Source organism: Lampris incognitus, chromosome 6 (assembly GCF_029633865.1).
Source record: "Lampris incognitus isolate fLamInc1 chromosome 6, fLamInc1.hap2, whole genome shotgun sequence".
Taxonomy (NCBI): domain Eukaryota; kingdom Metazoa; phylum Chordata; class Actinopteri; order Lampriformes; family Lampridae; genus Lampris; species Lampris incognitus.
The window spans coordinates 43661919-43734007 of NC_079216.1; the positions used below are offsets into that span (position 1 = coordinate 43661919).

Sequence of the window (72089 nt, forward strand, 5' to 3'; positions counted from 1 at the left end):
CCTTGGGGTGGACCAATTTCTGGCACAACGTGTTTTGGGGTTTGAAAGCAACTGGGACTGGAAAACACGCATCTCAACTGTTCCGACACTCCCACCATATACGGAATCACCACTGGTTTACGCCTAGGTAGCTGTTGTCCTTCTCCTCTCTTCAATTGACTGTTTGGGCATCTTCCTGGCTTTGACAAATGCCCAGTTAGGATAATTACACTTAACCAGGGCCTGTTTAATGTGGGATTTCTCCCCTTCCCAAGCTGCTGTGTCGGTGGGGACATTGTCAGCTCGGTGGTACAGCGTCCTGATGACTCCTGTTTTGTGCCCAAGTGGACGATGAGAGTCAAAGTTTGTGTTGGCTTACAGTAAATATCAACAATCAAGTGTCCCCCATCACTAATTGCATTTTCAGTCTAAGAAGGCTAACCTGTCATTTTTCACATCCTTCCTGGTGAACTTGATGTGGTTGTCCACCGAGTTAATGTGGTTGGTGAAATGTGGTACGTCCTGAGATTTAATTTTACCCAGGTGTCGTCCACAAATCTGAACCAATGGCTAGGTGGTGCCCCTGGATGCCAATATTTTTTTCCTAGGATGAATCCGGAAAGTTCCTGCCCTCAGGCGCTAGGATTGGCCAGATCTGCTTGTCAGTCAACTTTCCGGATTCATCCTGGGAAAAAAAATATTCGCTTACCGTACACACACAGTTAAGTTGGCACAGTTAGCTCAGTTGCAAACGTGGCTAATGGCTAACAGTTAGCTAGCAAACGTGGCTAGGGTTAGGGTTAGGGTTAGGGTTGTTGCGCGTTCTCATTGACTGACAGGCAGATCTGGTCAATCCTAGCGCCTGAGGGCGGGGACTTTCCGGATTCATCCTGGAAAAAAAATATTCGCCCCCTGGATAGGACATCAGAGCCCTCTTTTCCACTTCCTCCATGTACAAGTTGGCCACTATATGTGAGACTAGGGAACCCATAGCACACCCATGCCTCAGCCTATAGTACTGCCCCCTCCCTGTATGTGAAGTATGTGGACTGAAGACGCAGCATCAGGAGCAGACACTCTTGGTCTGTGTTAAGGGTGGTCCCAATGCTAAGGGTGGGGTCGTCCTGTAATTTCATACGGACCACCTCCACTGCGTCATCAACAGGAATGCACGTGAAGAGAGACATTAACATCATACAGACCATTGTTTCATCCGCCTCCGTAATGATGTCCCTCACCTTATCTACTGATTCACCTTTCTGTGATTTCCTTACCTGGATTATTGAGCATGCATAAAGACATTAGTACAAATGTGTTTCTACACTTTTTTTGCTCAGGCCAATTGTTGAGAAGACTCGTTCTGCATCCGCATTAGAGTGAGGTAAGCACAGAACAAGCTGTGCGGAAAAAACCCCCGAATAAAAACCTAACGCTAATGCCATTGTTAACATTGCTTTCATTCTTCTCTGTCGTGCACTTAACGTTAGCTAACGTAAGCTAGCTAGCTGTTTACATAGCTTACGCTAGCTTCTGTAATTTACAGAGCATTTATTCAAAACTAATATTACAAACACCCTGGGTTCGTTAATTAATTAATCCACGTTGATAGCTGTCCCAGTCACTTACCTTGGCTTGATTCATGCCAGGTTAGTTGGAGTGTGACCGGCTTGCTTGAACGCCTTCTGGGCTCCCGGCTGTGAACTTGAGCAGCTGTCCGGAGATAAGCATCGCATCAGAGTAATTTAAGACGCAACTCCATGAAGAAACCCATATGAAACACCCGGTTTTCGAATACTCAGCTATCTTCTAGAGGCAATTGTATCTACAATTACCCAATCTTCCGACCCGTCCTGGTCGCTGCTCCAACCTCTCTGCCGATCCGGGGAGGGCTACAGACTACCACATGCCTCCTCCGATACATGTGGAGTCGTCAGCCGTTTCTTTTCACCTGACAGTGAGGAGTTTCGCCAGGGGAACGTAGCGCGTGGGAAGATCACGCTACCCCCCCAGCCCCCCCCCCAGTTCCCCTCCCCCCCTGAAAAGGTGCCCCGACCGACCAGAGGAGGCGCTAGTGCAGCGACCAGGACACATACCCACATCCGACTTCCCACCCACAGATACAGCCAACTGTGTCTGTAGGAACGTTCGCCAGTTCATCACTGTTGCTGTCGCAGTGTTATGGTGTGAGAATTGTTTGGGCAGCGTGAGAGCGTGAGGCTGAGGATGAAAGCATGTCACATACCAGAGGCGTGAGAGTTGACAGCCTCTGTGTGTGCGCGCGCGCACACGCGCGCACGGTGTCCACTGATGAATTCTAAATCTGGCAATCCCACTACTGACCCTGAGCCACTCTAATCAAGCTCTGATGGTCAAACCCCATCCAAGTCATGCTCTAGCCATGCAGGTTCAGATCACGCCATACAAACAGTGATCCATTTTGGCTCTCTAAGCGGATCTGTCATTACGTTGGCTAACAGTTGGCTTCTCTGACGTTAGCAGCTCACAGCTGAGGGCTAGCATCGAAATAAGATGTGAGACAAGAGAGAAGCAGCACTTAAAAATGAGCCAGTGAGTTATGGCCAGCTAGACCAAAGTTAATAGTCGGACAACGTCGTTTTGCAACATCCATATAATGCATTTCTCTCTAATCCTGAAAACTGCTTCCTGGAACTCTTTAATCTTCAGCTATTTTTCTCAATGTCTTACTGTCTGACTTAACCCCCCCTCTGCCATTTTGCAAACCACTCTTCATCATTAAGCTCTGTGCTCTTTAGTTCACTCTCTTGTCTAAGTACCCCCCCTCCCCTCACACCAGTCAGTCACATGTCCTAACTAAATGACTTGGAGTAAAGGAATGAATTTATTTAAGCCTGAGAATGCATGTTTGTGTGTGTGTGTGTGTGTGTGTGTGTGTGTGTGTGTCTAGACAATAGGGGTACTAAAACCAAATACAGCATTTGCTTCTCTCCCATTGATGCCGTTTTGACTGCAAGAGCTAAGGCGGGGCCTCAGATCTCTATTGTACTGTAAACCACAACATTCTCAGACCCTGAGGAATCTCCTTGCTTGGATGTCCCATTAGCATACACTATGCTAGCCCCTCAGCACACAAGCATGCACACAAACACATGCTACATACTACTCCCACCACCACCATTAGCACCAGCGCTGTTTGTAACACCACTGTCACAGTCGGACAATTAACCTCGAGCCCCTATTTCTAATAGGTGAAATGAGGAGATTAGTTACCCCGGTCTGGCTGTGACACTTCCCATGCGCTTTTACATGGGAACATGGGAACTCATTAGCCCTCTCCGTTATTTTCATTGCTCTGTGCATATTCCCATATATTACCACATATGAAATCATGGTATTAATTATGATTTATTATATCATTTATTACACAGATGAAAGAATTTGAACTTCTATTGAGGTGGAGTATTTTTTCGGTCTCCACTCTCTCCTCAGTGAACCCTGTCTCAGGTCAGAGTAACCTGCAGGTATCAAGACCAGCTGATCACACCATAAAGTCAGGCAGTAGCAAGAGTGGCAAATAGGTATATGAAGCTCCAAGACTGGAACTTCCTGGAAGTTCAACATCAGGGATCAGTCTGTGTTATTGACTTGGCAAAGCCTCCAGCCAGTACGATTCCACTGGCAAGGGACTCACTGACTGTACGAGTACATGTGTGTGTGTGTGTGTGTGCTTTCCCATCAGCTGCTCCACACTCTATCCAGACAATTGCTGTATGTTCTGTAGTCCAGATGGGTGGCCAGGCCCCACTTGATTTCTGTTATGACAATTGAACTCATTTGAACCATCCGATATTCTCTCTCTCTCTCTCTCTCTCTCTCTCTCTCTCTCTCTCTCTCTCTCTCTCTCTCTCTCTCTCTCTGTCTTTCTTTCTCTCTCTCTCACACACACACACTCACGCATGCACGCACACATGCACACACATATGTTTGCGCAGCTATCCTTATTAGGACATTGCATTGACTTCCATTCATTGTGGACAGCCTAACCCGAACCCTAGCCCTACCTTAAACATAACCAATTCATGTCTAACTCTAACCTTAACCTAATCACTTATATATTAAAGCACTTTGCACACGCATAATCAAAGATAACAAATCTCACTCACTTTCATCTGCACACACACACGCGTGCACACACAGTGAGTCAGGCCTCTAGAACTCTTACTCACTCTCATCAACGCACACGCACACACACACACACACACACACACACAGAGAACAAACCAACTCCAACCTCTTCCTCCTTTGCTCTTCTTAAGTATCGTTATTATTATTAGCTTGTTTAAAATGCAAATGTATGTGTGGAGAAGCTGGCAGGGACAGGGACCACCCAGTTGGTAGAAAGCATTGTGTTGATTACAGATAAGCTATAATGGAGTGTCGGGGGAAAATTCTTTCCCCCTTTCAGACACACGGCTGTGCATAAGCCTCACAAACACTATGGTCCTGCAAAAAAACCCAAAAAAACAATGCTTTCTTGCCCCTTCCCCTGCTGTTCACCACAAACAAATCTCTCAATACAGACAAACACACATCAACATCCCCTGCGGCGCTCTCCTTTAAAGGAGTCAGGCTGGCATATGCCATCTTCTATTATTGAGCCTTCTAATTGATCCTAATTGATGTCGAGACAATGGGCAAAGGAAAGGCGCTCTGGAAGAGAACAAAGTAGGGATAACAGGGCGCAGCCATTTACCATCCGGGGTTTGGGTCAAGTCAGGGGTGAGGCAGCGGTCTTGGGGCTAACGTCGCATCCAAAGGAATCTGGTGAAAACCTGCTTTAAGTAACCGGAACAAGAGACAACCGGGTTTAAAAGTATATACTGGTGCTTAGATCCTTTGTGCTCCAATGTGAGCCAAACGGACAAACGAAAGATAGCGCTAAAATGCTTTGGAGAAACTGGGCCAAGGCGAGACACGTTAACAAACACTGAGAACAGATGTTAACAGTATATGCAGAGGGGTTTCACATATCAGCTGAATGTATTTAGCATGCATCAGAAAAATAGCATAGCATGCATCATGCATCAGTTTAATTCCAGAATTTAGTATAACCTACTTAGAAAAAGAGACACCTACTCAAATAATTGCTGCTAAGAAAGCAAAACTCAGCATGGAATATTACTTAAGTTTTTGGCAATCATGAGACATGTTTATGTCATTCAAACAATGGTAGAACAGACTCTATTATCACTCTACTATCATGAACAACAGATAGTGAAAATAACCTGGTTATGGTTACTTTGTGAAAATAACCAGATAGTGAAAATAACCTGGTTATAGTTACTTTGTGAAAATAACCTTGTATTTTGAGCACAAAAATTCAATCACTTGGGGGGAAAAAATCCACCAAAAATTGGACAAAATACACCATGTGCACCAAAGTAACAGAAATGACCATTTCCAAAATATATGCAAAGATTGGTTTTTTTTTTGGGAGCAACAGAAAACAGCTAGTCCTCTTGTTTTTTCTGCAGTGTCTTCCTTCGGTTGTTGGTCCTGGCATCCAGCCAGCATGCGTGTGGTTGCGAGTACAGTATGTGTGTGCATAAGTAGTGGGGCCACATTAGGGTACATTTAATGCATGTGTGAGCGGTGCTACGAGTATACTGGACAAGCACAACCAGCCACGAACATGAACATTGTCTGTGTGTGTGTGTGTGTGTGTGTGTGTGTGTGTGTAGATTCAATTCTTGGAAAAACGGAACGTTAACTTTTTCATGTATGGGTGCAGTCCCACACACTTACGGGGTGACAGAGTGCACTGGCTGAGCTCAGATGAACCAATGGCAACCTGGGGAAGGAGGAATGTATATGGCACTAGTCCAAGAGAGGCCGTCAGAATCCTCAGCAGGCAACTCCGGTTGTCTTAGTGAAGACTAGTGTGTGTGTGTGTGTGTGTGTGTGTCTGTGAGCATGTGCATCTGCGTGCGTGCAAGAGAGAGGCTGGTGGGGGTAGTAATTGTATAACTGTATGAGCGCGTGTAATTTTACAGACAGTTGGCGATGGATTGTGTGAATGTATGCGTATACGCCGTATAATTCTGCCTTTGTGTGAGGTGAGTGTGTGCGCTCACATCCATGTGAATCCTCCAAGGAGGTGGATTATGTGTGTGTGTGTGTGTGTGTGTGTGTGTGTGTGTGTGTGTGTGTGTGTGTGAGAGGCCCAGGTCTTTCTCAAGATTTGCCATGCTGCTAATAGCTATTAATAGGGGGGTTTTCTGTGGAGTTTCCATGGCTGGCCTTGACCCAAGCAGACTGGGTGTCCAGCCGGGCTGTGTCGCCTCCTCACTGCACGGGCTGCCAGGCTCCCAGCCATGCTTGTACCATCCAGAGCCCCCACCCTCCGCCACCTCATATGCCACTCATGCTAGCCATGGCTTAGACCCGTCACCGAGACACTTATCTGCAGGCATACACAGCTGGAAATGGAGAATGATAATAGAGAACATGTTGAACTGAAAAAAAGCAGTCTTTTTCAATGGACCCCACTGTATCTGTCAATGAAATGCTAGAAATTACAGGCTTACTGTTCTGCACACTCGGGGTTTCCCATTATGAGGCCCTGGAGAGTGTTACCCTGATATCAACATACACCACAATAGAATGCAAAAAAACAAATCTATAGCCTTCACTTAAAAAAAAACCATCACTGGATAATTTGCTAAGGCAAGTTCATGTTAAATGGGGCCATTTTCATGAATCCTGTAAACAAGGCCTTATGTGTAGTAAGCTCTTCAAAACAGGAAATACCGAAGGCACACATGGCTTTCCCTCCTCTGATGATGTCCTCATGTTTTCTTTTTAGACAAAAAAAAAAAAAAAAAACAGCAAAAAAACTGCAATTCTGACAATCGGAGAAAACGGAGAAAAAGCCCATGTTATAACATTTCTGAACGATTTCCTCATTTTGAGATACAGCTGACTTCTGCTGTGCAATCTGCGGTTTCGCTACTGTAAGTCTAGAGTTCCCTGTGTCAGGGCAAGTGACAGCAGAAACCAAGGAAGGGAAGTGTCCCAGAGGGAGGCTTCAAGGAGTCAGGGAGGACACTCACTATACCTCCACTTATCCCACTGATCCCAAAAATACAGCATGATGTCATGTACACACTGCAAACTTGGACAGCGGTAGCAGAAACAGGGTCATGTGTGCTCTTGACTAATGCAGGACTGAACGAGAGAGCGAGAGAGGACAGAAGAGAGAAGAGAGAAGGGAGAGAGGAATAAGAGGGGGGAAAAGGAGGCGAGTGAAGGGCTGCTTAAAATATTCAACCCCCCTTCCATTAACTAACTATGTAGGGATGGGAAAATGACCTGCACTGTACATCTCACGAGATAGGGAGAGGGAGAGAGTGCAAAAGAGAGTGGGAGTAGTCCCCTTTCATCCTGCAGCCTTAAATCCAGCTCAGCATTTTCTCAGTGATGTCATCTCTTTTTCACTATCCTTTCACCCTCTACACTTTCTCTTTCACCTCCATCTGCTCTCACTCGTTTCCCCCGCTCCGCCCTGCCTCCACACACACACACACACACACACACACACACACACACACACACACACACACACACACACACACACACACACACACTCTCTCTCTCTCTCTCTCCCTCCCTCCCTCTACACTTTGTACAAATGCACCTCATACGGCACATAGGTTGATCCCTCTAAATCTGGAGTGGGGGGTATCAATAAAAAAATGACTTCCCCGTCCCACTCTCTCTGCACACCCCCCCAAGCTTGTCCCCACACACTGTGGCCAAACAGCATCCCTCTGACAGGCAGGGAGAACATCGTGTGAACAAACAGGGAAATGGCTGCCAGCTGCATGGACAGCGCTGGAGTGAGGGAGCAACATTGTACTTGCAGCTTTTTACTGGGTTTGAGGAGTAGGGGAGAGCCAGGCGGAGAACATTGAGGGTGTGTGTGTGTGGGGGGGGGGGGTAGATTATTGCTTGGCAAACAGCAGCACTAGATTTCCCAACTTTCATGTGGGGTCTCTTCAGGCAGTGGGGAGAGCGGACAGGAATTTGGTCTTCCTCTCGCTCAGTTCAGCAGCTGTTCCTCTGGACGTCCAGACTAGGCAAGAGAGAGAGAGCGAAAGGAGCAGAGAAAGAGGGAAATGAGGAAGAAAAAAAACAGACCAGGGGAGAGACAACAGAAAGAGAAACAGAGAGAGAGTGGTAGTGTAACAGGAGGCTTGTTTTGTTCTAAATCAAATTGTTTAATGGCTTCGCAGGGGGTGAGTGGTTCCAGGCAGCAGACAATGGCCCAACAGGATCAATATTGACATTCTCCTTAGTGATAGCTGGCGTTGTCTCAGTTGAGATCAGGGAGTGCAACCCGGAATAGCAGGCCAGTATAGTGGTCACAGCTGGGGGACTCAGTGTAACCTTGGCCTCTCACACAATGGCGGGTCTAAGTGAGCCCAAGAGAACTCCCTCCCCTGCACAGGCCCTGTTACCGTAAGAGTGCTAAGTCCGTCAGTGGCCCGATTCAAACACAGATCATTACTTTGTCAAAACAGCTACCAGACCACATTGGCATATGCGCAGACGAGATTCTGTGGTGAACAGCGTTTCAGAGAGCCAGTTCTCAAATGCAGCAGCCATGGGAGATGAGGGGAGGAGAATAAATGCAAAAGTAAGCAGAGCACTTTTGGACAAGTGACCATTTATTGGTTCTTACCCCAACAGTACTTAGTTTAACAAACAGATTCACTGGCAAGTCTCACACGCCACACACAAACACGCACGCACGCACTCTCACAAACACACACACGGTATGATCGCCTCCTTGGTCTTTCAGAGTTGCGGCAAGAGGCGGCACTACCACAAAAATCACGAAAGGCTCCAACAGATTCCGTGTTGCTGCTTTATTGAAACAACATCTCAATTGTTGTTTACCTAAAGTGGTCAATTAATCCGCGGCAAACTCATAAAAGAGGAAAGACTGCGAGCCGTCCAGGTTCTCCGGTCCAACTGGCTATGTGTCAGGGCTACTAGGGATACCACACTGTACCGTTTCCCCAGCATGGTAGGTAGAGGACGAGGAGGGAGGGGGGTAGGGGAAGAAAGCGGGAAAAAGGAGGAGAAAGAGGGAGGACGGGAGGACCAGCAAAGGAGGAGGGATCAGGAGGAGGAGAAAAAAGGAAGACCTCAAGAAAAAGGAGGAACAAAAGGGGGAGGAGGTGGAGCGGGGGTAGAATACTGAGGAGCAATATGGGGAAAGAGAGAAGGAGGGGAGGCTTTTGCAGGGGAAGAAGAGGAGCAAGAGTAGAAGGAGAAAGGAGGTGGAACAGCGGGTAGGGAAGAAGGGAGGGAGAAGAGGAGGTCATCTGAGGTGACGGAGATTCTGTATGGTGGGCTGGTTTCTAGACAGATGGACCAAGGCCACTCTCCTCCTCCTGTGGTTGTGTTCTGGCTCGGGCTGCTGGACAGCAGCCTCATACACTCGCACATGCATGTGTGCGCACATGCACACACACACACACACACACACACACACACGTCTCCTGCATCTCGCACACATGCTCATTCTCTGCTTCTATACACTTCGGAGAGTAACTTACACAAACAGAATTTGAAAATGATAACAAGGTCATGCCGTAAAATCAATACATCATCTGTCAATATACATCCACAAGCGTGTGGACTCATGCCCCCCCCCCCCACTGACATGCACGCACGCACGCACACACCCTTTAAGAGTTCCAGGTCAGTGGGTTGCTAGAGTCCAAACCACTCAGTGACCCCTCCTCTCCTGGGGTCAGGTTTCTGCTTCTGCTTCTCATCCTCCATGAGCTTCTCCTGCATCGCCTCCACTGAGCCTTCCGGTGGCTTCTTGTCCTTTGCTGGGAAGATATCGGGGAAGGTAAACGTCTGGCCCTGGCCCTTGGAAAAAGGAGAAGTGCGGTGAAAAGGTAAGGAATAGAAAAAACAAACAAGAGCGGACAAAAAAAGAATCTGAGTAGCCTGCCTGATAATTGGCAAAAATTGTAAAATACATTAAGTAATTAAATTTGTGGTCATCCAATTATATGTGCAACTAACATGAACAATTAGAGTGCCTTTAACACTTTCCATTTTCTTTATTGGAGTAAAATGATTTGGAATTAACAAATCCTGCCCACCCCAATCTCGCTGCCAGTTAATCAATCAATCAATCAATCAATCAATCAATCAATATCTCTCTCTTCACACACACATTTAGGCCCTGTCCCAGTAACCACCCCCCCTCCCCGTAGCCCCACCACTTGGCCCTACTCCTCCGTTTTGCATGCTCCTGCGTAGCGAAGGGTGTCCCAAATTTATTTGAGACTGAGGGGTAGTGTTCATCTTGCCCTCCAGATGGCCCTCCAAATGGAGCAATGAGTGGTTGAATGAATGCATTGCAAACTATGGCTGAATCTGGTTGAAAATGGCTGCCAATGCCAGTAAATATGTGTACAAGTGTTGTTTTTTTTTCCGGAAATAATTATGGAAAAAGCATAAACTCTGCTAGAATATCTTAGTATATGCATACAATAGCTTATGCAACTGATTCTTCATGACAACCACTTGATGAAAATTGCTATGTACTTTTTTTTTCAGGGAACAAATGACACTATGGCGAACATTGTACACACCAAGAGCTACAAAGAAATGCATGTCACAAAATAATTAAAACAAGACAACAAATCAGATTAAAGGAGCATGAAAATGAATTAGAATAAAAGGCGTTGAGCCATGCATTCACATATTTTCATGTACTTTTTGTTCATGTTCTTAAGACTTCGTGGATTTAAAAAAGATCATTATTTACAAAAAGTTAGTACATTTAGGTTTGATCCCTTTCTATTTGCAAATCTGAACATCGTATTTACCCGAAAAAATGAACAAGTTTAATAAATTAGAATTTCTTCCCCGGCTTGGTCGGTTGTCCCTACAGACACAATTGGCTGGATGTGGGCATGTCTCCTGGTCGCTGCACTAGCGCCTCCTCTGGTCGGTCGGGGCCCCTGTTCGGGGGGGGGGACTGGGGGGAACAGCGTGATCCAGCACGATGTATAGAGAGAGTCTGACCATCCTTTGATCTTTGCAACACGCACCGTGATTGGCTGAGAGCCTGTCACATGCTTGACGGGCACCATGTTGCCTACCAACTTCTGGCTCTGTCATCATGAGATTTCAATGATTTTTCCTGCGTTTTCGGCCCATTTCTCACCGATTTGTAGCAGTTGAAGGAGAAATGGTGTGTTGTGCAGCTTGGGGCTGTTCCGTTCAGCCAGGACAAGGTCGTATGATGCATCGATTTCCACAGGATGCACAAAGGAGGGCAGTTTGGACCTTGAAGACTTGCAGGCTGGCCTGGTCCCCCTCAGCTTATTCCTACTTGTGCTCGGTGAGTTCATTTCAGTGTTTAGAGTTTTTCGATAAACTAACTTGCCTAGAGCAATCAGAGAGTTTGTAAGGTACTGATGTGTGGAAATCAGTTGTATTAGCACATCCAAGCCATGTATAACCGTTGACAGAAATCAGGCAAATGTAAACAGTGTCAGATTGTCATATGGGATGGATTTAGTGACAGGCCTGAGCCTGAGCCGAGGCAGTGTTGAGATAAACTAGACAAGAGCCCTGATACAGAACTGACGCTGCACTGGCTAAACCTCTAAACAGGTAGGCCTAATATATTTCTCAAGTGTCCCTGACATTATTGCTCATTATCATTCACTAGTAGCTGAACGTTGCAAAATATATAATACTGGTACTAATCACCAATTTACCCACCACACCAGCAGTGTAGTGGATCAAATCTAAAGCGTCTGGGGTAAATTCTTTGGGTTGCTCAGTGCCTGCGACTGTGTTATGACCGCTGGTGGGTTTCTTCCTCGTCTCATCACCTTCATCATGGACTGAAAAAGTGAAACACGTTATTACCATAGCCTCTGCTGCTGATCTGGTGTTAAAGCACCTACTCTGACTACTGGTATGCAATGATAAATAAATCTCTGGTTCTCTGAAACTAGGATTGAAATGATGGAAAATCCATAATTTCTGGAACCCTAAGTACTGGTACTGAATGATGTAAAATACATAAAGTGCCTCTCAAAATGACTTATGCATTGGTGTGGCCTTAAAAGGCCAAACCCCTTTCTCAATAGCTTCAATATGTTGTCTAAGTTTTCAATCTAATAAATTCTTGTTTCCTTTAAGTTGGGGTCAAAGTCTAGTAATAGAAATTAACAGAATGATCCATTCATGGTATATTACACCCACAAAACAGGGTAAGCTCTGAGCCTCATTTTGCCATGTGACCAATTAATAAGGTGACAGACACAATGGTCATGTTAAATTCTTATTTGACAGTAGTCAAATGTGAGGCAACTTTCAGTCAGTTATCTCATTAAGCTGGTCACATGACATAAGGCTCATAGCTTACCCTATTATATGGAGTCCTTCAATCGTCCTCCTGATTTATATTATTGCACTTGATCTGTGACCCTCGACTTACAGGAACATATATTTATCAGATTAAAGAATTTAGACAACACTTTGACACTATTCACAAAGGGTTTTGAGGTTTTCCGAGGCTGTCATTAGCGTTTTTAAGACTTGCATACCACTGCATAAATACTTTTGAGAGGCACTGTAATTTCTGGTGCGTACTGGTATTGAATGATGGAAAAGACAATTTCTGGTACTCTGACTACTGATAATGAGTGATGCAAAACACAATTTTGGATACTCTGAATACTTGACTGAATGTTGGAAAATTCAAAATTAATGATACTCTTTGGTACTTAATAATACAATATACCACAGTACACAATATCGCCACGCCCACCATGCCTGAGAACCTCACCCGGCACCCCATCTCTGTTTTCCCTTATTTCTTTGAAAGTGCAGCTTGAGAGATCATAAAATGAGCGCGGTTTTGAATAGCGCATGCATGGGGCTGCCTACCAGTTGGTAGGCAATATGGCAACTGTGTAGCTAGTTGGCCAGACTCTCTCTACGGCGCTGGTGTGATCCTCCCACGCGCTATGTCCCCCTGGTGAAACTTCTCACTGTCAGGTGAAAAGAAGTGGCTGGCGACTCCACATGTATTGGAGGAGGCATGTGGTAGTCTGCAGCCCTCCCCAGATTGGCAGAGGGGGTGGAGCAGCGACCGGGAAGGCTCGGAAGAGTGGGGTAATTGGCCATATACAATGGGGGGGGGATAAAAAAAAAAAAGAATTGCTTCCTGGCTAGCTGTCCATGTGAAGGAGAATATCAATGAGCTGAAACGATGTTATAGCAGAGATTTTATGTCAATAGAAACTAGTTACCGGTGGTATCGAGCTACACTGGTTCTGTTACAAGCACATAAAGCTGGTTATCACGTGCTCTTCCTGCGACATTTCGCTGGTTGCTCAGCTACTGATGATGTAAAGAAGCGGTGTAGTTAAATAGTAAGGTAGGGTTAAAGGGAAAGTAATGGGACAGGGCCTTAATCTTCCCTCTCTCTCCATTCTCTGGTCTTCATTTATTCAGAGGGAGAGGATGGTATCCATTATTTAGTCCATACTAGCCCATTTCTGGCCATGTCTAATGCATCATTGGCCCACCATAGAGTCTGTCAGCCTGCCATAGAGTACAGTACAGTGCATACACACACACACAGACAGACACATGCATGTATGCACACAAAAATAACAGGTCAATGGAGGCAGGCAACCACGCTTATCTGTTAATGCTGCCTTTCAGACTCTCTCATGAACACCCGGTAACATGATTTTACTGTTAATGGGGAGCAGGCTAGAGGAACGACATATATTTTCAGAAACTTTCAAGATTAACTATTTTCATGGAATTGTAAGTTGTTTACATGATATTGTTAATTTTGCTTTTCACAAATAGGTTGCAAGTTACTCTATTGGGTAGGGCAGCCCTTGCAAAGGAAAATGTTACAGCATTTGTTCCTTCTTGCCAGTGTTCGCTTTCCCTTCCCTACAGAGTGCTGAACTCTGAAATGACAGCTTGCAGTGAATACATTAATCCAACGGCTGTTTGAAGATCCTTACCAATGCTGACAAGCGAGATGTTTTGCGAGATTTTTTCGCTGCAAGCATTTTCTTTTTGGGCTTTTTTAAACTATACAAGTTTGTTGCACTACTCACTGTTCAACTGGTCCTATTTTTGCAAATATTATTAATGATCGTCATTTAAAGGGAAAATTCACTGATCTTAAACCTTATCTCTGTTTATCTGTGACAGGGTTAGCACATGACAAACACCCGCAGTTGATCCCGATCATTTCTGCATCTCTGGCACGGCAGTGAAATTGAGTTTTTTTTTTCTGGCCTCCAAGTGACGACTCATGATGTCAGCTGGCGGTTGGAAAAATTACAGCCTAACAGGGTTTCTAATACTCTAACCCAGCGTTTCCCAACCCAGTCCTCAAGGAACCCCTATCCTGCAGATTTTCATTGTAACCCTGTATAGGTATCCCCGCTTGTACTTGTACTCAACCAATCATCTCACAGCACTTAATTATGCAAGGTGTGCAACATCTGACATAATTCATTGCTGATTGGTTGAATAACTACAAACAGGTACCTATTCAGGGTTGCAAAGAAAATCTGCAGGATTGGAGTTCCTTGAGGACTGGGTTGGGAAACACTGCTCTAACCTACTCTAAACATGCTTTTCAAAAAACACACCCTCGCTCTCTTGGCTGAGCTGCATTTCCGATGGTGGACTTGACGTCCAACTACACTAGCGCTGAGGATTATATGGACGACAATACAGAGGCTTATGTGCAATGCATTCTGGTACATGTAGGCACTGTGGGAAAGACTGTGAGCAGGAAAACATCGATTTCTCCGTCAACGTAGTACACAGTGAGGACTTCACTGCTTCAGTTGACTACATTACTCATCAGTACTGATTACATGAATAGAAAACCAGCAGAGAAATTTCTCTTTAAGTGGTGTCCAAGGCCAACTGTTAAAATGTGTGTGTGTGCCCCCCCCCCATTTCCTCCCCAATTGTACTTGGCGAATTACCCTACTCTTCCGAGCTATCCTGGTCACTGCTCCATGCCCTCTGCCGAGCCGGGGAAGACATGTGGAGTCACCAGCCGCTTCTTTTCACCTGACAGTGAGGAGTTTCACCAGGGGGACAGAGGATCATGCTATTCCCCCCAGTTCCCCCTCCTCTCCCCGAAGAGGCACACTGACTGACCAGAGGAGGTGCTAGTGCAGTGACCAGGACACATACCCACATACCCACATCCAGCTTCCCACCCGCAGACACGGCCAATTGTGTCTGTAGGGATGCCCGACCAAGCCAGAGGTAACACACGGATTCGAATCGGCAATCCCCGTGTTGGTAGGCAACGGAATAGACCGCCATGCCACCTGGATGCCCCTTAAAGTGTGGTTTTTGTAACTTCTCCCTCCATTTGCCATGCTATGCTCAGTTCACCTTAGCAGCTGCTACTTTTTATTAAAAAGTAGCATGCTAACGTCTAACCTCACATCCTTTCTGGTGGACCAGAGAAATTTACAGTGGTTGGGTAAGGGAAACACCTGTCATGGTAAACTGATGTCAAATCCACTTGCCTCTTAAATGATAACTATGCATGTAAGCACTGGTCCAAGGTATTTGTGAAGATTACGTTTGCAGCAAAATTTTGAATTTACCAACCTACTTTCACCAAATTTTGGAGAAAATTTGATGAGAATAGTAATTGTTAATACAGATGGTCCAAGTTTTGAATGGAAACTAGATGTGGATTGTCAGCCAGCCAGAACTAACTTGCGTAATGATGCATGATCCTCATATTATTAAATCGTATTATAACTTATACATGGTCTCATATCACTTACAGCATGAATGACTTATGTAAATGCAAGGTTTTACTAAAATTTCTGCTGAAAAACTTTATATGCATGAGGCCAATGGATACACAAGCACATATGTACATATGCACTCACTCAAACACACTGTGCACACAACTTGACAAAGAGCCGATATGAACATAGTTACATAGCTAGTAGCTATGCTCAGCAAATATCATTTGCATGGCATGGTTACAAAGGAAAAATCAACTTCATTTTCCAGGTACTCTAAAGGTATTTTGAGGATAAATGAGTTATATACCTTCAGAACGTCACATACCACCTTCTCTTCTACACAACCTTCAAATACATAGCAAATTCAACACTTGCCATTCCAGCAGATTCATAGTGTTTGAATTTCCTATTATGTGATGAACCACGACAATTTCCTTTCTCAGTTTAGAAATTTTACCTGTAAGATATATCAAACAACAGCCTTCAGTTCACTGTTGCCAATATTAAAATGAGCTTGTGTGATTGATAAGCTTATTAATTATACCATCATTAGAGCCAGTAATCATGAGGATAAAACAGACTGCGTACGGGGCTTCTACTGATCAAACTGTCCACCAAAAGTTCTGCTTAGATATGTGAAATATTTTGGTTGGGGTCAGTGTGTAGGCGTGAAGGAATGGTCTGTCTCCATTCTCCAACCCCCAAAATACCAAGAGAAACATGCATAAAATTACCACATTGCATTGTTGAAGTCCCAAAGGGTGAGACATCAAGTTCAGTAAAGCAAAGACGCAAAACAGAGTTGGCCTCGACTACACCGAAATGTGCTCGCCTGAAACAAACCCAAAACAAGCTCTCACATTTGGAGTTTTGGGAGTTAGCGGATGTGTGTTTGTGCATGCATTCAAGCGTTCAACTTTTGTATATGCAACTCTGTGTGCCTATTATCCAAAGAAATATTTGGCTTACAAAGCTTAGTAGTATTGTTCTGGAGACCAAACAAAAACCCAGAGGCATAAATAGAAGTAAGCGGAACCCCACCACCATGAGCAGAACAGGGAAAGTGGTATGGTAGTTGGACAATTGGCTGGGGCTGAACTAATGAAAATTATTTAAAGGATGCAAAGTGGGCACCCAGAGAGGAACTAATGTGACTCAAGATTTATTTATTTTTTTAAGCAGGCAAAAGTGTCTGAATTAGTAGTGAATACTAATCAACTTTGGCAGCAGCACACATCAACAGAGCCAGCCTACACAGAACCACTTCAAATCACAGGTCTATTTTTTCTTCCTTTTTTAAAAAGATGGGCCTTTGTCCACCCTCCAAACAGTACCCCTTGCTTTGTTTTCCAATTCTAGTTTTTCTGTTCATTATTATTCTTGTTTGACAGTGTCAGTGAAACAAAAAAAAGATACACTCAGATGAGCGCTAGGTAGCTCTCAGCCTACACAATTCCAGCAGTGGGGATGGTTATTAACTGCAACACAATATTTAGGTATGTGGGCTACAATCAAGGCTGAGATGTCCAATGTGAATCCTCAAAGCTACACAGACAGGACCGGGCAGGCATCTAGCTCCATCTATCCTAAGTATGACTATTATGGAAACTACTACTGCGTTTGACTTTTCAGAGGCTTGAATTCATGTTATCCTCTCAACCTGACATTTGCTTCTAAACTCCCGATACCTGATCAAGAGAGCAAGGCACGGCACAACATATATAACCTTCAATCAAATGAAAAGATATCTGAACTTGCCTCCATCTTGTGGCAGCGACTACAGTAAAAACCACATGAGGCTTTCTGCTCAGTACACCATTGCAAGAGCGACGACAGAACGCAACCCCAGTCAGAGAGAGTAGGCTCAGCCAGGAACACAGAGAGCAGCCAAACCCTGGAGAAGCACCTAGAAACCAACAGCCCTGCCAAGGCCCTTGGTGTCTCTCTATAAACATAGACACACACACGCACAGGCAGACACCTCGCCATCGAGGAACAAAGAATCCACAACGCAAACACTGGACTGATCCAAGAGAGGTTTGCTACAGGAGTTGGTGGCGGGGAAGAAAAACAAGGAGGAAAGAGGCAGTGGGGGCGGGGGGGGTATATGGGGGGAGGGCATGAGGAAGTGACTTAGGAAGAGGAAGAGGACAGAATGCATCTAGGAAGGAAGGGAGGGAGGAGGAAGGCAGGGCTCCAGCAGAATCCCAGGCCAGTTAACAAGAGGAACAATGAGTCAAAAAGGCTTCAGCCAGCCAGCGTAGGACTTTGTCGCATGACAATTCCCTGATATACAGCGTAGCACCAGTCGACTTGCATAAACACACAGCAAAAATTAATAGTGGCCTATGCAAGCACGATTCACAAAAAAAAACAAAAACACAAAGCCTTGAGATTGGAATCAACAAAGCCCTGAGACTCCTTAAACAAGTCTTATTATTGGCAGAGGGTTGCACCCAATGTGTGTGTAGGTTTATGTGTGTGTATGTGTATATATATATATATATATGTGTGTGTGTGTGCAATGTGCGTGCGTGGTGTCTGCTGGACACATTTCCGCAGTCAGAGAAAGTGCTGGCAGAGAGCATTCATATTTTCATCGGTAATATATACATCGCACCACAGCAGAAGCATAGCCCGTGTCCCCTCGGCCCCATTGTGCTCAGAGCCCAAACGACCTTTCCTGTGTGTCTCTTTTCCTCTCTCTCTCTTGGAGTATCTGTGTAAGAGAGTGTGTTTGCATGTGTGTGAGAGAGAGTGAGTGTATGAGAAAGAGTGTACGAGTGCATACTGAGTGATTTATGGAGGAGACAGAGGACAAGCCAAAAACGCAAAAGCAAAGAAAGTCATACACATAATGCACCTCTAAAGGTTCCTGTCAGTTAGTCAGTTTCCAAAATAACAAATGACAGGAGTGGGTCATTTTCCATCAGTCTGGCAGCATCTTCCCAGTTCTCTCATTTCAATGGGACTGCCATGCAGGAACATTGGGACAGGGCCCTGTGCTGCCAGAGATGTAAACACACACCTCTTACGCACATGAAGGACCCATTACAGCCACAGTTTCCCTCCCGATGGGTAAAGAAAAAAAAGAGAGAAAGGGAAGGCAGTAGTAAATGTGTGTGTGTGTGTGTGTTGGGGTGGGGGGGCAAGAAGGGAAAGCAAATGTTGTCATTGACTCAGTACCAACCCTTTTATATTTCCCTGTGTGTGTGTGTGTGTGTGTGTGTGTGTGTGTGTGTGTCTCAGGAGGTAGAGTGGGTCGTCTAGTAATCGGAAGGTTCTTGGTTCGATGCCCAGCTCCTCCAGAGAGCGTGTCGAAGTGCCCTTGAGCAAGATATTGAACCCCCTAACTGCTCCCGATGAGCAGGTTGGCGCCTTGCATGGCAGCCTCCACCATCAGTGTGAATGAGTGCCCCTTGTTTATTGAGCACTTTCCTGATCGCTGAGTGTTTCCTTTAATGAAGTTTTATATATATATATATATATATATATATATATATATATGTATGTATGTATGTATGTATTAAGATAGATGTAGGAAAAACTTTAAAACATTACAGTACAAGCTTGTTTCGTGCGTCACGCACTCATCAGCTGCCAATGTGATTCACATTGGCAGCTGAAATGTATTAAAAGTTTTTTCCCCTACATCTATGTTAATATTCTGCTCCTAATTTGTTGAGCCTTTTTATCAACACCATTGATGGTTTCCAGAAAAAACACTATACACTCACTGGCCACTTTATTAGGTACACCTTGCTAGTACCAGGTTGGACCCCCTTTTGCCTTCAGAACTGCCTTAATCCTTCGTGGCATAGATTCAACAAGGTACTGGAAACATTCCTCAGAGAGTTTGGTCCATATTGACATGATAGCATCACGCAGTTGCTGCAGATTTGTCAGCTGCACATCCATGATGCGAATCTCCCGGTCCACCACATCCCAAAGGTGCTCTATTGGATTGAGATCTGGTGACTGTGGAGGCCATTTGAGTACAGTGAACTCATTGTCATGTTCAAGAAACCAGTCTGAGATGATTTGAGCTGTATGACATGGCGCGTTATCCTGCTGGAAGTAGCCATCAGAAGATGGGAACACTGTGGCCATAAAGGGATGGACATGGTCAGCAACAATACTCAGGTAGGCTGTGGCGTTGACACGATGCTCAATTGGTACTAAGGGGCCCAAAGTGTGCCAAGAAAATATCCCCCACAACATTACACCACCACCACCAGCCTGAACCGTTGATACAAGGCAGGATGGAGCCATGCTTTCATGTTGTTGACGCCAAATTCTGACCCTACCATCCGAATGTCGCAGCAGAAATCGAGACTCATCAGACCAGGCAATGTTTTTCCAATCTTTTATTGTCCAATTTTGGTGAGCCTGTGCGAATTGTAGCCTCAGTTTCCTGTTCTTAGCTGACAGGAGTGGCACCCAGTGTGGTCTTCTGCTGCTGTAGCCCATCTGCCTCAAGGTTCGACATGTTGTGCATTCAGAGATGCTCTTCTGCATACCTCGGTTGTAATGAGTGGTTATTTGAGTTACTGTTGCCTTTCTATCAGCCCGAACCAGTCTGGCCATTCTCCTCTGACCTCTGGCATCAACAAGGCATTTTCGCCCACAGAACTGCCGCTCACTGGATGTTTTCTCTTTTTCAGACCATTCTCTGTAAACCCTAGAGATGTTTGTGCGTGAAAATCCCAGTAGATCAGCAATTTCTGAAATACTCAGACCAGCCCCTCTGGCACCAACAACCATGCCACGTTCAAAGTCACTTAAATCACCTTTCTTCCCCCATTCTGATGCTCGGTTTGAACTGCAGCAGATCGTCTTGACCATGTCTACATGCCTAAATGCATTGAGTTGCTGCCATGTGATTGGCTGATTAGAAATTTGCGTTAACGAGCAGTTGGACAGGTGTGCCTAATAAAGTGGCCAGTGAGTGTATATACATATATATAAAACATAGCTAGGCAGCATCGCCTATATATATATATATATATATATATATAAAATGTGTGTGTGTATGTATGTGTGTGTGTGTGTGTGTGTGTGTGTGTGTAGCTAGGCAGCGTCACATGGTGGTCTGTAGGATGACTTTGGAGATCAAGCAGAGGAAGACAGTGAAGGCAGAGCCGAAGATCAAATGGTGGAAGTTGAAGAAGAAAGACTGTTGTGTGGAGTTCAGGAAGGAGCTAAGACAGGCACTGGGTGGTAGTGAAGAGTTGCCGGATGGCTGGACAACCACTGCAGAAATAGTGAGGGAGACAGCTAGGAAGGTACTTGGTGTGTCATCTGGACAGAGGAAGGAAGACAAGGAGACTTGGCGGTGGAATGAGGAAGTACAGCAGAGTATACAGAGGAAGAGGTTGGCAAAGAAGAAGTGGGATAGTCAGTGAGATGAAGAAAGCAGACAGGAGTACAAGGAGATGCGGCATAAGGCAAAGAGAGAGGTGGGAAAGGCAAAGGAAAATGTGTACAGTGAGTTGTATGAGAGATTAGACACTAAGGAAGGAGAAAAGGACTTGAATCAATTGGCTAGACAGAGGGACCGAGCTGGGAAGGATGTGCAGCAGGTAGGATGATGAAGTATAGACATGGAAATGTGCTGACAAGTGAGGAGAGTGTTGAGAAGGTGGAAGGAGTACTTTGAGGAGCTGATGAATGAAGAAATTGAGAGAGAGAGAGAAGGTTGGATGATGTGGGGTTAGTGAATTATGAAGTGCGGTGGATTAGCAAGGAGGAAGTGAGGGCAGCTATGAAGAGGATGAAAAGAGGAAAGGCGGTTGGTCCAGCTGACATACCTGTGGAGGCATGGAGGTGTTTAGGAGAGATGGCAGTGGAGTTTTTAACTAGATTGTTTAACACAATCTTGGAAAGTGAGAGGATGCCTAAGGAGTGGAGAAGAAGCATAGTCGTACCGATTTTCATGAACAAAGGCAATGTGCAGAGCTGCAGTAACTACAGAGGTATAAAGTTGATCAGCCACAGCATGAAAATATGGGAAAGAGTAATAGAAGCTAGGTTAAGAGGAGAGGTGATGATTAGTGAGCAGCAGTATGGTTTCATGCCAGGAAAGAACACCGCAGATGCGATGTTTGCTTTGAGAATGTTGATTGAGAAGTATAGAGAAGGCCAGAAAGAGTTACATTGTGTCTTTGTAGATTTAGAGAAAACATATGACAGGGTGCCGAGAGAGGAGGTGTGGTATTGTATGAGGAAGTCAGGAGTGACAGAGAAGTATGTAGTAGTTGTGCAGGAATGTATGAGGGCAGTGTGAAAGTGGTGAGGTGTGCGGTAGGAATGACAGATGGGTTCAAGGTGGAGGTGGTATTACATCAAGGATCGGCTCAGCCCTTTCTTGTTTGCAGTGGTGATAGACAGGTTGACGGACGAGATCAGGCAGGAGTCTCCGTGGATCATGATGTTCGCAGTTGACATTGTGATCTGTAGCGAGAGTATGGAGCATGTTGAGAAGAGCCTGGAGAGGGGGAGGTATGCACTGGAGAGAAGAGGAATGAAAGTCAGTAGAGCAAGATGGAATACATATGCTTGAATGGGAGGGAAGACAGTGGAATGATGAGGATGCAAGGCGTAGAGGCGGTGAAGGTGGATGAGTTTAAATATTTGGGGGTCAACTGTTCAAAGTAACGGAGAATGCAGAACAGAGGTGAAGAAGAGAGTACAAGCAGGGTGGAGTGGGTAGAGCGTCAGGAGTGATTTGTGACAGAAGGGTACCAGCAAGAGTGAAAGGGAAGGTTTACAAGATGGTAGTTTGTATGGTTTGGAGATGGCGGCACTGACATAAAGACAGGAGGTGGAGCTGGAAGTGGCAGAGTTGAAGATGCTAAGATTTTTGTTGGGAGTGAAAAAGATGGGCTGGATTAGGAATGAGCATGGACAGCTCAGGTTATGCAATTTGGAGAGAAAGCAAGACAGGCAAGATTGAGATGGTTTGGACATGTGCAGAGGAGATGCTGGGTATAATGGGAGAAGGATGCAGAAGATGGAGTTGCCGGGGAAGAGAAAAGCCAAAGAGGAGGTTTATGGATGTGGTGAGGGAGGACATGCAGGTGGTTGGCATGACAGAGGAAGATGCAGAGGACAGGAAGAGATGGAAACGGATGATCTGCTGTGGCGACCCCTAATGAGAGCAGCCAGAGGAGGAGGAGGGGGAAGAAGAAGAAGAAGAAGAATAAGAATAAGAAATGTGTATGTGTGTGTGTGTGTATATACATACACACACACACACACACACACACACATACACATTTCTTATTCTTATATATATTATTTATTTATTTACAAGGCTCAAATTAAATATCTTGCCCAGGTTCAGGAAGTAATATTTTATCTTTTAGAAAGAAAGAATGAAAGCCACTTTATTTCATCATTTTACAGGTTACAATGAATTTGTTGTCTACATTTAAACCATCCTATTGTATAGGAGCAATGGGCAGCTGCAGTGCCCGGGGACCAGCTCCAGTTCTTTTTTCCATTGCCTTGGACAGGGGCACACAGAGGAGTATTAACCCTAACATGCATGTCTTTTTGATGGTGGGAGGAAACCAAAGCACTTGGACGAAACCCACACAGACATGGGGAGAACTTCCAAACTCCACATAGAAAGGACCTGGGATGGCCTGGGGTTCGAACCCAGGACCTTTTTGCTGAAAGGCAACAATACTAACCACTGTGTGTGTGTGAGCGTATGCGTGTGGGTGTGTGTGTGTGCGTGTGCATATGTGGATGTGGGTGTGTGCATTTCTGGACCGCAGTGTCATCTGTAAATCCAGAGGTAATCCTGTTGGCAGAACCACAAAGGAGAAGTCGAGCACGAGGGGAGAGGACCAGGCAAGAGATGGGAAGGGACAGAGACAAAGGACAACTGTACTCTATCTGATTGACCTTTGCTTCTGATTTGTAACAAACTAAACACACAGCTGCAACTCAAAAACAGCAGCGGGTGAAAAAAGGGAAAGATGGGAGAAAAAAAAAACTCTCCTTACTGAAGAGCAACTTTATATTTTTTGGCCAAATGCATGTCCTGAAGCCTGTGTGAAATTGATACAGACATAACAAAAAGGGGCCGGGGGCTTATTCTTCTTATTTTTATTCATAAGCTTAGACTTCAGTATCAAATATGAAAGACATAGTTGTTGGTGGCTTAATGTGTTGAAATGTTTTTGATGAAAGTGGGAAGGTGCCAGAGCATGGTGCTTTTCCATCGACCCAGAACTGAATAGAACATTATGGCACAGCCTTCAGCTGAGGACACAAAAGTCTAATTCAACCTGCCTCTTGGAGAGTTGGACTTACGGGACATGACTGAATTGGATGGGACGGGGACCAGACCGCTGCACAGGACTAAACATCAGCTTGTGACATATAGTGAGACAAGCTGTTTGTGGTGCAACAGTGAGCACAGGGTTAGAACTGTATTACTGACCTAAAGAAAAGAAATCAAGCTTTCTAAAAGCCAGGGAGTAAAATTGCTTAAAGAATTTGTAGTGGGTTTAAATGCTGTTTAACATTTGGTAGTATTGTTTCATCCAGTATCTCGAATGGGCAGAGCTGTTATTGTAAATGGGGTTTTCAGCCCTTTGAAATGTGGGCAATGTGGGGAAAGGTTTAATTATTTTTAAGGCTGTAAAACAACTCTAAAGCTCCACTTTTGGTCAAAAAGTGTCCTAATATACAATAATGAAGATAACTTCTTAGGAGTATAAGGCATAAGAAAAGATGTTTTATAACAGGCCCCTCCTTTATGCTCGCCTCCTTCAAATGTTGAGTTCCTATAGTCACTAAGGAGCTAAATAAGATCTGACTTTCGCTCATTGAGAGGCAACAATAGAGACTTCCTGGATAACCACACATGACTGTATTAAAAGGATGGAGGAATTCATGCTGTTGTCACACACCGAGTGTCAGAGAGCACAGAGTTTTCTTCAAAAGCCATCTATACAGCAGGCCCAAAATGAAAGGCCAACAATTATTCTTTCTTAAATTGGAGACAATTCTACTGGCATCTCAGGGGAGGCCCTCCTCCTGCAAGCATCACAAGATAGAGACATCCACATAGTAGTCAATAAAAGTCAACCAGATGCTGGTGGCTGCTGTTAGAACTGAGTGTGTGGTCAAATCTTTTCTGGACTGCACATTGAAAGAGAGAGGTGTTGACGATGCGGTCAGGAGTTGTGGTCGTGGCTCATATGGCCGTGGCAGCAGTGTAGTGGAGTGAAGCAGAGCCACCCTGAGCCCCAGCAGGGTGTGTGCCATGTGCACACCCACGTGCACGCTTGTATGTATGTGTGCATACAAGAAAGAACATTTTAGAGAGAGAGAGAGAGCAAGAGAGAGAGCAAGAGAGAGAGAGAGAGAGAGAGAGAGAGAGAGAGAGAGAGAGAGAGAGAGAGGGAGAGGGAGAGAGAGAGAGAGAGAGAGGCCCAGCGCGGTGTTCACATTGCAGTAGAACCCATTGTGACCACATGGTAGGAAAGCCTGGCAGACTACGGAGGGGGAGACCACAGTGGTGAGGTTACCAGGATTAGAGCTGGGGGCAACCCCCTACTAAGTATCTGGCTGGGAACAGTGTGTATAGATATATACAGTCATCTATCTTTCTCTTTATAGTATACATGCACTTTTACACAAACCTCTTATAAAAATACTATGTCTTTATTGGGTATTTTATATTTATATTAATACCAAAAAACAAAATTAACTGACCCTAGCGAGTTGACTGAGAAGGCTTTTTTTCACATAATGGCTACCAAAAAAAATTGTCTCACATTTAGAGTAATGCCATTTCCATGATGTTCATGGAGTGTTTCATAGTATTCTGCAAATTCATGCCGAGTAAAACCAGCTATCTACTACTGGGCACTAAGCAGTCAGTGAGAGTCGAGTTCTTGCTTAAAGCTAAACAGTGGTTGAAAGTTGGGAGGAGAGATTATCTCCAACTTGCTTTCCCAAATCACATTTTCTTTGCCAGGATGGGGACTTGCACCCATGACCTTTAGGTCAAAGGGCCACGTTCTCCACCCCTGAAGCCACCACCACCCATGGTGAGGCCTGTCAAGAGTGGTATTGGGATCACTAGGTAGGTCTACGGAATTCATTTTCATTCACTTTTTGAAACGGGGAAGATGGGCAGAGGGAAGAAAAAAAGGGTGACGAGGGCAGGGAAGAGGAGAGGAGTGGAGAGGAGATGCAGAGCTGTGATAGTAAACAGCTCCTGGTGCCAGGCCTCTGGGTGGGCCGCACACTCACTCTCACTCTATCTCACTGACACGCACACTCACACAAAGCCTTCTGCCCTGGTGTGCCTCTGTCCAGACCTCCTGGTACAAACCATTCCAGGAACAGGACAGAAAGGGAGATAGAGAGGGAGGGAGGGGGGGTGGAGGGGTAGAGACAGGACAAAGTGGGCCTATCAGACGACAGACACAACTGGACTGTTGATCTCTCTGGGAAAGGGAGTGAGATGACACAATGATAAAGGAGGGACAGAAGGAACTAAAGCTGATCTTTATATATTATCCGACGTTCAACCGAGTAGTCATGTTGGAATTAAATCTTTTTGAAAGAGACCTACTGGAAGACAGTAACACAATGACCAATACACGTGTTGCTGACTGAACACAAGACTGCGCGGGTAGAAATTCAACTAGCAATCACACAACACAAATGGCACAAGGTCTAGTTTCTTATATCTGAGCTTGAAGGGCAGTAGGCCAAGGCAGTCGAGCAAGATGAGCAGCCAAGTCTAATTGGCCTTATTGACTGAAAAACAGCAGAAATGAGAGGAAGAGCGAAAGAGAGAAATGAACTCATCTATTTCTGAGAAAGAGATATAAGAGACAGTGAGAGCAGACCACTAACCAATAGCATCCTGCTGCGGGTTCATTCAGGTTCGTAACCCCGGCCCTCCCTCCACCAATTAAACTCTCAATTACAATGACATCTCCTCCACAGCTCGCCAGCAGCCAAATATCTCGGTCAGCATTGGCCAGAACTGGTGTGTGTGTGTGTGTGTGTGTGTGTGTGTGTGTGTGTGTGTGTGTGTGTGTTCATGCGTGTCTCCAAATCATTTGTATTACTTGTACTTTCAAACAGATACATGGTCCATATGAACACCAAATGACTCTTGGAAATATGGCAAAAGTTAGCATAGCACTGATCTGAGCTGGCGAAAAGTGTGTGTGTTCATGTGTGTGTTTGTGTGTGTGTGCGTGTGCGTGTGTGTGCATGCATGTGTAATTTTTGAATGGGACAAGACTATTTTGTTTTGATTTTATGCTGTCCGATACAGTGCTGCTTGTTTTTTACTGTGTTCTGTAAGGTGTCCTTGAGTGCTCTGAAAGGCACCCACAAATAAAATGTATTATCAGTATTATTATTATTGCAGCAGCACAGCTGGTTGGATACCACAAGCTCTGGTTTCAACTGAATCTACTTCAAGATCTATTGCAGGGACCCTCTGACATACGCCTACTTTTTTAAGGGCACCCGGTCAAACACACCGACTAAGTGTGTGTGTGTGTGCTAGTATTCATGTCTGGACATGTCTGCACCTTGCCTGTTACTGGAGACATTGGCCCCTGGTAACAGAGCTCTCAAGAAAAGATCATCGCTATCTAAATACACACACACACACACACACACACACACACACACACACACACACACACACACACACACACACACTCCCATAAGACATTCACCCATCTGGTCTAGCACTGGACAATCAGGAGGACAACGACAACAACAACGACGATGACAACAATTACAACAATGACAGCGATAACAACAAACAATACCACAGTCAATGTTAGAAATAATTAACTACATAGAAACTTTTTAATCAGTGCATCATGGTGACCTTGGTAAATTTATACATCTACCCATCCTCCTACCTGGCCTGCATACCTCAAAATCTAATCACACCTAAGCTTCCTCCCCATGTAAACATGCACGTGTTCCTGAACAGACACACACACACACACACACACACACACGCAAACACGTGCACAAACACACATACGTATGTAAACAGCTGTCCACAATCATTATCCCCTCCATCTACGCTATTCGTCCACCCAACCCCCACTATGTACCCCATTTCTCTCTTGCAAATGCATGTAAACAACCATGCATACACTTATCCCTCCCCCCCTTTTAAGCATCCCCCTGCCCCCAAACCCAACTATCTAGGCTACACAGCACAGATCCCTACTCACGCTTACACACACACACACACACACACACACACACACACACACACACAAACACACACACACACACACACACACACACACACACACACACACACACACACACACACACACACACACACACACACAACCACACTCCTACATGCACATGCAACATAAACAACCAGGCACTGCCCCTGCCCCCCTCTCTGGCTCAGAGGAATGCGGGAACCAGCTGGTAGAGAAAATAAAAAAAATGAAGACGCATACCAAAACAGGAAATGCATCAGCGGGGACCTATCAGAGGGCTTTATCAGGCCAGTGGCAGCCACACTGAGAACCTGGGTGGCACCTCATGCTGATTGGCTGATCAAAGTGGCAGCCGTATCATTACAGGTCAGGGGGTCAGCAGTAATCAAGGGGGTTTATGAGCGTGTCTGTGTGTTTGTGTGTGTGTGCGTCTGCGTTGCCATGGTTATCTAAATGAGGGGAACCTAGAGGAAACGTGGAAGGAAATAAGGGAGGGGAGAGAAGACGACTTCAAGGTGGGAGACTGAGGGTGGATCAGGTTGATCAGGATAGAGAGAGGAAAAGAGAATAGACAACTAGGGAGTGAGGAAATGGGAAAAGAGACAGACACTGTGTAGAGTTAGAGAGAGAGACTCAACTGTAGCCATTCAAAAATGGTTTGCGTGTGAGATTCCAAACTGGATGGTTCAGACCCTGCTCAGTTTTCTATAATTAATGTTCTCTCTCCACTGAGCTCTTATGAAACCTGCACACACACACTCCATCTCTCTCTCTCTCTCTCACACACACACACACACACACACAGACACACACACACACCGAATATTCAGAAGATACACAGGCAGATCGGGGTCTTTCAGTGATGCTTATCACTTGAGTGCCAGGAAAGCGGAAAGCCTCTCCTTTTATTAGGCTCACCACAAACACTCATATGTGCATATCCGTGTGCACAGACACGCACGCACGCATGCACGCACACACGCAGGCAGGCAGGCAGGCACGCACGCACACACACACACACACACACACTAATTAGTGTATCAGCCCATTCCTTCCTTCCTCAGATTTATACGCCTAGAATGCTGACAGATACATTATATGTGAGAGAGAGCGAGAGAGCGAAAGAGAGAGAGCGAGCGAACTCAGGAGAACTCAAGAGTTGGTGGGAGATGAAGTTAATTAGGGTGATGAGTTGGGGTGAGGCAGCATGGGCAAAGGGAAGAAAAGACAGAAAGAGAGAGAGAGAGAGCGAGAGAGGGAGAGCGAGAAAGAACCAGAGAGAGAGAGAGACCAGAGAGGAGGCTGTGTATGAGAAAAAGCCAACGTTTGCGTGACAAGGTGAAAAGGAGGAAGAGGGAGGGAAGGAGAGAGGGAGCCCATCGTGATCCAAATAGTCGAAAATAATAAAATTCCACACCGATAAGCAGGATTTCCCCCTCGGCCAGACCGCCTGATTCAGCACCTCCAGTTCCAGGGAGCTAAAGGTCCGCTGGGAGAGGTGAGGAGAGAGAAGAGAGGAGAGGAGGGGAGAGGAGAGGTGAGAAGAGAAGAGTATAGGTAGGGTTAAGGAGTTGGAGGTGGGATGAGGTGCACCCATCTCTTCACCCTAAGACCCAGGGTGGGCACGCATGCATGCTCACGCATGTGCGTGCGTGCACACACGCACGCACACACACACACACACACACACCTAGAGGGTACATTGTCAAGCAACAAGGAGTCAATAACAGATAGGAGCTGAACAGAGACTAGTGGGAGCAGAGAAGGACAGAGTGAGCGACAGAGCCTGAGAGAGACAGAGAGAAGCTGTGCAGCAAAACGTTGCCATCTAGTGTCAGTCAAACAGAGCAGAGAGACAGACTTGGCCACAAGTTCAGCCTCACCATCACTCTCCGTACAGCTGTCTCTCTCCCTTCTAAGCATTGCTGTCACAACTGCTCCATGTTTGTCATCCAGTCACTCTCCCTTTCTGTCTGTCTGCCCTCCTGCTCTCACTTTTGTCTCGGGGTGATGATTTGCCTGTGGGCGGAAGAGGGAGAGAGAGCAAGGGAAATGACCAATTTGCACGAAGCTGCCACTTATCCTACAACTGCTGGCCCGGCGTCATATCTTGTTTTGTTCTGCGGTCGTCAGGCAGACTTTGCTTTTGGGCAAACGGCAATGGGATTGGTGTCTCTGGTCTACGGATTTGCTGTGTTACCATCAGCGACCACAGCCCCAGACAAACTCTTGACACCTCTATTTACTTCTTTATGGAGACTTGGCAATCCAAGAAATAAACAACAACAAAAATGCCACAAGGCTCACTTAGCTACTTGTGTGTGTGTGTGTGTGTGTGTGCGAGAGCCATGTTTTATTATGTCCCTTCAGGTACACAAATCTAGAAAATGATTGAATTGGGAGACCCATTTAAGAAACGGGTTACATTTAAGATTAGGGATTGATGTTGGTATATAATGTAATTGGGACAACAATACAGGCGGCACGGTGGCGCAGTGGTTAGTGCAGTTGCCTCACAGCAATAAGGTCCTGGGTTCGAGCCCCGAGGTAGTCCAATCTTGGGGGTCGTCCCGGGTCACCTTCTGTATGCAGTTTGCATGTTCTCCCCGTGTCTGTATGGGTTTCCTTCGGGTGCTCCGGTTTCCTCCCACAGTCCAAAGACATGTAGGTCAGGTGAATCGGTCATACTTAATTGTCCCTAGGTGTGAATGTATGCGTGTGTGTGTGTGTGTGTGTGTGTGTGTGTGTGTGTGTGTCAGCCCTGTGATGGACTGGTGGCCTGTACAGGGTGTCTCCCCGCCTCCCGCCCAATGACTGCTGGGATAGGCTCCAGCATCCCACGACCCCGGTTGGGATAAGCGGTTTGGATAGTGGATGGATGGATGGACAACAATACAAGCTAAGGTAGTCCATCTGTGCTCAAGAATTAAGGCAAACCCATAAGACAAACCTAAAAAAATACTATTAGGCCTAAATGGACGATTTTTTTTTTTGTATCAAACATTCCAAGACAGGTTGAACCTCTGCCTGTGTGTGTGTATGTGTGTGCGTGCGTGTGTGTGTGTGCGTGTGTGTGTGTATTTGTGTATGTGAGTGTCGGTGTGAGTATTTGTATGGGGAGATCCAGATCATGACTATCATGTTTACCATCAAATGAGTGACATCATTGGTTTGGTTTGCAATTGTATATAAATAACCAGCCGCTAACTTCACGACAACCAATGTCCGGCATCGTGACAACACCTCGGACCATCTGTGCGCCTGCTTTCCCATCTGCCGAAAAGTTTTCACTCGCTGCCTACAGTCTCTGCTTCTCTGCTTCTCTGCCCTCCTGCAGGATCTTGTGACTGTACGACTCTCCTCGAAATGTGTGAGTGAGCTGCTGTCTCGGGATAAATACGACTGGATGGAGATGGGGTGGAATCTACGAGACCATAACACACAAAAGGACAGATTTCCAACCTCGCCTTTAGACATGAAAACCTCACATTTAGACTGAAAATGCTTGAAACTTTTACATACTTAAAAGGATTTGAATCATCGCTAGCCTGAAAACTCCATTCTACAGATGTTTGGAGGTACAGAAGCATGCTGAAAGGTTTAATATTGCATTTCAGGGGCATCCGGGTAGCGTAGTAGTCAGTTCCATTACCTACCAACACGGGGATCACTGGTTCGAATCCCCGTGTTACCTCCGGCTTAGTTGGGCGTCCCTACAGACACAATTGGCCGTGTCTGTGGGTGGGAAACCAGATGTGGGTATGTGTCCTGGTTGCTACACTAGCGCCTCCTCTGGTCGGTTGGGGCACCTGTTCGGGGGGGGAGGGGGAACTGGGGGGACTAGCGTGATCCTCCCATGCGCTACGTCCCCCTGGCGAAACTCCTCACTGTCAGGTGAAAAGAAGTGGCTGGCGACTCCACATGAATTGGAGGAGGCATGTGGTAGTCTGCAGCCCTCCCCGGATCGGCAGAGGGGATGGAGCAGCAACCAGGACGGCTCAGAGAGCGGGGTGATTGGCCAGGTACAATTGGGGAGAAAAAAAAAGGGGGGGAAAAATCAGCAAAAAAAATTACTTCTTTATACCAGAATTAAAACAGCTCCTTAACAGGAAGACCAGCTGACGTATAGCATTGTCTGCTTCTCTTACACCAACGTAGTTGACTTGATCAGCTAAACAAGCAATGAATGCTGCAAGTAACGAATGCTCAGAAGGCCTTCAGTGTTAAGTTCATCCATTAGCATGTCTTGAGAACTAAATGAGGATGAGGAGGGAAAGAACACACTGCATACAGGTATTTCTCCCCTCTTACCTAAAAGGAGAATTTGTTAACATTACAAATTGCTGCTGCTTTTCACACGGTTTGACATTGCTTTGCTTTCAATTCCCAGGAATTCTGGTAAGTATGTTGAGTCCTTGGTATAACATGATGCCAGCCTCTTCGAGATCGATTTTTAATAGCAGAAGACTCATTGGAGAATTGGGGTTGACAAATGATCATTTTTAAAGTACAATAAATGTAGATAGACAAATTTCTATCCTGCAATTCCAGACTTCCACTATCTTCTGAGAAGAATTTAATGAAAATGTCTGGGGTTGTTTCTTTGAATGGACTCCACCACAGCTTTTCTTTCCAGAGTGTGAGATGGAAAAACATAGAGTAACACTTTCTGTTTAACAAAGGAGGTGCCATACCAAATCAGTAGCAAAAACTAAATTACAAATGGCTCATAAATTAATTTTACAGATAGAATGTTCTGCAAAGTTACACAAGCAAGTGGACTAAATACTGTATATAGCCTGGTAGACTATGTGTGCAGTCACAGACAATTTGCTGACTGGACACCTCTCATTGAGAAAGCATTCTATCGTGGAGTGCATCTGCAAACTGAAACTCCCAGTACAACGTTTTACTAACCTGGATCATTCAGAATTGTAGAAAACAGTCAGATTTCCCATTCATGTAGCCAGGGCATCGGCCTTTTAAGCACGTTCAGAGCACACTGAGCATTCAGCCCAAAGAACTGGTGCAGCTGACACTAACCAGCTAAGCTCCTTTGCAACCTAGCTGCCAATCTAAACAGTGAAAATAACTCTTCCTCAGACCAAAACTAAAATGCAGTCTTTTAATTTACGTGCTAGACAGAGGGGTGAATCATCGTGGATGTTTGACAGCAACTTTGGCTAACAATAACTGACAACACTCAAGAATGCCTATAATTTCAGAAGTGGAACGGTTTCTCTGAGGGGGATGGGCCTGGAAGGCTGTATGAGGTAAAGGGCTGACATGCATTATGAACATGGTCTGTTATGAGGAAAACATCTGCTTTGCTTTGTCCCATTTCAATTCCACTGCTGGTCAACCTTACAAAAATCATGGTGCTACAAGAACTTGTGTCCATTGAAGTGATATAAACTGGGTTAAGAAACAAGAGATATTGTCATTACCCCCACATCAATGCTATTGCACAAAGTGATCAAAACATGACAATTCAGTTAGGAACATCAGATGAGTGATCAAACCATGCACATGTCAGGCAAGGTCAGCAAGGATGGCGTGGAGCATCACACTGAATCAGAGACATCAACCTTGTGTAACATCAAACTCTCTCAGTCTCTCAGTAGGGCAGGAGAGAGGATGGTAAAAACTAGGATGCAAGTTTACCCTGAGAAAACTGGCCACTGTGGTTAACCCTTGTCAGACTGAACTTGCCCTTTCAGAGCGTGAAAGCCCTGTGACTCCAAAACACAGCAGGCCTGCTGAGGTGCAACCAGACCTACAAGCAGCCTGATGGACTTTCAAGATTTTTTTTATTTGGTGATGCCATTTCTGTCTCCACCCCACTCTTCATTCCCCCAGCTCCTGATCCCCTTTGCCCCGTCCCTGGACCTCCCTGCTCTAGCATGACTCCACCATGCCCTTAGTTACCGCCGTTGCTCACCCCTCACTCACACATACACACTTTCCCTACACACACAATGCATATTTCTCTCTCTCTCTCAAACACACACACACACACACACACACACACGCAAGCACACACACACCAACACACAAGCAAACAAAGAGGCTATCTCCTCCCCACAGTGGGGTCCCCCCTAAGCCGAAGGAAAATGGCCGTCACGGAACCCCGCTAACGGTAGGCCTCCCCTCAACCACAAACCACGAGTATGAACACAGACAGAAAGAGGGAGAGGGGGAGAGAGAGAGAGAGCGCGAGAGCGAGACCCAACATATTACTGCTGCAATATTAGCTGATGGAGAGCAGGGGGAGGAGGAATAGAGGGAGGGAAGAAGGAAGGCAGAGTGGGGGACCGCGCTGTGAGCATCAACCCACAGAACACTCACCCACATGTGGAGTCAATTAGGAACAATCTTGTTTTCTACCCACCGCTGCAAAAGAAAGAAGGGTTTTTCTGAGGCTGGATGTGTGTGTGTGTGTGTGTGTGTGTGTGTGTGTGTGTGTGTGTGTGTGTTTGTGTGTGTGTTTGTGTGTGTGTGTGTGTGTGTGTGCGTGCACGCAAGTGGGAGAATGAGCTAGAAAAGGGTGAGAGAGCATGTTTTTCTGCAAACCTACCAGAGAAATAGGCCGGATATTTGGTTTTATATCAAGCCATTTAAGCACAAAGAGCTTGCGTCTCAGCATTCCTGTCCGCTGTTAACGATCAAATGGGCATGACTTCAGAAAACTGTGGCGGGATTGAGAATGCAGAGGGATTGACACTCAGGAAAAAATATCAGCTCTCTATTGCCCGGTATGAACAACGCACAAACTCTTCTGCGTCTTCACACCTCTCACCGTTGTGTGCAACTGGTGAGACAGAGGCATCATTTTCAAGTCAGCTGGGATACACACATGCACAAACAATCACAGGCCACTTCCTCAGTGTCAGACAAGAGGAAGTCTCTTCTTTAAAAGATTCATGGACGCTTCAATTATGTATCCTTCTTTCAAATTGTCACGTTTAGACAATTTCCATTATTCATCCAGTCCATGATTGATGGCTTCCAGCCTGGTGGGTGGGGCGCATAAACAAACGTCTATGCCGTTGTTGATTTATCTGGGCTAGATCAAAACAGCACGCACAAAACAAAGGGCCCTTGCTTTTCACGTCCGCATTAAAGGCAGATTAAAAGTCATAAAGTTTTTTTTTTACATTTCAGGGCTTTTGTTTGATTTTAAAGATGGACGGACTTCAAACGCTGGAGGGCTGCTTAGGGAAATGGGTCTTCCTGACCCAAAACTCACCTCAACCACAGGTTTGATGGCAATGGTCATGACGCAACAAGACAACATGGTAATGTCCCCATCCGAAGTACTCCTTTTAAATGCTTCCTCACATACACACTCACACAAACAAAACACACTAAGTCATCCACCTTCCAACAATAGCACAACATCCACCCATAACCACACACACACACACACACACACACACACAAAAGACCAGGCCCAGATAATAACCATACCTCCATAATTCCTGTAATAAGTCTGGCAAGTAACCAAAGATGACCTTTTGCTCCAAGGCCCAGCCAGAATCCAGACTGCTGCATTCTCCAAAGGGCAGCAGGAGTATGTGAACCACACAGGAAAAGACGCAAAGTAGGTATTTTTCATAAGTGGCAATTGGTGCCCGTAGGATCGATTGTGCCGTATGTGGGTTTAATTTACTACTGCAGCGGAGTTATTCAATTTTCACCTGTTTGTAACTTGATTAACAAAAGTGCTTTACAAATAAAGTTATTGTCATTATCATTATTGCTGTTATTATTATTATTCATTATTATCAATGACATCTAATAGAACTGCTGAAGCACTGGGCAACTTACACTCATTAGACCAAGAGACAAATGATCCAATCATGGAACGAAAAGTGCACTTCATTTAAGACAATTTTTCCCAAACCAAATATTAAGAAACCTTTTCAGACAGCCTGTCTCATGAGCAAACAAACCAGAAAACGTGTCTCAATTTTGATCAAAACTTACTGTCTAAGGAAAAAGAAACTTGCAACTCTCCATGACCACGGAGTTGTCTAGCTTCAGAATTCGACTTGCTGTTGAATCAGCAGTGCTTCAGCCTGCTTCTCGTATGCTCCACCAATAATTTAGCTTCACACTTTGCATATATAGTTAAAAGAAGGCCATGTGCACCAAGCAATCATAATTTATTTCAAAAATATTGATGCAACTTTTCAAAAAAAAGAAAAAAGAAAGTAATTTAAACTCAAATCTGGAAATGATTTTTTTTCTCCTTTTTTTCTCTCCATACTACATTTTGCCTTTCTTCTGGTAATTTCCATACCTTTTCAGACCTGGAGATTAAGAAAATCATTTCCATACTTTTCCATACTTTCCAGACCCGCACAAGAACCCTGGAGTGTGAGTTTTAGTGTGGGAGAGTAAGAGAGCACAGTAAAACAGGCAAGCCAGGGTACCACAGGGACTCAGCCCAGATAAGTTAAGGGGGTTGAGAGCTCACCTTCAAAGGCTACCTGCCCCTCAGGGATCTATGGGGGGACATAAACTAGACCCTTTAACCCCCCACCCCACCCCAAATTAGCCCACAAGACAAAAGCTGAAGGCTCAGGGGCCAAAAAAATGCCCTATCCTCCTGGGTGCTGAATTTAATAATGCAGTCCCCCCCACCCCCAACCCCAGTAAAAAAACAAAAAAACAAAAAAAAAAAACAACAAAAAACAGGTGTGTGTTTGTGCATGTGAATGAAAGAGACACAGAGAGAGAAAAGTAGGAGGAGGTTATTGTGGAGAGGTCTCCACCTCCCACTGTGTACTGGACAGGAGTCAATGAGCTAAATGCTACTCAAACAACACACTCACTATAGCAGACTGAGAGCAGGAGGGTGTGTGTGTGTGAGAGAGCGAGTATGAGAGAGTATGAAAGAGAGAGGGGGGGTGAGTGAGAGAGAGAGACTGTGTATGACAGAGAGCATGTATGAGAGAGCATGTATGAGAGAGAGGAGAGTGTATGAGAGCGAGAGTGTATGAAAGGGAGAGAGAGAGAGAGAGAGAGAGAGAGAGAGAGAGAGAGAGAGAGAGAGAGAGAGAGAGAGAGAGAGAGAGAGAGAGAAAGAAAGAGTGTGCGTGCCTCTTCTCACCAGCTGAACATAGGCCACTTTATAGTCCGGCTTCTTAACCTTCTGGTTCAGGTGATTCCTCTTCTTCTGGGAACCTGACGTAACCACAGAGAGGGAGAGAGAACAGCTTGTATCACATGGGCAATTTATTTGTTTGCTTTCAGCGATGACTAAACAGCATTACAAGTGAATATAATAGGTTAAAGAAACAGAACTTGATGTAACATTGCCATAATTTACACCATCTTTCTGTGTAATCTTTGTAAAACTAAAATAATAGTAACTATCAATGATAACGGAAAATTCTTAGGGCTGCGACAATACAATAAAGTGTGATGGTGAAAAGGCTAAACCGCCAGTTTGAAAAGTTTACTACTGTGAATGAATGCCTTTATGCTAGCAAACTAAACAAAAATATGAAAGACATATTGGCACCTATATTTGCCTTTTTGTTGGTACGTTTTCACTTTGCATAAAAAAAATAAAAAAAGGTATTAAAGTATGTTTGTATGTAAATTTAAAGCAGCTTTTAGCTTGCGGTTTGAGTGTGCAGTAAAGCGGAGCAGAGCAGAGCCTGGTCTTGTTGACTGGGGAACGCAGGTTAACCTCTTCCCCAGCTGGAGATGATGATGACATCATTCTCTCTCCTGTCAGACCTTTCCGCCACCGTCTGGTAGACAAGGGACTAGGGGGAGGTGGGGAGGTGTGTGTGTGTGTGTGTGTGTGTGTGTGTGTGTGTGTGTGTGTGTGTGTGTGTGTGTGTGTGTGTGTGTGTGCGTGCGCGCATGAGCCATGTTTGAGGGAGGTGGCGATGCCCACTTATCAATTTTAAATCTACCAAATGATTTACCCAAATAATGAGCTCTTAAGCAGCTCGTGAAATCTGAAGCAACACAAAAGGGAGAAACGCTGTTATCAATGACGCACAATGACCACAGCTTGGAATGGCTCATAAACTCTGGATTGAGGATGACATAAAATTTGTGAAGCCACCGCACCACCATCTTGGTACTCCCTACATCAGTGTTGGGAGTACCAGACACATAAGTGGATGGATGTTGACAGCAACTTTTTCCTTCTAGGTAACATTTACAGTATTGTTTGTTGTAAGTTATGATAGTGAATGAAGGTAATACCGTGCACAGATAGTACTACTTGATCTCAAAACATGCAATTAACAACTATTAACATTAAAAATAATATTACAACTACTACAAACATATGATAACTTACTATTTCTTCTAATGTTGCCATCGCCTGTGTAGTTTTGCAGCGTCCTTTTGTAAGTGCAGCCTTGCAACAGTACACTGCACGTCTAGCACATGACAAGCCGGCAGAAACCCCAGACACTGGACTTTTCAAAGAATACAAATATGGCCGAGGAACTTCCGTTGGCATCGACCTTTGTAGGCGTCCTATCACTGCGTTATCAGTCCAGAGTTTATTATGGATCAGTGGGCTCAGCTCAACCTGGAAATTCAAAAATCTCGACAAGATCCTGATTGTCAAGTCAACGGGTTCTCTTCGGTATCGGCCAAGTGACATGGGAGCGGTTTATGACATGAAAAAACGAGGGAAAACGTTCTGCGCTAATGAGTCATATTTGCATGTGTGTACGTACAGTTTTACATGTACGTGTGTGTACGTGTGTGTGTGTGTGTGTTGTTGTGTGTGCTGTGGTACACGCAGCTAATAATCACCAGACAGTCAGCACACTGCTCAGGGAAAGCCCTAAGCGAGGTCATAAAACGCCCCCGTCACGCCCCCCCCCCCCGCCTGACTGGTGGCCCCTGTGTGGGTGGGAGACAGAGGTAACATGGTGTGTATGTGTGTGTGTGTGTGTGTGTGCGCGTGCGTGCGCATGTGTGTGTGTGTGTGTGTGTGTATGTGTGTGCATGCGCATGTGTGTGTTACTAGGTGGGTGACGAAATCCAGTGGTAAATTCCTTCTCAGAGCCAGGTAAGCAGGTAAATCGTAACCTCTCACCACAAAGAAATAACACACATATATGCACACAAACACATACACACACACTTTAAGGAGGTATGAGGTCTGTTGTTTTTAACTCATGTAGTTCTTCCCACCTCTTGCCTCTTACACACACACACACACACACACACACACACACACACACACACAGTACTTTCATACAACACTCGCAAACGTAAGCACAAATTCTCCCGCTTTGGGATTGTGGTTTGGCAGCCAGCTATCACGTTACAAATCCCAGGCCGGAGAGGTAGCCTAGCAACGCCTTCCAAAATACCCCCGCCAACTATGAGGGGAAGAAAGGGTCGTTTGCACCCTTCGCTCTTTCTCTCTCTCTCTCTCTCCCCCCCTCTCTTCCTGTCTTCTCCCTACTCCCATCTTTATGTTGCCAATGGAGTAAAACTACTGACACAGTCAGGAATACCTACTCTAACCCACCTTGGAATCGCCGGGGGCCCGGAGTCTTTTCCTCTCTCTGATACTCACCGCCCCTCTTCAGAACGCCCCCCCAACCCCCATCACCCGCCCCTGGACTCCCGAGGGGCTTTCCTTTTCCCCGAGCTTTAAACGACACAACCCTAATAAACACAACCTTAATGGGTCCTCTACACTGTAGCAGGGCTCGGCGCCCCTCTCTCTCTCTCTCTCCCTCCTCCCTCCCTCTGTGTTTCTCCTCCAGAGGTAGAGGGGTCTCCTTGTGGCCCTTTAAGCCCAACACAGAGGGGGGGCCCTCTCGCGCCTCCTCTCTTCAGCCCAGTCCTCAGTCTCTCTCCTCTTTTGAGCTTTCCCTTGGTCTTCTCCCTTTCCTCTTCCATGAGCATGCAAAATTCTTAGCCTTATAAAAGAACTCCCAAAAAAGTCAACGCTAAAATCGTGCAGTTTCATCTCCGATTAAAAAAAAAAAAAAATCACTTGGCCAGTGATATAACACTCTCTGGCTCCAAGATCATCCATAACTTTTAAAAAAGGGGTGGGGGTTGGGAAGGGGTTGTACAACCCTGTTTGGCCTACTAAGACCCCAAAGCTGTGCATTTCTTTGTGACTAGTATGTGTGTGTGTGTGAGCACAGGGTGTCCTGGGACAGCTGAGGGCTGGAGTGCCGCAGAAGCAGATCGTCAGATAAGCAGCTGTGTGTGTATGTGAGTGTGTGTGTTTGTGAAAGTGTGTGTGTGTGTGTGTGTGTGTGTGTATGTGTGTGTGTGTGTGTGTGTGTGTGAGTGTGTGGGTAAGTATTTATGGAGGAGGGCTGGTTGGCTAATTGCTAAAGCAGCTAGCCCCTGGAAGGCACTCCCAATACTGCAGGTCAATAGGAGAGCCAGCTAGCTCAAGAGCTAAATTAGCTAATTACCACTCATCACTTCTGGCAAATGTAATGAATTCCACTTGTTCACACTCCTTTAAAATGTACTCTGTCATTTCACTGAATGCTGTACACTTGGACTACTGATAAGCGAGGTAAAAGAACAGGATGGGGTGGTATATGAAGGTCATGAGGTCAAACCTAAACCGTCATTGGTTTAATTGACAGATGTTAACATCTTTTATCTCACGACAGATTGTGTTTGTGTATCTTAATATGCAATACATAATTCTGTTTTTTTCCCCCACAACCTGGGTCTTTCTTTCATGGTTTTTGGCATTGTGCATATCAGTTTATGATATCATTTCACTCACCAGCTTCATTGTGGAGTTCTTGGACACGGGACCAACACTGGACTCAGATTTACAATGGGATCTTGTCGTGCCATGGATTACGACTGTCAGACATGTTTCAACAAATCCTGTTTAACCCAATTAACTAAGCCACATATTTGGAAGTGAAAACAAAGGTGAACGTTAAATGTTATTGCTCAAAATGTCCAATATTATCAACGGTTGATTGCAATGCTGAGCAACTTCCTGGTTCAACCTGCAGGAATGACCAGCCTATACTTACTCTAGGTAGAAGTAACCATCCATAAACCACATGGTCAATGTGTATTAGATAATGGGAAACCATAAACACAGTCTAACTGAGGCACTAGTGGTTTTTTGTTTTTGTTTTGTTTTTTTGCTATTGTTGAATGGACAGGTTTAAAATTATATTCTGTGGCACCATAAGACGCCGTTGTAAAGCTGTGTGCAGCAGACACCCCATGTCCAAGATCTCCACAATGAAACTGGTGAGTAAAACGACATCATAACTGATACGAACAATGGCAAAAAGTACGACAATAAGAACTAAATTGTAAAAAAATGGAATTGTCCTTTAAGAGAAGTCAGTGCAACAATCTTAAAAAGCAGGAAATATAAGACAAAAGATAAATTACATTTTCATTATTGCATCTTACCTCTTACGTATTGTTAATATCTCAACTGTGAGTGGGCCTTTCAGAAAGCTAACTGCTGTCTAGTATAACACTATCATTGTATTTAATACTAGCAGGTCGGCTATATAAATGTAATGATTATTATTATTATTATTATCATTATTATTAATGAAGATGGATAAGAATATCCGCCATATTTATCATCACTTATACTGACTGCGCTTATACATGCAGTCAGCTACTCACCATGCTGTATCCTGGTGCGAACTGCTCCAACAGGGACATTATAGATCCTCTCCAGATAGTTCCTCACATCATACTTGGTCATTCTGTTTGAGAAAAAAAAAGTTATCTATACATACACTACCGTTCAAAAGTTTGGGATCACCCAAACAATTTCGTGTTTTCCATGAAAAGTCACACTTATTCACCACCATATGTTGTGAAATGAATAGAAAATAGAGTCAAGACATTGACAAGGTTAGAAATAATGATTTGTATTTGAAATAAGATTTTTTTACATCAAACTTTGCTTTCGTCAAAGAATCCTCCATTTGCAGCAATTACAGCATTGCAGACCTTTGGCATTCTAGCTGTTAATTTGTTGAGGTAATCTGGAGAAATTGCACCCCACGCTTCCAGAAGCAGCTCCCACAAGTTGGATTGGTTGGATGGGCACTTCTTTGAGCAGATTGAGTTTCTGGAGCATCACATTTGTGGGGTCAATTAAACGCTCAAAATGGCCAGAAAAAGAGAACTTTCATCTGAAACTCGACAGTCTATTCTTGTTCTTAGAAATGAAGGCTATTCCATGCGAGAAATTGCTAAGAAATTGAAGATTTCCTACACCGGTGTGTACTACTCCCTTCAGAGGACAGCACAAACAGGCTCTAACAGGTACTATTTAATGAAGATGCCAGTTGGGGACCTGTGAGGCGTCTGTTTCTCAAACTAGAGACTCTAATGTACTTATCTTCTTGCTCAGTTGTGCAACGCGGCCTCCCACTTCTTTTTCTACTCTGGTTAGAGCCTGTTTGTGCTGTCCTCTGAAGGGAGTAGTACACACCGGTGTAGGAAATCTTCAATTTCTTAGCAATTTCTCACATGGAATAGCCTTCATTTCTAAGAACAAGAATAGACTGTCGAGTTTCAGATGAAAGTTCTCTTTTTCTGGCCATTTTGAGCGTTTAATTGACCCCACAAATATGATGCTCCAGAAACTCAATCTGCTCAAAGAAGTGCCCATCCAACCAATCCAACTTGTGGGAGCTGCTTCGGGAAGCGTGGGGTGCAATTTCTCCAGATTACCTCAACAAATTAACAGCTAGAATGCCAAAGGTCTGCAATGCTGTAATTGCTGCAAATGGAGGATTCTTTGACGAAAGCAAAGTTTGATGTAAAAAAAATCTTATTTCAAATACAAATCATTATTTCTAACCTTGTCAATGTCTTGACTCTATTTTCTATTCATTTCACAACATATGGTGGTGAATAAGTGTGACTTTTCATGGAAAACACAAAATTGTTTGGGTGATCCCAAACTTTTGAACGGTAGTGTACATACAAACAAACAAATAAACAAACCAATAAATATGGATAAAGAAGTGAAAAGGAAAGCAGCTTTAGGAAGGCTCCTAGTGACAGTGGTTGGAGGTGGGGTGGGGTCTGGTCGGGTGGAGTGAAGCGCGCGTGTGTGTGTGTGTGTGTGTCAGTGAAAGTGTGCAAGTCTGTAAGTGGAGGATGGACATTTGGAGAGTGTGGTAGGGCTCCATCACACGTACATATATGTGGTAGATTGCTAACCAGCACATAACTCCACATTCATTTCATTGACACTGAAACAGGAATGATATAGGCTATTGCCAATCTGACAAGAAAACATTCTCATAAAACCCTGTTGTTATATTACCAGCTAGAACTCACAGAACACTCCCATGTAAACCCATATTCAGCAAACCAGGAAGTGGAGAGAGAGAAATGCGAGTCTCACTTCATCTTATTAGCTGTCTAGATGTATTGATCGTACCCAGTGAAACCTTACACAGGAAGTAGGCCTGGCACCAGTGTCTTGAGTGGGTCAGGCTAGCGAAAGATGGCCCACTGGGCAGCATTTGAAATGGATTGATCTGGCCAGAGGAAGAAAGGCTTTTAACTGCTAATCAATCTTGCCAATTGGATTAGCCCAGTTGAAAGCACTTCCCAAATGCGTCTGACAAAGTGCTTAATAGCAACGCTGTGGTCGGACATGAGTGCCTCGGATATGGAGTCTATCTATCACCTCATATATTCCATTGATATCACAGGCTAATGTAATATTCCTTATTTTTCAATGGGAACAGCATGATACCTTGAGCCACCGTAACAATATGAAGTGTTACAAATATTTTCCTTGAAAAAAAAAAACATTTGTGAACACAAAGACTCTTTGTAGCTATGTATGATGTAATGTATGTTTCCATGGCCTTCAAACAATAGTCTGTACAGCAGGCTACATTTTGGTAACGCTGGCACAAATGTAGATTTGTTACACTTTATAATACCACTGGAACAATTGCTAACCATGGCCTGTGTTATTTTTCCAGATGCAATTAATGACTTTAAGCTGTGCCACAGTACATTTAATGCTATGCATGTTTGATTTCACCATAACAGGAAGCAGACTGGTCATACAAGGTAAATCGAGAGTCAGAGGGCGCTCTCCTCCCGGACACTGTCCGGAGCCCAACTTAACCCTAACCCAAAACTCAGCATTTCCCAAACGAAGAGGTATTCAGACAAGGGAGAACTGAGAGCCTACTTTACCCTCCCTCTGTTCTTGGGTCAATGAAAGACCTCTCAAAGCCAAAAACTGTCCCAGCACCACTGAGGGAGACCAACTTGAATGAAGGAAAGTCTGAACAAACTAGTCTACGCCTCTTTAGGGCTACTTTCTCTCTGCTGTCTAGTTGAGAGGAGATGAGAGCAGTTTCCTAAGAGACGCAACACACAAATGCACCTCCCAGCTCCATTTGCACCCTCCTCTGACCCCCCCCTTCCCCATCTCATAGTGTGTATGTGCCAGGGGGCAGCGAAGCAGAGCAGTGTGACTAGGGATATTTGAGATGGAAAGGAAAAAAAAGAGAGAGAGAATGAGAGATTGTGCAGTGAGAGGGGGATTCCTAGAAAGCAGAAGGATGGGGGTTGGGGCTAAGTCCCCTCTGAGTCATTAAGAAAAGGAACACTGATCCTGATTAATGACGGGAACATTCTCCAAATCCCTGCTGCCTTTGCCCCTCCAATTATCTAGCCTCCACAGACACAGACACAGACACAGCATGTACGAAACATGCACATGGACAAGTCACGTCTGCTACTAGGCATCTGATGCCCACACATTTGCGTATGTCAAAAAATCCCATTTTAATGTACCGTTCTTGTCCAAATGGCAATATGGCATCAAGTCTGAGGGAAATTCTTTGGCCTGAAAGCTGAGGAGAAATGTCAAGTTAAAGGCATACATAAACAAGGCTAAACTTAGGCAAAGGGTGTGGTGACTGCACAAGTGATGCAGGCAACATCTGATCATCCTCCTAGTATAAACACCCAACTGACTCCAAAGGCTAATCTTTCACACTGTCATTCTGCCCCCCTGCCTTTCAGAGAGAATGAATACCTGTCTTTAGCAGCTGCCAAGGCTAAGGGTATCATCCCTCAGCAACTGGTATATATTTATACACAAACACACACGTTACGCACGTTCTTTGCAGTAACACAAGCCCAAGATGATTTGGGCTCCACAAAGACAAAATGGAGAAGGGCGTCAGATGACGAAAGGAGGATGGTTTAGATTCACATGTGGTCCTCTGTTGCCAAGCAGATTTGAGGGTCTGTTGGCATCGTTGTTACTGAATCCTGAGGAAAACAAATAAAGTTGTATTGTTCTGCATCGTTCCATGGAAAAAGATAGGAAAGATATCAGAGTTACTATCAAACAGTGACGGGGGGGAAGAGATGCCACTGAAAAGAGATGCAGGCACGTACGACGGAACAGGGTGAACTTTGTGTTTTTTTTGTCTTGCCCCTCCGTGACATGGTTGTTGTGTGATAACGTGCCAGATTCGTCATCCTGCAGATAAACACAAACGCCTCAGATGTCTGGTCTCAAATGTTTCCCCTCCCTACCAACAAAAAACACTTGCTTCTAGGTGTTTCATATCCTCAGATGTAGGCCACACAATATTGTGCTGAGGGGATTGGGCGTATCAGTTACAGTAGGCTAAGGCGGACCTCTCACCTGTGTTCGAGAGGCATATGACAGAAGCAGGTGAAAGGGCGCCCGACTCGGAGAACCGCCTAAGGACAGAGGCTGCTTTGACAGTGATGTGAATAGGAAGAGGGGCAGTATTTTAAATGCACAAAACTGATCTCACAGCACCTGTACACTCCTACGATCGGGCTGAAGGACTTCTGTCAGCTGACTCATGGGTGGTTCGTTTATATATCCATCACCCATTAACCCACTCATGGATTTTGTCTTAAACCACAAACACTACGTCGAGATACACCGATCCACTTTTTTTTAGTTCTGATCCGATGCGGGAATTTGTTTATATGCTGATACCAGAGCTCTTTTTCTTTAATATAATGTTTTCATGAATATTATTATATATTGTATTATTATTTTTGGCATTATGTGTAAGGTTACATGAGGCTGTAGTAAACCACACAGCACTTCTTATTAAGAGCAAAAAATACAAAAATGCATCAAATTTAAATTAATTCCAAAGCCATTTATTTGAACTTTAGTTTGAGTAAACTGCACATACAAACAGGTGTAGGAGTGCGAGTTGCTATGGCAACTCCTTTAACGTGTTAATTGACTTAAAGAGTCAAACTGGGCTTCTCTTTTTTCCTCTCCAAATTACTTCAAATTATTCTACTTTACAAAAAGACCTATGGGTGACCGGGTAGTGTAGCAGTCTATTCCATTGCCTACCAACACAGGGATCTCTGGTTCGAATCCCCGTGTTACCTCTGGCTTGGTGTGGCGTCTCTACAGACACAATTGGCCATGTCTGCAGGAGGGAAGCCGGATGTGGGTATGTGTCCTGGTCGCTGCACTAGTGCCTCCTCTGGTCGGTTGGGGCACCAGTTCAGGGGGGAGGGGAAACTGGGGGGAATAGTCTGATCCTCCCATGTGCTACGTCCCCCTGGTGAAACTCCTCACTGTCAGGTGAAAAGAAGCGGTTGTATCGGAGGAGACATGTGGCAGTCTGCAGCCCTGCCCGGATCGGCAGAGGGGGTGGAGCAGCGAGCAGGATGGCTCGGAAGAGTGGGGTAACTGGCCAGATACAATTGGGGAGAAAAAAAGGGGGGAAAATCCATATATATATATATTTTTTTTTTGGTTAAAGATATAAAGCAACATTGACTAAGTGGTTATCTGTAAAACCAACTGATCTAAAAACAATATGTTGCTCCTGACTGACCTGGTGTTAAGGTGTCTGGTGATTTACACCTCTCTAGCCTTGCAGCACTGACCCTGTTCCCTGAAACCTTTACCCATGTGTACCACCCACTGTTTGAATTTTTTATTCTCCACGCATCATTTGAATCAAACTGAGATAATAACCTGGATAAAGTGATGGAAGATTGTAAATGCGGTTCTTCACTTGTCCTCTTCTGTCACTTGTCATCACCGAGAGCCAGGAGGAGGAGGATGATAATATCGTCATCCTCCTTCTCCTGGCCCTCGGTAACAGGCGGGTCTGCCGCCGCCTCCTCCCCGTCACTCTGTGTGCCTCCTGCTCAGGCTCGGCTGCAGCAGCAGGTGCTGGGGAGGTTACGCACACAGCAGCACCACTAACTCCCCGTACACTGGGTCCCTCTGATACAGTTACTACAACACATCTATGGCTATTTTATCTTTCTCATATTTACTATGGACTTCAGGTGACTCCAGGTTTACATTTTGTGGTATTTCACTTGTTTCCTCACAACCATCGGCGTTGTCACCCCCCCCCCTCGCTACTGCCCCTGCTTCTGCCACCTGATCGGCGGCTTCCGCATCATCTGCTTCCCGACCTCTATGTGGGCAAGCAAAGTACTTGTGTCTCACGTTCCTGCACTCAAAACACTCCACATTACCCGAACTTACATATACCATTCTGCCCATGGGCTTAAAATTGCATTATTATATATTATAATTCATAAAAACATCAGGGCGGCACGGTGGCGCAGTGGTTAGCGCGGTCACCTCACAGCAAGAAGGTCCTGAGTTTGAACCCCGGGGTTGTCCAACCTCGAGGGTCATCCCAGTTCGTCCTCTGTGTGGAGTTTGCATGTTCTCCCCGTTTCTGTGTGGGTTTCCTCCGGGTGCTCCGGTTTCCTCCCACAGTCCAAAGACATGTAGGTCAGGTGAATCGGCCATACTAAATTGTCCCTAGGTGTGAATGTGTTGGCCCTGTGATGGACTGGTGGCCTGTCCAGGGTGTCTCCCCGACTGCTGCCCAATGACTGCTGGGACAGGCTCCAGCATCCAACAACCTTGACTAGGATAAGTAGCTTGGATAATGGATGGATGGATAAAAACATCAGACTATGGAATCTGGATCAGTCATGTATCTGTAACGTCAGTCCAATACCCGATGATTGAATTATATCAGTATCAGCACCCAATACCGATATCGGATTGGACCCAACTCTAACAATACTGGCCATACACATCAATCAAATCTACAAACAGAACCGAACAGAAGAAGATACCACGCACCTACAACATACAAATGCCTACACACACCCACATAATATAGCCACAAAATGCACACCAATATCTACCCATTTAGGGCTAGTTGTGTGCTGTACATGTTTAAAACCCCCTTGAGTGTGACAATATTAAAAATAAAATAATTAAAGCACACTGACCAGGAAACTTACAACTGAGTAACTCGTAAGACAATACTGATAAGCCCTGCGGTGCATTACTTTATTTGTACTATCTCATTATTTTTACTCAAACTGCCAAGGTTTGGCGGGGTGTCCAGGTAGCGTAGCAGTCTATTCCGTTGCCTACCAACACGGGGATCTCGGTTCAAATCCCCGTGTTGCCTCCGGCTTGGTTGGGCATCCCTACAGACACAACTGGCCGTGTCTGCGGGTGGGAAGCCAGATGTGGGTATGTGTCCTGGTCACTGCACTAGCGCCTTCTCTGGTCGGTCGGGGCGCCTGTTCGAGGGGGAGAGGGAGAATAGCGTGATCCTCCCACCCGCTATGTCCCCCTAGCGAAACTCCTCACTGTCAGGTGAAAAGAAGCGGCTGGCGACTCCACATGTATCGAAGGAGGCATGTGGTAGTCTGCAGCCCTCCCTGGATCAGCAGAGGGAGTGCAGCAGCAACCGGGACGGCTCAGAAGAGTGGGGTAATTGGCCGCATACAATTGGGGAGAAAAAGTGGGGGGGGGGTCAAAAAAAAAAGCCAAGTTTTGGATAAACGCCTTGAAACTAATAACACTTATGAAACATCTCAGTGGCCTGCAACGTTACCGATTCAGATGAGGTTTGCAGCCTTTATAAACAGGTCTCTCCCCTAAAACCACACAGATCCCTGGATGACACAGTCAGGTGAACATGCAAGACGAGCCAAACAGGGTACACATGCATACATGCACAGGACACCAAAGTGCATTGTGTTGGAGGGGCTTAGTGGTGAGAATGAAACTGGAGAGTTGTTCTCTTGTGAAGATGAAAGGCAAAAGAAAGCCGCTCCTTATTGTCAGCCTACCCCATTGTCAGGGCCAGGTCACCATATTCACACTCACTACTTTAAACCCTCCCATCGACCCCGAACAATACAAAACGCAGAACTTGCCCAACACCAATATCGAGATCATAATAGCACACTTTGTATGGATGGGAAGCGGTTGAGGAACCTGAGACCTGGAGGTGGAGAGAGGAGAGACAGCTGAGACGTTAGGAGCGTTCCCCTGTAGAGCATGAGAGCAGGGTGTGAAGAATTACATTTATTGTTTGGGAGTTTGGTCCAACAAAAGGACAGAAACAGATCAAAGTGTGGGTCCCCTTGAGTCGAAACAGAACAGTAAAGACACAACAGACGCAAACTGAGCTTGATTAGTGTGAAAAACAGCTCCACGTTGTTTGTGGAGCAGTTCAGTTGACCAAAAACAGCAGGGATTAGCGTGGAGATTATAATGTTGTTCGGTACAACAAGTACAAAGCGGTCCTTAAAAGACTGGAGAGATGAAGGGCTGATGATGAAGAGGGCTACCTTATTCAATTTTGGTGTGTGTGTGTGTGTGTGTGTGTGTGTCCCTGAGGAAGTACTGGCTTCACGCCGTGCCAGGTGAGGCACAGGAGGCGTGTGTGTATAAACCCAGAAACTTGATGATGTTCCTTCTTATCTGAAGAGAACATCCCACCCAAGTACCGGCAACAGAGTGGGGGAACATTTTAAGAAGACAAAAGAAAAATAAATACCACATTCCAGCAGGTAAACAAAGAAACCTAACAGAAGCACAGCCCAGGTGTCCTCAACAACAAGGGTGATCTGTAGGGAGGATTGGGTTTTTTTAGACATGTTGCAAAGCACTCGGGCAGAGCACAATAAAAGCAAATGCAGGACAGAGGCGAAGGTGGGAGGAAGAATGCAAGACAAGACAGCGACATAGAGAGATGGCAACACAGACGGGGAGAGTGTTTTTCAGTAAGTCACAGAAACAGCGGGAAAACAAGAACAAGCGAGGGAGAGGAGGAATGAAAGACAGTCCCACATGCAGTATCATACTGCTGGCTTGCAGGTGCCTGTGAGACAAAGGGAACTTTGTGTTATATCCATGTGAACGCACTAGTACTGCTTCGCATTAATATCCAGATCATAATAACAGACTCTGTACCGCCCGGCACCACATTGGTACCCAACCTCGCCAGTCATAACCATGACAGCTTTCACTAGGATGATGACTCAGACTCATCAATAACCTGGGAGTGGAAGGGATATTTGGCTCCGTGTGTGTGTGTGTGTGTGTGTGTGTGTGTGTGTGTGTGTGTGTGTGTGTGTGTGTGTGTGTGTGTGTGTGTGTGTGTGTGTGTGTGTGTGTGTGTTGTGCATATGTAGGAAGAGGAGTAATAGCAGAGCAGTGTCTAAAAGCACACACTGGGATTTCAACAGCATATCAATCAGGTATTAACCTCTCCCAGGCCCAGGCATCAAACACTGCCACAAAAATACACTTAAGACGCCCTTATACACACACACAAACGTACACACACACACACACACACACACACACACACACACACACACACACACACACACACACACAGCAATATCCCCGATTACTGGCACGCACACATGCATACACACACACACACACACACATACATATACACATGTACAAGCCATTACATAAGAACCCTAGGAGTTTGGCAGAGACCAGACAGGAATCAGAGTGGGAGTCTAGGCACCTGGATGAATAGATTACGGTCTAAACTCCACCAGAGACACATAGATAATTTGCCTCAAACTTTAGTTTCTTTTCACCACGGTGGATTCTAGGTTTCTCAATGCCTGAGGAGCTCTGCTAACCCCAACGACCTTGGCTGGAAGAGATAGTCAGAGCCAGTTCATCACAGCTTAAGTGGTGACTGTTGAGGGCTTCCTGTGGTGCTTTATGACAGCAGAAAAATCAGCCAAAACCACTGTGTCTTGCGGTAATAACAAGAACAGCACATCTTGTAAGGAATAATTACTGTACTGCATTAGCAGGCAGGTAATTGGAGTTACGTATAGCGCACTATCCTAACCTCGAACTCTGGGTAAGTATCAAGAAGATTTTTCCTACGTTGTATTTTGCAAAGACATTACTTGTTCCTCTCCATAACTAATATTTGGCAGCCAATAACATGCTCTGACCCTCCACAATGGCACCAAACAATTACACTTCTACTCGACAGCCGCCCACATGTCCACGTCAACCATTTCCAAGTCATTGGTTCCCGCTTAGTTCCTGGTCGAGATGCATAGTAACATTGTAGTAGGACCTGCCAATCCAGTGAGGGTTGAAACTCACGATTTCGTTTTTAAGGTTGGCACTCCATCTGGTGGCCATGATGCTATCACATAGCGCCAGAGCACTTGGTCCAGAGCGGTTTTCCTACTGTGCCAATGAGGCCATTAAAATTATTGCAGCCTAAAAATTCAAACAGATATGAAACACAATAAGGCTGATTTATGATAAAAAAAACCTACCATAGTCATAAAAAAGAAATATGTAGTAACTTTGGAATTACTTTGCAAAGATTTTGAGGTAATATTTGAGAATCACAACATAAAAAGTCCTTCCAGGGCATCTGTTTAGGTTGGTACGTAGTTCAAAATGCATCCTAATATTTTTAATTTAGGAGGAAATACATACCTTGATATTCTACTAAAGCAAGAGGATATCCTTCAAGTTTGTTGGCTTTTCCGGCATTTTTAGCCAGGACTGCTTGCAAGCATAACATTTAGCCTTGTAACACCGAGTCTGATTCTATGATACAATCTAGTAACAAGGTCACAAAATATATAATAATACTAACGTATTGCTTAATCAATCATTTAACTACAGTATCAAGAGTTAAAAATCAAACTTTGCTTGATCTTTGGAAACCCTGTAATTAATTTCTAAACCATGGCAGAAAAAAGCATTTCGAGCTGAGACTTACTCCATGGGGATGCGAAACTGAGCAATGTCGGGGGGCTGCTCCTTCCCCGGCCGCACCAGAGTCAGAAACCAGTTGGGTCTGAAGAGCCTGAGCTGGGGGTTGCCCAGCTGGTACATAGGGTATCTGTGAGGAAGAAGATAGAGAGACCACCATTACTCGAGGCACTCTTACTAAGAGCAGTATGCACCCTGTTATATCTTCATCTCCTCATAACCCCGACTTGATAAGAAGACAGCAAGTTTATACAATGAAATATGAACACTAGCAATGTGCCATATTGGAGGGAAATTCATACAATCAAATGAGAAAGCTTTAAAATTAGTCTACATTTGCTAACGTGGTGGTGCAGTTTCCCTAACTCAAAAGACAATTCCCTTAAAAACACAAAAATAGTCATCTTTATGACAGCTGCCTGAAAGGTAAAGTATATTCAAGGAGTATCCCTCAAATTTGGTTTACCAGAAATTTCAGCTTTTAAATTTAAAAACGCCAGAGTTTGAATTTCTTTAAGTATATCACATGCCTTCTGTGCCATGGCTGACTTGTCTTCCAATGCAACTTAGATACTGGACAAATCACTGGAGAGTACTGCTGGTGTCGTCTGTGGTTGCCGCTCCTCCCTCTCATAGTCCCCCTTCCCATCCACCCCTGTATGTCTGTGTTATGTTCATCTGTCGTCTTGTTTCACTCCATTTATTGTAAAGCGACTTTGAGTACTAGAAAAGTGCTATATAAGATTGATTTATTATTATTATTATTGTAATCATGTTAAGTTAGCGGCTATGTAAGACTTGGATGTAGAGAATTAGTCTTCGGCGTAACCAGGACACAACACAAACATGATAAAAATGCAACAGGGTAAAACAGGACACAACAGGATAAAAATGCAGTAACAGATTACAGGATAAAGACAGAAAATGCCTCTGTTTTTATTTTGGGAAGCTACATTTTATATCAAGGATCTAAAGGTGTGTACTTTCTGTTATAAAGGTGTGTTCTTTCGGCAAAACTGGCAAAAGGCAGCTCTGTATACAAAAACCTGAAAAGGGAAGACCTCAACCAGCCTGACATTATCCGTCTGCTTCAATGCATCTGTAAATGGCTATTATTATTGACTGTTGATAACCGTGCCCAAATATCCAATCATCATCAGTTCCGTTATCTATGGAGGTCATAGGAGCACAGCTGATGCCTCAACAAGTCTCTTCCACTGTTCCCTATCCATCGCAGCTCTCCCCGCCTCCACTATGCCCATCTGTAGCCATTCTCCGATGTTGTTTATCCAGGTTTTTCTCGGTCTCCCTCTCTTCCTAGTCCCTTCTACCAGGCCTTGCAGGATGTCCTTTGCAAGTGTCCTTTCTGTTCGGCAAATGTGCCCAAACCAGTTTAATCAATATCCAATAGGCCCTAACTATGCCCTTTTGCATCGCAAAGGTAAATTATTTTTACCAAGAAAATTTCACCTGCATGTCCTACATATGTAATCAAGTCTTTTCTTTGGAATCTTGTTATCCTTCGTGGCTTTGCAGCATATTGTGCACAATAATCTAAAAATGTAGTTTATCCCGTTTTTGCTACAATATCAGGGCATATTCAGCCTTCTTCGTGTTGCAGTTGCATCAGCAAAAAATAACAACTAGCATGGTCAAAAATCTGGTATAAAAATAGAGCAGTGATAAAATTCAAATACTAAAGCCATCAAGGTTATAGACTCTGGGCAGAGAACTAAGGTGAAAGAATAAAAACATTCTGTGTATGATCAAAAAAGACACTCATTGGTTTGGCCCAACATCTGGTTAAATCAGTTATTGATATAAATACATTAAAGTAAAAAAAAAAAGGGGGGGGAGAAATACTGTATCAATCAATTATGTTTGGAGGTCCTCCGTGGCTCCTGGTTGCTTCAGGATTCCCTGAAAGGGTTGTGTTGCCACATCTTACAGATGCCACTGTAACATGAAAAGCTGAATGACGCTGGATAACATACCCAGATATTCACAAACTCTGACTCAATGACAGACACCCAGGAATACCCATAACCATCGTTCCCTGGTAGGATTGGCCTTTCGGAATCACAACGCTGAGCCTGCTCCTAATACACAAACCGCAGCAGAGGACAGTAGGTGTTTGAAAACAGTGAGACAGCTAACATATATTAGCTGACTAGTGCTATCTGTCTACAAGAGTCACTATTCTTCCTTAGGTATTCAAATTGTTTTGTTTTTAGGGTGCATACTCATCGGTGGCTCATCGGTTCTTAACGCGTGAAGACAATTTGCAAGAAACATGAAAAAAGTTTGCTTATATTTCTTGACCACAATTTACGACCTACTGTTAGCTAGGGTTGCTAGCTTGCTAATTTACATTGAGGGGAAACGCCGTGGCTGCTTCAGATCTTCTTCCACTAAAACCTGATATACTATTGACAAAAACTAGCACTTACATGAGGTTTTTCGCTGCCATAGTTGAGGTCGACTGCTGGGAACCGTACCCCGACAACTGTTTTTGTTGTCTTTTCAAGGACTCGCTGTCAAGAGGCACACGTGTGGAATACTTCCGGGAACAATCCCAATGCGCATGCGTGTAAAACCAACACAGGTTATGCCCTTGGCTGTGTTGGGGATGGCTTTGCGTGACCTTCTGCCTCTTTCTTCAGTTATCCAACACACCAAGGTTATAACATAAAATAATACCTTGGGTAATGTTATATTTGCCAAAACAAACATACACGTCAGCATAATTTCGGACTGTTTAAGAAGAAATTAGTTTTTTCACCTTTTTGAAAATGGGTGAACAAGGGTTTAACAATGGTAGACTCACAATAATAGAGACTTAAAATATCTTACAGTGATCTGTCTGTTTGTATATTATATTGTCGAGTCAAGTCAAGTTTATTTGTACAGCCCAAAATCACAAAGTATTCCCGAAGTGCTTTACTATCAGTGCAATATACGACACCCCCTATCGTAGCCTTGGCCGATGTTTTTATGATACAGTGATGACCCCGTTTCTTCATGGTGATTTTTATGTTTCATACGAACTAATAGTAAAATAGACTACAATATACACCTTGCAAGCTGCCAGTCACTGTCACATTGATGTATGGCCACACATAGACGCTTATTCTATACATCTGTTATGTGTATCAGCAGATATACAGAACTTTGACACATCAATAAATTTACATGTTGTAGTTTTGTGGTGTTGGTGCGTTTCACCGTCACATGTCACATATTCTGTTGGCCAAGTTATGTTTTATAACTTTGCTGGGTTTTTAAAAAAATTATTATTTCTTTTGACCTATAGCCTAAATGGGCTTGCCCCATCATACCTGTCTGATCTAAAACCATACATTCCATCTCGAGCTCTTCACTCTCAAAACACAGGGCTCCTGTGTGTACCCAAGGTTGAAAAGAAGTCAGCTGGTGGCAGGGGCTTTTCCTATCAGACCTTCTTGAGGAATAACCTGCCTGCTGCCATCAGACAATCAGTCTGTTGAGTCCTTTAAATCCAAACTTAAAACATGTCTTTTTGCCTTAACCTAATATTAATTGCCTTTAAATTTAGTACTTCATGGCCAGTACTGCATGACGGGTTGGTTTCTGTCTCAATGAATTTACCAAGCACTGTTCCGCTGACGAGATTATAGAGTATAGATTATTGATCATTGCAAACTGTTCTCTTCTCTCACGTCTTTTCTCTCTTTCTGAATGATGTCTTCTCCTTTCTCTTCTTATGTGTGTGTGAATGGTGTGATGTGAGTCTCTCTTGTATGCACGTGCAGTCTGTCCTCCTCCCAGGTCTCCATGGTGATGGTGGTCACCACCTGGACACGGGGTCCTCCCTATAGTCCCCGGGTCCTATAGTCCCCGGGTCCTATGTTCCCCGCTTTGTATGAGACCGGAGAATATCAGACCGTTTTGTATACAGAGGGCCCTATATTCACCACTTTTCCCCAAAAGGGTCCTATGTTCCCCGTTTTGTATGTGCAGGGAAACATGGGACCTTTCTTTATAAAAAGGGTCCTATGTTCCCCTAGGGCAGTGTTTCTCAACCGGGGGTCCGCGGACCCCTAGTGGTCCGTGGTGTAATTGCAAGGGGTCCGTGAAAATAAAATATCTTTAAAAAAAAGATCCTATGACATTTATAGAAATAGGATTATTTTACTCAAATGTGACTGAGACCTTTATCTACCTAAACTATAAAGGGTAACAGGACTTTTTTCTCTAATTACATCTGTTTCGCAAGTGTAATTTATTGTATTTTAATAAGAGATCTCGCTCCCGTTTGCATTGTTAAAAGTTACTGCATAAAAATTCTGTTGTTACATATATCTGAAAGTTACTGAATACATATTCTGTTTTGTTACATATATCTGAAAGTTACTGCATAAGAATTCTGTTTTGTTAACTATATCTAAGTTACAACTGAAAGCTCTTATTTTTGCCCCAAAGAGTGAATAAATGCTATAATGCAATTTAAATGCAGTTTCTACTGTTTCTATCACATTGCAACCCCCCCTCCCCCAAGATCAGGTGGAGGGGTCCTGAGGGTAGATCAAAAATACGCAGGGGGTCCAGGACCCCAAAAAGGTTGAGAACCACTGCCCTAGGGCACCCGGGGAACATAGGACCCTATTTATAAAGAAAGGTCCTATGTTCCCCGGTCAGCAGGTTTGACGCTGTTTGGCGCAAAAAGTGCATTTTCAATAATGCATTATTTAGGGCAGATTATTAAGAAGACAATGAATCATACGATTTCTATTTTTATATCACAAAAACGAATTCACAAAGTCCAGGTTGGCTAAAGTATGTGGAAACTTTCGACACTAAACCAATTTCAACTTATTAGGCTATAGCCTATATTTGGGCGCATAACCCACCCCGGGAGTTCTCTGATATTTATGCGTGAAATGTGTCACTTATCGAGGAAAATGCGCCTCGCCGAGTAGGTGAGCTGGCTCATCTGTGTCTGAATGTAATATAGTAAGCCTATGTTCCTTGGGCAATTGTACCCGGGCATAGCTCAGTCGGTAGAGCTCTCGCCTATGGATCACAAGGTCGTGAGTTCGAACCCGGGTGCCGCCAACTCAGCGTATGAGTAGCACATTGTGCGAGAAGTGCTGGGAGCTGAGGATAGGTGTTGTGTTCCGTCCTCAGCAGTCCATCTCCCAGAGATCTAGCGCATTGTACCAGAGATAGACTCCTACATAAGCTGGCTGATACCGACAATAGGCCAATTCCGACCCACTTCTTCTATGTTCCCTAGAAAGCCGTCGTTCCCATCATAACCACACCAGTTTATTGGGAAAAGCATCTGACAGATATTAGACAGAAACCATGTGCTCAGTAAGGCCCTTTAAGCATCATAATTGTAATGATAATAATAATAATTATAATAACAATAATAGCCTAATATTATTATTATTATTATTGATATTATTACTATTACTATTACTATTATTATTATTATTAAAGAAGAACATCAAAGGATATAAGGTAGCATTCATCAAATAAAAAAAAAAGAAGACACAATTCTCTATTTTACCATTTCATTGTTTGGCATCAGTCATTAACTTGGCCGGGTGGTCTTCTTCAGAAACCTTAATGACTGATGCCAAACAATAAAATGGTGAAATAGAGGACTGCCTCTGTTATTTTTTTACCATTTGGTGAGTGTTACCTTACATCCTTTGATGTTCATCTTTGATTCATGTTTTTGGATTAGCACCTCCAAAAGCCTTTAGTTTTTTGAGAAGCACATATTATTATTATTAGGCAATTAGCCTATTGTGTAAGGTAGGCGGCCCCCGTTGATGGATACTTTGTGCTGGTCCTAAATTCCAAGTCCTGGTCTAAGTTCTCTGCCTAAAAAGTTCATCATTAAAGTCTTTTTGAAAGAAAGTCTGCCAAGTGATTTAATATGGAAAACGAACTGCAAAGTAACAAGAAAGTGGCTGAAGTGTCCAGTGCTGTGCAAATTGAACTTTGAGCGAAGGTGGAAATGGCTAGGTTATACTGGTAGGCGGGCCTACTGCAAGACAAACTTGCGTTGATTGCCAACTGTCCATGCTGAGCCGGAGAGCCAACTAACTAGGCCTACTGCAGTAAATATTGGTAAGAAATAACAATAAAGCAAATTACAGCCTCCTCTAAGCCGAATTTGGATACGCACTCAAGGTGGCCTGCGATATACAACAGCCAACAATGGTAATACGGCCTAATTTAATCAGCGGAGGAATAGATTGTCGTAGCCTACAACTCAGCCATGACCCCAGTTTTTATTATTTTGGACCCGTTAAGGAAATAATTTGCAAAAAGGGTGCTAAGTTCCTCGATTGGCAATAGCGGGGAATATAGGACCCTTTATTTGGAAAAAGGTCCTATGTTCCCCTGGAAACAGCGGGGAATATAGGACCCTTTTTCCAAAAGAGGGTTCTATGTTCCCCGGTGTCTATTGCAACCGGGATTATAGGACCTTTTTAGGGGAAAACGGGGAATATGGGACCCTTTTTTTTTGTGAAAGGGTCCTATGTTTGGCTGAATGGATCTGGAGATTTGGAGTTGTCGAACCTCAAAGCAGTTTGCAGTATCACCATGTGTCAGTAAATCAGACAAAAATGACAAACTTTTGGATCGCAGTGAAGAGGCAGCGTGCAAAAGCTCTTCTTCTCAAAATAGAGGTTGTAGTCAATTACATGCACATTAACTGATAAACGACTGTCATAGTTACAAATTTATATCATTAGATTTGAAACTTTGATTTAGATTTTGAAGTGCTACTTTCAGAAGTCATACAGAGCAAGTTTTTACCCATGGGCAAACTTCCTTGGCAAATAAGACATTCTAATTCTGATTCACTCTAATAACCTTATTTCAACTGCGTAATAAAACGTTTGCGAATAATAAAATGTAACAAGCAGAGGTGTCCGGATAGCAGTCTATTCCATTGCCTACCAACATGGAGATCGCTGGTTCGAATCCCCGTGTTACCTCCGGCTTGGTCGGGCGTCTCTACAGACAAAACTGGCTGTGTCTGCAGGTGGGAAGTCAGATGTGGGTACGTGTACTGGTCGCTGCACTAGCTCCTCCTCTGGTCAGTTGAGGTGCATGTTCGGGGGGGCTGGGGGCTGGGGGGAACAGCATTATCCTGCCATGCGCTACGTCCCCCTAGCGAAACTCATCACTGTTATGTGAAAAGAAGCGGCTGGCGACTCCACATATATCGGAGGAGGTATGTGGTAGTCTGCAGCCCTCCCCGGATCGGCAGAGGGGATGGAGCAGCAAACAGAATGGCTCAGAGAGCAGGGTGATTGGCCAGGTACAATTGAGGAGAAAAAGGGGGAAAAGATTAAAAAGAAAATAATTAACAAGCAGTTTTGGGTGATCAGTAAAGTAAACCCGTGCAAATAGTCAAAGAAAAAGTAGCATGACCTTATAGTCACTGTCACTGTCTCAATAGAAAATGAAAATGGTTGTCTGTGTATGTTCATCTCAGTAGGTCAGGAAATATCAAACCCAAGTAAAAAACAACACTCACCTAGGCTTGCTAGTGTAGATTTGACTTCAGATTTGAATCCAGTGGAGTGACATCTACATAGGATTAAATGGCAATGTTTTGACATCAGAACTGAAGCCAATCGGATGAGTGGTGATACATTTTCTAATCTTCAGTAGTTAAGTGTTTTCTTACTTTGTTTTGATATGGTTTTATGTATCACTGTATCATTGCCCTGTCAAACACAGCACAAAATATTCAATTACAGCGTAGAAACTGTGGCTGTATTAAGTATTGGATCTAATGAGGAGAGGAAATCTGGTGGCGAGTAGCATGTAAAGTGTGTGAAATCTTTTCCAACACCGAAAAAGCCCAGCTCTCGGTTCATTATGCCATTTCAGGGGCGTCTGACGCAAAATTATTCCACCACTTTCTAGGGTTATACCAGGGATTCTGCTCAATGTTTACACATCGTTATGAGTCGTGTCATTGCAATGCTTTTATCTCCAATTTGGAGTCAATAGGACATTTTCAGGATTTATGCGAGAAATTGTGAGTTCTGTTAAACTGCAGAGTTCCCTCTAGGCTACTGCTTTGCACTTTTTCTCTGGGCACATATTATCCGACATCAGCAGAGGGAGACCTTGTCCTTTTGGCCCTGTCCCTCTTTCAGGCCCCCTGCCCCAGCGCCTGACCTCACATTGACTGCAGAGTGCCTTCCATGGAGGGGGAGAATGATTGAGGGCCCCCTGAGTGGAACATGAGTCCCTGGCTCAGCTGGTTCAGACCTGGCAGGGGTAGGATAGCTTACACCCCACACTGACGGCGCATACTATGCCAGGGAGGGAAGTTTCCAACAGTTTAGACATCATGGTGGGTGCACCTCTGTGTGTGAGCGTGCACATACGTACGTGTTTATAAGTGTGTTGGTGTGTATGTGCAGTTTGTAATGCATTTTTGCGTTTGTGTGTGTGTGTGTGTGTGTGTGTGTGTGTGTGTGTGTGTGTGTGTGTGTGTGTGTGTGCTAGAATTTGAAAAAATTGAGTTATTCTATAGCGTTCACTATGCTTAGTTTGTTGACAAGGGCATTTGTCAAGTAACATTCTAATATTGCTTTCGGTCTGCTGATACATACAGCTTGTGTTGTTTTTGCCTCAGAAGAAGAATGCTACTCCGCCACCTGTTCATCAGTTGTTTACTTGTTTGTTGCTCTGGACCATGTTCATCTGAAAGCTGATATGACAGTGTATTGGAAAAATGATAGAGAGGTGGACCAGGGTTACTAATGATCAAATGTCTAAAATGTAAAATGTATAATGTGTTTTCCTGATTAATGAGTTAGGCCAGTTGCCAGTAATTCATTGTTGTCATCTTTTTGGATCAGGATAAAATCCGGATATTGTCCAATCATGATACACATTTTGTCATGATAACAATAATGATAACAAGAGTCTATTACATAAAATTACTCATTAGAGGTCTGAAATATTTGAGGGAGTTGTACTACCCTAACTAGCTAGACAGCCAGTTAACACCCAAAAGTTCTCTAATAAACACACAAGGCTTGACTTTTCTTGTATTTACTGAAATCTCAACAAACTGTCTTGCATCAGAACCACGTTCTTGTTCACCTTTTTGAGCTGCTCGTCTCATGCAGTAGATAGCTACAGCAGGTGAAGGGCTGTTTCCAAATACATGGACCTTCATTCTGTACTCGACCATGTCCTTGCTGATGTCATTATCCTCATACCAGAGATACCGGAGATAATCTCTGTGGTCTTCTCTGATGACAAAGCAATAAAACATTTGCTATACATCTGTTGTAAGGGCTATGGGTTCTTTTCAGAACTGCAAAAGAACTTCCAACAAGGTATTGTTCAAGTCTTGTCCACTGAGGAGCACATCATTGAGAGATGTTCCATCACATTCAGTGCTTGAATTGAACACGATCCATATCTGGTCTGGCTTTTGCGGGTGGTACACGCCGAATGTTGGCAGGTAGCAGTGTTCTTTACTTTTGTCTAAAGGTGGAGCAGGCTCAGCTTGATCATTGTCTAGCATCTTCTGCATTAACTTGATATAGTGATCTTTCATTTTGGCTTTTTCTCCAGATTTCTCCATAGTGAGTGGAGATGTTTCAAGGCTTGCTCCCTGTTGTTTGGAAGGCATCTTCTAGGATAGCAGAAGGGTAGAGGTGCCACCCAGCTGTTCCCTTTATCTTGGCAAACCTCTGCATCCATGATGGCCAGGAAAGCTTTGTCATCTATGGATAGTGCTGGTTTGTTGTTATCCTTCGACCTGTCAAACACTGAACACCCTAGGTTTTCTGTACTGATGGTGAGACTTGTAATCTCCTCACATGCAGGGAAGGTTGGACAGTGATGCCGTGTCATGTCCCCGTGGTCTTCCTTCACATGGATACTGTTAGAATGTGGTCTGAGAAGGATGTACAACCATTGTGCAGTACATTTTCTTTGTGGACATTGACCTCTGATGGTTTGTGAACTGTTCCCAAGCACACTTCTCCCACAATGACCCAGCCTAGGTCTAGCTGCTGTGCGCAAGGTGCATTGTGGGGGCCGTTGATTTGCTCACGTACCTTGTGCACCCTAAGGATGTCTCTCCCTAAAGACCAGGAGGATAGAGGGGTGGAGCTGGCTTTAACCTCAAAGAGGTTGAAGAATTCTGTCTTGGCAAGGGACTTTTTACTTTGTTCGTCAAGCACCGCATACACCTTAATGGTCTTCTCCTTTTTTCCTGCAGGATATGCCTTCACCAAGCAGATCTTGCAACACAACCGTGAACTGTCTGTATTTCCACAAACCTCCGTACACTTGGAGGTGGCTGAAGAAGATGAGCTTTCACTTTGCGCCCTGCTGTCAACTTTGACAGTCACAGCACTCTGTGTAGTTGCAGGAGGAGGACCTGGATGCAATGCCGCAATGTGTTTGTCGCTGTTGCACTCAAAGCACTTGACAGTTGTCTTACAGTATTTTCCCATGTGTTGATAGACCCACAACATCTATAGCAGATGCGATTCTCTCTGAGGTATGCTTTACGCTCCTCTAGGGGTTTGTCTTTGAAGAGCTTGCATTTTTTCAGTGGGTGGGGCTTCTTATGTATTGGACACTGATGATCTGGTTCCTCCAGTTTCTTCAGTGTAATACTGGTTTGGGCACCTGATGGCTCTTCTGGGATGTCTGTTTTGTGTAAGTCACAGCAGTTCTATTACTGTACTTCACAGGCTTTTCAGTCCTGGAAGAGGCATGACTGCTGGAGGTGGAGATAGTTAAGCTCGAATCATTTTTTATCTTTGCCTGTTGTTGAACAAACTTGGAGAAGACAGAGAAGGGAGGAAAAGCCACTCCATAATCCTCCTTGTACTTGCTTCCAAGGCTTGTCCATTTTTCTTGGAGGTTATAGGGGAGCTTTTCCATTATTTGTTAATCCCACGAGTCATATCCAAATATGAGAGCCTTGGTAGAGCACCGTCTTCCTTAGCACACTCCAGTTCAAGGAGAATGTCATCTATAGTTCTCTCAGCTTAACATTATCCCTGTAGGTCAGCCTCGGAAAGTATTCAATCTTTTTGAGCAGCGCATCTTCGATGACCTCTGGTGTCCCATAACACTCTTCAAGACATTGCCAAACCATGCTGGCACCTGCTGCAGGATTGAGGACATGTACTGCATGAATTCTCTTTGCCTGTTCTGATGATTTGGCTCCAAGCCACTTTGTCATCAGGTCGAGTTCTTCCCTGGCTGAGAGATTCGAGTCCTTTGTAGCACTTAAAAAGGAGGCTTTCCCTGACCAATTATTTTCAGGTTTGTCATCATATTTCAGAAGACCAGCACTCACCATTTCTCTCCGAATGAGATAGCTTGCGATGTCTTGTGTACCATCAGGTTCAGGTAAGTATTCTTTTTGAGGATTGGCTCTGAGCTTTGGAGTGCTATGAGGGTAATTATTGCTCTGACACATATTCATTGTTGGCTCTTTTTTCATGTCCGGGTAAACTGGCTGTGTGTTGGTTTGAATACCATGATGAGTTGCTGTTTTAGCATCAGTTATTTCCAGTTTATTCATTTTTCTCTCGTGTGACTCCACTGCTCCATGTTTTGATGGCAGTTCTGGAAAGAATAACCCAGACTGTTGTTGGATGTACTTACTAGTACGTTGAACTGTACTGAAGGGCTTGTCTTCAATGTAGAGTTCTTGACTGAGTTCCCTGCTTTCCACCTCGGCTTCCTCATTGGCTGTGGCTTCAGCTTCAGCTGCAGCAGCAGCTCTTTGGTACTGGAGAAGATGGAGACTAGCGTCATAGTTGGCCTTTTGCTTTAGCATGCTTGCTTCCAGGTCTGCTCTCTGCTTCATCATGTCAGCTTCTCTTTCGGCATATGCTAGTTGAGCTTGGGCAGCTTTTGCTTTAGCATAGGCTTTTGTTGCTGAAGAGGCTGTTGATGACGACTGCTGAGAGAGTCTGGTGGATGCTCTAGATCAACGGTGGCTAACCATGTGCCATGGAGAGCCATGTGTATGCAGGTTGAAGAGTTGGTTGAAGGGTTGCTAATCAGTGAAATCACCTGGTGTGGAATCCGGCTGGAATTAAAACCTGCATACACATGGCTCTCCATGGCACATGGTTAGCCACCCCTGCACTAGATGACTGTGACTTAGCATCAAATGCTCGAGGAGGCTCCTACCTCTTGGTTGCTTGATCTACAACCTCTGCTTGTTGTTCTCCACTAGCTTCATTTTGCTGCATAGTGGTGTCTTCCTTGATATAATTTCTTCCCGAGTGTAGACTCATGTTTGCTGAGTATTGTTTTCTAATGCTTGAGCCCGCCGTGCTTTGTCTTTTTACTGCACTGCCCTCACAGTGTGTACTCTTGTACAACGCTAGACAGCCAGTTAACATCCAAATTCCTCCAATAAACAGACAAGGCTTGACTTTTCTTATATTTAACTGAAGTCTTGTTTCCTCTTTTGTTTTTTTGCCTTTGTTTTGTAAAACTGAAACATTACAAAATAAATCGGTATACAAACTTATTGTCAACATAGCCATGTTGACAATAAGTATTATACACATAACTAAAGGAATGCACAATTCCTACCAAAATATAAAGCAGTAATGTACTGTATAAAAAGACAGGCTCAACTACCACAACAACTACAAATCAAAAAATCATTCGTGAACAGAGCTAACTACTGCTGTAACTGCTAACTAGCAGAGCGCATGCTGACTAGCTGAGTGCATGTTTACCAAAAGTTTCTAACATGACATTCTTTAAGAAAATGTTTTTGATAATTATTTGCGTACGTTACTTACAGATAAATGGTCTCTAAGGCAGAAGCATATCGTAAATACATTCAACAACAACATGTATTCATCACTGTCTGTCTTGCTGTCTGTGCTCGACTGAAGAAAGGCTAAGCTAGCGGAAGATATGGAAAGTAGTAACACATTCCCCACAAGTCCCTGAGCCATAGGCGCCAAAATAGTCCCCCCCCCCCCAATAATGTCCGCCAAACCAAGCGGTTATTTAATTAACTTATTTACCTAATTTATTTAAATTACTAACAACTTTAAAGGCAGCACAGGAGTATTATTTGAGAATTGGTTTTGTTTTGTTGTACTTTACACTACAGAAATGTTCAATATGATGAACCATGGCTAGATTCTTAAAATGTTTTATTTTTGTATATGTAATATGTGACTTTGACAAGGGCCAAATTGTGATGGCTAGACAATTGGGTCAGAGCATCTCCAAAACGGCAGATCTTGTGGGGTGCTCCACTTTTCAAAACATAAAAAAGGCTATGCAACTAAGAAACTTTGAATGTAATAAAAATCAAATTCTTTGTACGGCAAACTTCATTGAGTACATTTAAGGGTGCTGGGTGAAATGGAAAATATTGTTATCACAATTACATAATACGAATATACACCTACTACTACTACTACTTTCGGCTGCTCCCATTAGGGGTCGTCACAGCGGATCACCCATTTCCATTTCTTCCTGTCTTCTGCATCTTCCTCTGTCACACCAGCCAACTGCATGTCTTCCCTCACAATATCCATAAACCTCCTCTTTGGCCTTCCTCTTTTCCTCTTCCCTGGCAGCTCCATATTAAGCATCCTTCTCCCAATATACCCAGCATCTCTCCTCCACACATGTCCAAGCCATCTCAATCTTGCCTCTCTTACTTCGTCTCCAAACCATCCAACTTGAGCGGTCCCTCTAATATAATCGTTCCTAATGCTGTCCTTCTTAGTCACTCCTAGTGAAAATCTTAGCATCTTCAACTTTGCCACCACCAGCTCCACCTCACGTCTTTTCATCAGTGCCACTGTCTCCAAACCATATAACATAGGTGGTCCCACTACCATCTTGTAAAGCTTCCCATTAACTCTTGCTGGTACCCTTCTGTCGCAAATCATTCCTGACACTTTTCTCCACCACTCCACCCTGCCTGCACTCTCTTCTTCACCTCTCTTCTGCACTGCCCATTACTTTGGACAGTTGACCCCTAGTATTTAAACTCATATGCCTTGTCACCTCTACTCCTTGCATCCTCACCATTCCACTGTCCTCCCTCTCATGCATGCATAGGTAGTCTGTCTTGCTCCTACTGACTTTCATTCCTCTTCTCTCCAGTGCATACCTCCACCTCTCCAGGCTCTCCTCAACCTGCACCCTACTCTCGCTACAGATTACAATTTCATCCGCAAACATCATAGTCCACGGAGACTCCTGCCTGACCTCGTCTGTCAACCTGTCCATCACCACTGCAAACAAGAACGGGCTCAGAGCCAATCCTTGATGTAATCCCACCTCCACCTTGAACCCATCTGTCATTCCAACCGCACACCTCACTATTGTCACACTTCCCTCATACATATCCTGCACCACTCCTACATACTTCTCTGTAACTCCCAACTTCCTCATATAATACCACACCTCCTCTCTTGGCACCCTGTCATATGCTTTCTCCAAATCTACAGACACAATGTAACTCCTTCTGGCCTTCTCTATACTTCTCAATCAACATTGTCAAAGCAAACATCGCATCTGTGTTGCTCTTTCCTCGCATGCAACCATACTGCTGCTCACTAATCGTCACCTCTCCTCTTAACCTAGCTTCTATTACTCTTTCCCACATCTTCATGCTGTGGCTGCATTAACTTTATCAGCCACAGCATTCTCAGCCGACTGCAGTTATCCCCAAGCTTATACACAGCACAGTTGCATAACAACTGAAACCGGCACAGTTGCATCACAACCAAAACAAGTGATTGGTTTCATATGCAAACTGATGTGACCATTATTAATTAGAGTTACAATGACCAGGTTTGAGAAATAGTTGCAATCACAGCATTGTAAGATGGCGACAGATGTACCTCGTCAGGCCAGGACTCTGCGGTCTACTCCCATGGCCAGGGGCCATTCTTTCAAGAATGAGGATGTGCACATCCTTGATAGGGAAGAACGCTGGTTTGAATGGGGAGTCAGAAGTCATTTATGTGAAAATTGGATGACCATCCCTGAACTGGGTGGGGGGGGGGGTAAGAGTACATCTGTTGCCATCTTACATTGCTGTGATTGCATGCAACTATTCTCCAATCCTCTGTGAATAGTATAACTGGCTATTGTAACACTAATTAATGGTCAGAGCAATTTGCATATGAAACGATCGCTGGTTTCGATTGTGACGCAACTGTGCCGGTTTCGGTCATTATGTAACTGTGCTGTTTATAAGGTTGGGGATACCTGCAGTCAGCTGAGACTGACAAAGTCACTTAGATGAGTGAATAAATGTTTCTTCCACTAAACATTGTGTCCAGATGAACCGATTCAACTTTCTGGGATTCTATTACTGGGGATATGTCGCCATCTCTAGGTCCGCCCTAACATTGTCATGAGGGGGGGGGCGCGTTTCATTCAGTCGTGTCACCTCAGTGAGTAGGCTTGCTAGCTAGTTAGCTAACTAGCTATGGACATACGGAAGTTTTTCATGAGTCAAACTCACCCACCATCCACAGAAAGTGGTTCAGCGGCATCCGCATCAGCCAGTGAACTGCGGACAAATGTTGTTTCGGGTTTGTGAATCCGCAGACTGCAGTAAAGTTGTTTTTATATTAGACATTCGGACTTTAGGCTGTGATTTCTCCTTAACACAACCAAAGTGATCCAAATGAATGACATATTTATGATCCACTGGTAAATGACACCCTCCGAGAATCGCCACCTTATGTGGTGGAGGGGATTTGTATGTACCGGTGATCCTGGGAGCTGTGTTGTCGGGAGTAATAGCCCCTGGTAGGGTCTCCCAAGGCAAATTGGTCCTAGGGGTGGGGCCAGACTAAGAGCGATTCCCAAAAAACTCAATGAAATTACACCAGCAGAGTTACAGCACCTCGCCCGGAAAAGGGAAACTTGGGCCCCCTCCTGGAGTCAGACCTGGGAAGGGAGCTTGCCGGTGAGCGCCTGGTGGCCGGGCCTTGGCCCATGGGGGCCAGCCTGAAAAAACAACATGGAACCACCACCCCGTGGACCCACCACACGCGGGGGAATGAACATTGGGGTAGGTTGCAATGCAGACCAGGCAGCACGCAAAGGCATGCGTGCCAACTTCCGGCATCGCAGATTGGTCCTCGGGATGTGAAATTTCACCTCTCTGGCAGGGAAGGAGCCTGAGCTGATGCGGGAGGTGGAGTGGTACCAACAAGATATAGTTTTGCTCACCTCCACACATAGCATGGCCTCTGGCACCAAACTCCTGGAGAGGGGCTGGACTCATTACTTTTCCGGAGCTGGCCAAAGTGACAGGCACCGGGTGGGTGTGGGGATACTCACAAGTCCCTGGTTGAGCGCCGCCATGTTGGAGTTCTCCCCGGGGAATGAGAGAGTCACCTCTATATGACTGCAAGTCGCTGGGGGGGGGGGGCGGCTCTGACTGTTGTGTGTGCTCATGCACCGAATAGCAGTTTGGATTATCCGGCCTTTTTTGAATCTCTAGGTGGCGTCCTGGACAGGGCTCCACCTCGGGGCTCTAGTGGGCAATGATGGAGAAACCTGGAGGGGCGTCATTGGGGGGAACAGCCTCCCGAATCTGAACCTGAGTGGTGCCTTGTTATTAGACTTTTGGGCGAGTCATGGATTGGCCATAACAAACACCATGTTCGAACATAAGGTAGTTCATAAGTGTACTTGGTACAAGAACACCTTAGGCAGAAGATCAATGATAGACTTTGTGGTCGTATCATCAGATCTGCGGCCATATGTTTTGGACATTCGGGTGAAGAGAAGAGCAGAGCTGTCAAACTGATCACCACCTGGTAGGGTGTTCGATCAGATGGCGGGGAAGGATGCTAGGCAGACCTGGCAAACCCAAACGTGTAGTGAGGGTGAACTTGGAACGTCTGGCGGAGGCCTCTGTCGTGAGATTTTCAACTCCCACCTCTGGAAGAAGTTCTCGTGTATCCCGAGGGAGGCTGGGGACATGGAGTCTGAGTGGGCCATGTTCAAAGCCTCTATTGCAGATGTGGCAGGCAGGAGCTATGGTCATAAGGTCATCGGTGCCTGTCGAGGTGGCAACCTAAGAATCCGCTGGTGGACACTGGCAGTGAGGAAAGCCGTCAAGCTGAAGAAGGAGGCCTTTCGGACTTGGTTGGCCCAGGGCTCTCCTGAAGAAGCAGACAGGTACTGGGAGGCCAGAAGGGCTGTCGCTTTGGCGGTCGCGGAAGCAAAAACTCGGGTGTGGGAGGAGTTTGGTGGGGCTACGGAGGAGGACTTTTGGTTGGCCTCAAGGAAGTTCTGGCAAACCATCCGGTGACTCAGGAAGGGGAAGCAGGGCTTGACTCAGGCTGTGTTCAGCCGAGGAAGGGAACTGTTGACCTGAACTGGGGATGTTTTCGAGCAGTGGAAAGAACACTTTGAGGAGCTCCTGAACCCGGCTAACACATCCTCAGTGGGGGAGGTAGAGTCTGAAGACTCAGGGGAAGCCCCACCCATATCCCTGGCAGAGGTCTCTGAGGTAGTTAAGTAGCTCCTCAGTGGCAAGGCGCCGGGTGTGAATGACATTTGCTGTGAGATGCTAAAGGCTCTGGACATTGTTGGGCTGTCTTGGTTGACATGCCTTGTTACGGCCCTAGTGCCGCGTGTCTAATTTTCCCTCTCCAGGTAATGCCCCGCCTCCTGTGGAACTGCTGATTGAGCCCAGGTGACCCCAATTCCAGCTGGGTATATAACTTGGAGAGAGACACCCAACAGTGCCAGTGGGCCACTGTTGTCAACCAGAGAGCAAGCTCTTGTGTCTATACTCCTTGAGAAGGAGGGTGAAACCTATTAGTGTTCTTGTTTCTTTCGGTTTGGTTTGATCTGAGTTTGTTTTGTTAATGCCTGGTTAGTTAAGAGCCAGCATCTTTAGTTGTCTGTTTATTCTATAGTTTGACTAAAGGTTCGTTCCGTTAATAAATCTGTTTTTACACCTGGTTCCACCTCCCACCTTGCTTATTCCCCCCGGGATACTTTTATTTTCTGTGTTACTTCCCCTCATCCCCTGGACCTTTAACCGGGAACGTAATACACCTCTTCAGTGTCACGTGAAGGCCGCGGACAGTACCTGTGGAATGGCAGACTGGGGTGGTGGTTTCCATATTTAAAAAGGGGGACCGGAGGGTTGCTCCAATTATTGGGGCATCACATTGCTCAACCTCCCTGGGAAAGTCTACTCTAGGGTGCTGGAAAGGAGGCCCCGACCGACTGTCAAACATCTGATCCAGGAGGAACAATGCGGATTCCGTCCTGGCTGTGGAAATACGGACCAACTCTTTACCCTTGCGGACGTGCTGAGGGGGGCATGGGAGTTTGACCAGCCAGTCTACATGTGTTGTGGACTTGGAGAAAGCTTACGACCGTGTACCCGGGGCACTGAGTGGGGGGTACTGCGGGAGTATGGTGTATAGGGGCAGTTGCTACAAGCCATTTGGTCCTTGTATAACCAGAGTGAGAGCTGTGTCCGCATTCTCAGCACAAAGTCAAACACGTTTTCAGTGGGTGTCGGACTCCCCCAAGGTTGTCCCTTGTCTCCGATTCTGTTTGTGATATTCATGGACATGATGTCAAGGCACAGCCAAGGTGAGGAGTGTGTCTGTTTTGGGAATCTCAGAACTGCATCTCTGGTCTTCGCAGATGATGTGGTTTTGTTGGCTTCATCTGAACACGACCTCCAGCGCGCATTGGGGCAGTTTGCAGCTGAGTGTGAAATGGCTGGGATGAGAGTCAGCACCTCCAAGTCTGAGGCCATGGTTCTCTACCGGAAAATGGTGGATTGCTCCCTCCGGGTTGGGGATGAGTTGTTGCCTCAAGTGAAGGAGTTCAAGCATCTCGGGGTCTTATTCACGAGTGAGGGTAGGATGGAGCGGGAGATTGACAGGCGGATTGGTGCAGCATCAGCAGTAATGCGGACGTTGTACCGGGCCATTGAAGAGGGAGATGAGCCAGCAGGCAAAGCTCTCAGTTTACCAGTCAATCTTCATTTCAACATTCACCTATGGTCATGAGCTTTGGGTAGTGACCGAAAGGGTGAGATCACGGATACAAGCGGCTGAAGTGAGTTTCCTCCGTAGGGTATCAGGGCTCAGCCTTAGAGATAGGGTGAGGAGCTCGGAAATCCGGAGGGAGCTCGGAATAGAGCCGTTGCTCCTTCACGTCAAAAGGAGCCAGTTGAGGTGGTTCGGGCATCTGATTAGGATGCCTCCTGGGCGCCTTCTTTTGGAGGTTTACCGGGCACGGCCAACTGGGAGGAGACCCCGGGGTAGACCCAGAACTCGCTGGAGGGGCTATATGTCCAATCTGGCCTGGGAACGCCTTGGGATCCCCCAGGAGGAGCTGGAGGGCATTGCTGGGGGGAGGGGCGTCTGGAGTGCCCTATTTAGCTTGCTGCCACCGTGACCCTACCCCGGAGAAGCGGCTGTAGATGAATGAATGAATGAATGAATGAATGAATGAATGAATGAATGAATGAATGAATGAATGAATTACAAAAGACTGAGGGCTCTAGTTTCCGGGTCATAGCAAAGTCGAAGGCTAGTTCACGGCGCAGGTCGATCTAAGGTGTGACGAATAATTTTTTTTGCTAATTTCGGGACATGCTGCGCTGACAATAATCAGGCACAATGGAGGCGCAGGTGGAAAAGGGTTGGATTAGACTACGGTCACACGTGCTCAAATGCAGGCGAATGACCACCATGCTGAATGTGGGCAGTGCAGGATGTGACGCCAAGTGGGGGGTCAACCACACACACTTCTTTGCTATTGGTCGAAACTCCTCACTATCAGGTGAAAACAAGCGGCTCACCAATATCGGCGGACACGTGGTAGTCTGCAGTCCCCGGCTCGGGAGAGGGGTTG

The 72089-nt window shown here is 44.9% G+C and overlaps 1 protein-coding gene across 1 annotated transcript; it reads right to left on the reverse strand.

Annotated features, from left to right (window-relative positions):
- Positions 1-8679: 8679 nt before the first annotated feature.
- Positions 8680-54740, reverse strand: mrpl23 (mitochondrial ribosomal protein L23). The gene is made up of 5 exons (XM_056282111.1): positions 54620-54740; positions 52177-52299; positions 41726-41808; positions 37203-37276; positions 8680-9906 (listed from the first exon to the last, which is right to left on the reverse strand). The coding sequence occupies exons 1-5, from the start codon at positions 54637-54639 to the stop codon at positions 9742-9744; spliced, it is 465 nt and encodes a 154-aa protein (XP_056138086.1). The 5' UTR covers positions 54640-54740; the 3' UTR covers positions 8680-9741.
- Between the last annotated feature and the right edge of the window lie 17349 nt (positions 54741-72089).

Excerpts from the sequence above, each read along its gene's own strand:
- mrpl23 (XM_056282111.1), bottom strand. The coding sequence starts at position 54,639 with ATGGCAGCGAAAAACCTCAT. Across the intron at positions 41,809-52,176 it reads CAGTTTCGCATCCCCATGGA|AATGACCAAGTATGATGTGA; the intron begins GTAAGTCTCAGC and ends TTTCTCAAACAG. Across the intron at positions 9,907-37,202 it reads AAGTGGCCTATGTTCAGCTG|GGCCAGGGCCAGACGTTTAC; the intron begins GTGAGAAGAGGC and ends CCTTTTTCCAAG.